At 39.9% G+C, this 72,089-nt stretch overlaps 5 protein-coding genes, 1 long non-coding RNA gene and 1 pseudogene across 7 annotated transcripts in view; 4 read left to right on the top strand and 3 right to left on the bottom strand.

Annotated features, from left to right (window-relative positions):
- LOC149830631 (small ribosomal subunit protein eS1-like) overlaps nt 1–2,813 on the top strand; it is a 5,202-nt gene extending 2,389 nt beyond the window's left edge. Inside the window, exons 4-7 of the mRNA XM_090016649.1 lie at nt 1,474–1,611; nt 1,699–1,884; nt 2,295–2,495; nt 2,575–2,813. Of these exons, the coding sequence (XP_089872775.1) occupies nt 1,474–1,611; nt 1,699–1,884; nt 2,295–2,495; nt 2,575–2,670 (621 nt within the window). The 3' untranslated portion in view covers nt 2,671–2,813. The remainder of the gene's footprint in view (nt 1–1,473; nt 1,612–1,698; nt 1,885–2,294; nt 2,496–2,574) is intronic.
- A 21,674-nt stretch (nt 2,814–24,487) lies between these two features.
- On the top strand, nt 24,488–25,998 carry LOC149830630 (leucine-rich repeat extensin-like protein 7). Its single transcript, XM_090015886.1, has one exon. It carries the CDS (start codon nt 24,648–24,650, stop codon nt 25,704–25,706), a length of 1,059 nt encoding a protein of 352 aa, XP_089872012.1. The 5' UTR covers nt 24,488–24,647; the 3' UTR covers nt 25,707–25,998.
- Nucleotides 25,999–33,041: 7,043 nt separating this feature from the next.
- Nucleotides 33,042–34,517, top strand: LOC149830629 (leucine-rich repeat extensin-like protein 2 pseudogene; annotated as a pseudogene). The gene has a single exon (XR_016433689.1). The product of XR_016433689.1 is annotated as a leucine-rich repeat extensin-like protein 2 pseudogene (transcript).
- Nucleotides 34,518–44,044: 9,527 nt separating this feature from the next.
- LOC149830628 (leucine-rich repeat extensin-like protein 2) lies at nt 44,045–45,519 on the bottom strand. Its single transcript, XM_090015500.1, has one exon. The coding sequence runs from the start codon at nt 45,517–45,519 to the stop codon at nt 44,320–44,322; it is 1,200 nt and encodes a 399-aa protein (XP_089871626.1). The 3' UTR covers nt 44,045–44,319.
- Nucleotides 45,520–50,342: 4,823 nt separating this feature from the next.
- On the bottom strand, nt 50,343–50,951 carry LOC149830627 (uncharacterized). The gene is made up of 2 exons (XR_016433688.1): nt 50,797–50,951; nt 50,343–50,711 (listed from the first exon to the last, which is right to left on the bottom strand). It is a non-coding gene; the product is annotated as an uncharacterized LOC149830627 (long non-coding RNA).
- Nucleotides 50,952–52,526: 1,575 nt separating this feature from the next.
- On the bottom strand, nt 52,527–62,980 carry LOC149830626 (sulfate transporter 3.1-like). The gene is made up of 12 exons (XM_090016648.1): nt 62,604–62,980; nt 62,230–62,437; nt 61,933–62,104; nt 61,680–61,745; nt 60,017–60,130; nt 55,766–55,882; nt 55,001–55,127; nt 54,083–54,369; nt 53,652–53,842; nt 53,476–53,561; nt 53,235–53,311; nt 52,527–52,953 (listed from the first exon to the last, which is right to left on the bottom strand). The coding sequence occupies exons 1-12, from the start codon at nt 62,920–62,922 to the stop codon at nt 52,753–52,755; spliced, it is 1,965 nt and encodes a 654-aa protein (XP_089872774.1). The 5' UTR covers nt 62,923–62,980; the 3' UTR covers nt 52,527–52,752.
- A 4,598-nt stretch (nt 62,981–67,578) lies between these two features.
- Nucleotides 67,579–70,210, top strand: LOC149830625 (trihelix transcription factor GTL1-like). The gene is made up of 2 exons (XM_090015885.1): nt 67,579–68,207; nt 68,815–70,210. The coding sequence occupies exons 1-2, from the start codon at nt 67,765–67,767 to the stop codon at nt 70,031–70,033; spliced, it is 1,662 nt and encodes a 553-aa protein (XP_089872011.1). The 5' UTR covers nt 67,579–67,764; the 3' UTR covers nt 70,034–70,210.
- The last annotated feature ends 1,879 nt before the right edge of the window (nt 70,211–72,089 follow it).

Here is a 72,089-nt window from a genome sequence, read left to right as displayed (position 1 = left end):
GTTCTGTTCCACCTTGACAACTGAAATAGTGGTCCATTTTGGAATTGGATTGTACTTCTCTCTTTTTCATTGACTTATTTTTCAGATAATCATGACGTTCGATTGCCTGTATTGTGAAGACTGTTGTGGCTGCCTTTCAACCGTCTTGATTGCCTCGGTATTGTTGGCCTGCTCATGCTGACAGAACATGGTGGTATAAATACCCAAATCTGCGTTCCTTTGGTGTGATTATGATCTCCAGTAAGTTGGGGATCTTTTTTGTCCAGCAAATCTTGGACAATGTGTTTCAGGGTAATGCACCATTCAGTGTCATGTCCTGTTGTCCGATGAAATTTACCGAATTTCATGGGATCCCTTCCCTTAAGTTGAGGAGGGGTAGGAACCTCGGGAAGCTTGATGAGTTTAGATTTCAGCAAATATCTAGTGATTGGGCGTACATATTATTTTTCAAGTGTTATGTATCGTACAATCACATTTGTGTTATCAAAGATACATATTATTTTTCAAGTTTTCAAGTCGTCAAATGTAGGGCTTTCATGTTTTGATTATTTTTAAGTGATTAAGCATGCTAAATAATGTTGAAGGAGAGAGCTATGTCTTTGATAGCATGCTTCTAGTTTTTGCCTCATTGGTGAAGGTTTTGGTCTATGTCACACGGACACTCCATTTTGCCCTCCCTAACCCCCCATGTCGACCTGGACACACCAATTTAACTTCCGTACATACAAGTTTGTATTTAATTTATAATTTATAATTTATAATTATATTTTCAGTTTATAACTTTATATTTTCAATATATAATATATATTTTAGATATACCATATATATTTATATTATATTCAGTTTATTTCGAATTTATTTTGTATTTATGTGATATATATATATATATATATATATATATATATATATATATATATGTGTGTGTGTGTGTGTGTGTGTGTGTGTGTGTGTGTGTGTGTGTCCCCGTACCCACTTTTTTTGGAATTGCCGTGTCTTACCCTCCGTACCCGTACTAGCACCTGCACTCGTACCCAGGTGACATAGGTTTCGGTATAGTTCAGCCCATTCACTTTCATGGAAGGAGGTCTTATTTGTCCTGATCTTCCTATTCATTATCAATACTTCCTAATAATTCCTATTACCTCACGTCACATTAATTTCCTGACCTTGATGGCTATTTCAAATTGCATGGGATTCCGTAATAAATCAGTGTTTGACTGAAGCAATTTCAGGTACGAGAAGTTATCACAAGCATTCTATGTGCTGGTCTCTTCACATATATTTAACAGCATATGTTGCTCAAGATTTTGGATGATCTATTTATGCTGCAGATTGTTGATTGTTAGTTGCAAGTCACTGTTATTGATGAGTTTATTTTGTTGTACCGACGGTTGGCTGTTTTCTGCATGTTTCTTAGACAACTGGTATACTTTGGATTTTAATTTTAAAAGCTTATATTTTCTCTTGATGCAGATTGCTTCAGAAGGTCTAAAACACAGAGTTTTTGAGGTTAACTTGGCTGACCTGCAAGCTGATGAGGATCAATCCTACAGAAAGATCCGTTTGCGGGCAGAGGATGTGCAAGGGAGGAATGTTCTTACTAACTTCTGGGTAAAGGAGCTTCCTGAAATTTATGTCATCGTACATTGAGCGATGCAAAAGAGCAACTGGCTTACATATATATGTTTGTCTTCTTAGGGAATGAATTTCACCACGGACAAGTTGAGGTCTTTGGTTCGCAAGTGGCAGACATTGATTGAAGCACACGTAGATGTGAAGACCACGGATAACTACATGTCGAGAATGTTCTGCATTGGTTTCACCAAGAGGCGCCCCAATCAGGTTAAGCGTACCTGCTATGCACAATCCAGTCAGATCAGACAGGTTAGAAATTTGAATCCATATATATGTATTTCTTATGCTTTTTGGGTGCTCTAGTTTTGTGGATGCTGTAGTGAGGAATGTGATGGAAGTTGGCTCTGAGATAAACGTCCGGTCGATGAGCAGCCTGAGCTGGATAAGGTTGCATGAATCTTATGGTCATATTTAGTTTGCTAAAATGGCTTAAGCTGCTAATCAATAGGAACAAAATTCTTGACCTGTTATTAAAAGCTAGGAAACCTACCAAGTCCTGCTTTTCTTTTTTTTAGGCTTGGTTCATTACTAAGATTCAAATAATGGAGGGTGTAGGGCATACCTAAAAATGATCTCTTGGTGTCACTCTTCTTGGGTAGTTTGTCGATGGTGATTTTATTACTTGAATGCTTATTTCTACACTTGTGTGCTACCATCAGATTCGCCGAAAGATGAGAGAGATCATGATAAACCAGGCAACATCATGTGATCTGAAGGAGTTGGTGCAGAAGTTCATTCCAGAAATGATTGGGAAGGAGATAGAGAAGGCAACATCAAACATCTATCCCTTGCAAAACGTGTTTATTCGGAAAGTTAAGATCTTAAAGGCCCCAAAATTCGATCTTGGCAAGCTGATGGAGGTATGTGAAAAATCTTAGCCTAGTTGAATTTTTACCACTCCACTCTTGTGATCCATAAACCCCATTGGTCGTTTTCCAGGTTCATGGTGACTATTCTGAGGATGTGGGGGTGAAGGTTGATAAGCCTGCTGATGAGGCGATGGCAGAAGGAGAGACTGAAGTTGTTGGAGCCTAGAGAAAGAGTTATGAGCTCTTCTGTTTGTTAATTTTTGTTTTACTTCTCTGGATTCTTTTGATGGGCGATGGTTATTTTTGAGTTGCAAAATTTCGGCAGAGATGGTTTATTATAAAAGTGAATCTTCTATTCACTTGTTTCATCCATTTCCTTTTTTCATGTGCTCCTTGTCTAGGAAATCAGTAGAATAAAAGAAAGTAGAGGACACGACTATAGTTTATGAATCTGAAAAAAATTATTTTGGGATTTATGAGTTTTGAAACAAGATATAAATGTTCATTCGGATTGGATTTGTATTTGCCTACTCTGATTATTTTCGGACTTATTAAGTATTTTAGGTTGGATCTAACTCAGATTAAGATCAAAATTCATTTTAATTGTATTTTTGCACGTAAAAGATTCGTTTTAACCTTTTTTTTACTTCTAATTTCGTGAGTAGTTTATTTGACCACATAAACTAAGTTGTTTCGATCTGTTTTTTGGGTCATAAATTCAGATCTGATATGTAAATAACTTCTAAACCCGACCAGATTCCGAAGTGCATTCCAATGATTGCAAGTGGCCATCTCGAGTCCTGTATGCTAATTATATAGCCTTTTTTTATGACGAGAAACCTTTTTGGGAACACAGGTCACTTAATGTACGTAGTAAACCCTGAATAATTCGCCAGCTCGCATACTTTACGAAGATTGATTAGAGAAAGCGACCCAGTGCATCTTGAAAGCAATGGAATTTGATCTGAAGTCTATCTCGAGCATTTTCATACGCCCCCTGCTAGCCAAGTGCGCTCAGCCCATGGAGGCCACTATTTATGCAGTATCGACCCAGACAATTGGAACTGACCTATCCGGATGTTGTCTGACCCAAGAATCAATTGCTCTACTCAGAAATCAAGGTGAATTTCTTAATTAACTTGGATCAAATCTATTTAGTAGAGGTTTGCTCCTCAGGCAGTTGCGTTTTATGTAGTCTCCCTTTCACTCATGTACCGGAGATATGTTGGTATCTGATTGGTCCCTAAGCTGGAATTGAGTTCCTGATACGGGGAGACAAACTCTAACCCGAATTCTTTGGGTTGGACCTGAACCGGACCCACATATTATATGGGTCAAGATTGAGCTATATTTTTTGTTTGATATCTTACCTGTCCTGAGTCAACCTAAGTATTCTGTATTTACTTCCAAACATGCTTTCTATACACTACATATCAGGTTCAGTATCCTATTATTCTACCCTGCATATTTGTTATAAATCGAACTGCAACTGGAATACATGCCATCCGGGTGGGTTCAGGTGCACCCTTCATAGGGCCTAGTTACGGTTGGACAAGGGGCTAATTAAATAGATAAAGATAAGGTTGACCATTATATTAGTTTCTGATTTCACAAAAATAAACGCAAACATTTAACTGAGATTCTTGATTAAAATAGGATTTATACTATCAGAACTTGTGTACAGGTCCATCTGTTGATCGACATACAGATTTTCATCAATTATATGAATGGAAATGATAACTGTATTATTTGAAGGGAAAGAGAGAGAGACAGACAGAGAGGCGAGAGCGAGAGCAGGGAGAGACGAGTGAAAGAGAAAGAGAGGGAGGCCCCGACCCGATTTAGTCATATACAAGCTCTTTAATTTCAACCGTAGCTTCAAAGCAGGGTCTATATTCATGATATTATAGAAGACATCATTTGCAAGATTAAGCTGAATAGTACTAACCACTATTTCACCATATGTCATCTTAATCATTATCAGACATATTTTTGGGTTTTTTATCTTTCTCATATAAGGCTTTAACCAGCCCTTGTTGGGTCAAGAGATATTTCACCTTACGTTGCCAAACCCAAAGTTCATTTTTCTGTTAAAATTTTCAATCCTGTACTTCACGTTTTATCATCGTGAACAAGCCCAAGTATTGAGTCTTGGGCTTGTTCACGATGAATGATCTGATACTAGTTTGTAGGCACGAAAAGTGCGTAAACACATAATGCAATGAACGATAAAAAAGTAACAAAGCTAAAAACAAACTATATTTACGTTGTTCGACAAAACCTCCTATGTCCACAAAGAGAGTATGGATTTTTTTTTATTATGTCAGGAAGTACAAGTATTACATGACTCAAAACAAGAAAAAGTACTCTAATATGCAACATATATGATCGTAAGTAAAACCCAAGTTTGCACGACATTGTTTTTTCTCTTGTTGCAATCTGAACAAGCTGCCCTTTACCACTTATGCATAACAGTGTTGTGAGAGGCCTACCCCTCAGAGGAGAGGCGCACGCTCAAGGTACTAAGGCGCACACTCAGTACCTGAAGCGTACTGGAATGTACGGCGCCTCCTCCTTTCTGGTGCTACATTTGAACGCCCTTTCTGTTGTGTGACTGCATCATGGAAGATGATCCCAACTGCACAAATCATCTCCCAACTTTCCTTCTATGTTGCACCCTTTGATTCTCATCCATCACACACTTACTTGTCGTATCCTTAATAGTTCTCGCTGCTTCCACAAGGCTTCCAAATATGTTTTTAGGCCAGCCCCCTCTTCAACCTTTGGATCTTCTGTCATCGACGGAACGATCCTCTGTGCTTCTGGGAATCGACTGTTGTTAACCCTTGACTTACAAACAATGAGGTTCAGGTTGTTAGCCCCACATGGTCGGTCATACATTGTATTATTCTTCCAAAATTAATATATCGTCATTTCTCGCACCTTCAATCCCCTTGCCTTGGCTTTGATTTCTAAATCTTCATTATTTTATTAATATTATATATTTTATTATTTTGATCATGAAGCTTACGCATCAAGAGGCTTACGCCTCGCTTCATAACATGCTCAACGCCTCGCTTCGCCTCATCGCATTTAACAACATTGATGCATAAGAACCCCAATCACCATGTACACGAGAGACTCGACATACTTCAAAACCTCTCTCTCTCTCTCTTCCTCTCTTTTTCTTATTTTTTTTTTTTGGTTTTTACCTCTCATAAGAGTTCCCACGTTGGGCACCTCCCTCTCATAGAAGTTTCCTATTACCACTCACTAAATGGGTTCACAAAATACCCTTACATGGTGCAGGTTTCCAAAGCAAAGAGAAACCCTTCTTAGAGTTTACTTGGAGCTAAGAAAAAAACTCCAAGTGAGTCCCATGTGACAAGTCAAAGCCACCAAAAAACACCCCTGAATGACTGTAATACCATTAGGAGTTGCTTGAATACCTTTCATCTTGAAATGAATGCATTAAAACCAGTATGAGCCAAATGTCCATTTGTTGAATGGGCCTCACCCTTTTTTGCCAATGTCATTCATGTTTTGGACTTTTAACATTGATAAAATCATGTGCGTCCAAAATGGCCTTGGTTAACAAATTTTTCAATAGGGTCAGATGTAAGGAGAGAATAAGAGGAGCCCCATCTCACACGATGTTTAGAGGGAGCAAAAATGACCATTAAAAAGTACATTAGTTAGTGCACCTAATCCAATAGAGGAGTGGACGGTACCAGGCTATACCTAAAAAAGAAATCACACAAAGTCATTCACCCATTCCAAGGATAGCCGATTGCCGAGCAAACCTTAGTAAAAGGGATTGGTTGTTTTGTTGTTCCCCTTTACTAAGGTTAAAAGACAGCGTGCCCCATCTCACACAAAAATGTCCTCTCCATCCACCCACGATAGGGGAAGACGTTTTGTACATGATAGGCCCATGGGAAGCCAGGATTCTCATGCAGTACCATGTACGCAGCGCATGGGTCCCAAATCTTCACATCTCTCTCTCAACACACACATATCCCGCTCCCATGGGCGAATTAGCGACAGATTCTATCTCTAGCTAATCTGTCGCTAATTAGCGACGGAAAAAATCCGTCGCTAATTTCCGTCGCTAATTAACAATTTTCTTGTAGTGCCAACCAATTGTGATATTATGGTTGATGGCTTAGACTTGATGAAGGGAGCTATTGATGCCAAGCATAACATCTTTTGTTTAAACATAATATCAGATATCAATACGTGGCTTGTACATCATACATAGCAAAAATCAGGTAAATGAAAGGCACCTTTGTTTTCTCTTTTCCCTATTATCAAGCTTAGAGATAAATCTCGTGGGTTTCAAACCTACGCCCTCACAGTTGTGATGGTGCAGCGTAAACCAATAAACCATCCTGTTACCCCATTCATCCCATTCTCTTGTCTATAGTTTCTGATTATCATGCTGGTACATTAACTAGAACAATAAAAAGTTGAGATATAAGAAGGATATAAGCTCACTGTTGTGCCAAAACCTAATCCCACCTATATATACTTCCACTGTGAAAATCTAAACGGGAAACAGTTACAAATAACAAATGAGGATCAGCACTGCTAAACAACAAATGAGGATAATGGTGGCCATTTGATTTGGTTACAACCACTACTAACGTATCCCATGATTCTCGATGGGATTATCTCATTTATATAGGAATCCGTTGTTGTATATAAGAACTCCTGTATTTAACAAATGTATTGTAATCACTGTAATGTTAGTAAATGAAAGACTAATGATAGTTACAAGAATTGAGTTTAGACCCAGCTATCTTTCAATATGGTATCAGAGCCACGGTGATCCAACAACATGTCGACGGAAGAAACCAAAAATTCTCAAGAGAACAACAAAGTTTCAAAACTGATGCAAGAAGGTATGGAAAGCCCATACCACATTCATCACTCAGATAATCCAGGTATGATGCTCGTATCCCAACACCTAACAGGAGAGAACTATGTCATGTGGCGAAGAGCCATGACAATGACTCTCAGCGCAAAGAATAAGATCGGTTTTGTTGACGGCTCTATTTCTAAACCGGAGGCACCCCAATCTCTCGTAGCTGCATGGGAGCACTGCAACAACATGGTGCAATCCTGGATCCTGAATTCATTGCATAAAGATTTGTCCTCCACTGTTATTTATGCTAACACAGCGACAGAGGTATGAGCCAAATTAAATGATTGCTTCTCTCAATCTAATGCTTTGCGCATCTATCAAATCCAACAACAAATCATTGGTTGCAAACAAAATCAGTCCTCTACAGTAGTATACTATACAAAAATCAAAGGATTGTGGGATGAACTTGCTACGTATATGTCATTACCTCCATGCTCGTGTGGAGCAATGAAGGTCATCCTTGAATACCAATACCAGAACCAGCTCATACAATTTTTGATGGGACTCAATAATAGCTATGGTCACATTCGAAATCAAATATTCTTGATGGACCCGGTTCCCACAATGTCTAAAGCCTATTCATTATTGATCCAAGAAGAGTGACACCGAGAAATGAATGTTGTGCCTATTACTGAATCCGTTGCAACCGCCGTATCACAACAATACGATAGTTGAAAGAATGGCAGCCCAAACGAAAAGCTACGACACAAGTCTGTTGTGATCATTGTAGAAAACAGGGGCATGTCAAATCCAAGTGCTACTTCATAGTCAGTTTTCCTGAAAAGAATGCTCCTGGTAACCAAGCAAGGCCGAGAGCTAATGCTGCCATTAACACGTCTTCAGAAGCAAATAATCCAACCTCTAGCCAAGATCAATTGAACGTAGACATGTTCAAGAAGTTCATCGAATTCATGTCAAAATCTAGCCAAGGTAATACCAAGCCAAAGGACAATCTTGCAGGTAATATTTTTAACCCAATTTCTTGTGTAGCCTCTACCTAGTCTTGGATTATCGACACAGGTGCTATAGACCATATAACCAACTGTATTGTCAATATCGAAGATCTGATCCCTACCAAATGCCCTCATATTAACCTTCCCAATGGTTCTTGTGTTCAAGCCACCCATGAAGGACGAGTGGTCTTTTCACCCGAGCTGAGTCTAAACAAAGTGCTATATGTACCGAATTTCAGCTTTAAACTCATTTCCATTCCCAAACTTTGTGTGGATTCTGCATGTCATGTTATGTTTAATGAGGAAGTTTGTATTTTGCAGGACCGTTGCTCGATGACTACGATTGGAACTGGTAGATTGAGAAACAAATTATATGTTCTTGAAGAAGCAGGTTTTGTTGTTAATACTACCATTGACAAACCAAAACTTTGGCATTATCGTCTTGGCCACCCTTCTACTTCTAGATCTCTTTTCTTAGAATTGCCCCATAAAACCCTTGATAATTGCGACATTTGTCATTTAGCGAAACAAAGTAGGCTCCCATTTCCTTCTAGTTCTATATCCACATTCAAACCTTTCGACCTAATTCATTGTGATATTTGGAGAGGATACAAGACTCTTTCATTGTCAGGGGCTCATTACTTCTCAACTATTGTGGATGATTTTTCCAGATCTATATGGATATATTTAATGCGATACAAATCTGAAACATATGCTTTAATAAAATAATTTATAGCGCTTGTTGAAAATCAATTTAGTGTACGAGTAAAAAAGATAAAAAGTGATAATGGGGCCGATTTTTTTTCTCATGAAATGAAAACCTTTATGCAAGATAAAGGCATTGACCACCAGCATAGTTGTGTTTCAACACCTCAACAAAATGGGGTGGTCAAACAAAAACATCGAGATCTTTTAAACATGGCTCGTGCGCTCCTTTTCCAAGCCAACCTTCCTAATAAGTTTTGGGGAGAAGGTGTTATGATGGCAACCTACCTTTTGAATCGTCTTCTTTCAAGTGCTATCTCTCACAAAACCCCATATGAAATTTTATACAAGAAATTTTCTAAGTATGATCACCTACGAACTTTTGAATGTTTGTGCTATGCTTATAACATTCATAACATCGATAAATTTGACAAACGTGCTAGGAAGTGTATATTTCTTGGTTACCCATATGGCCAATCTGCCTATAAAGTATATGATTTGGAAGAAAAAGTCATTTTTACTAGTAGAGATGTGTTGTTTTGTGAAAATGATTTTCCATATAGACAATACAATGAGCACCAAGATGATGGACAAATTGTAATCCCTCTTCCCTTCAATGATGAGCTAGGAGAAGAAAGTAGCCCTCTCCAATATACTGAGTTCAATACAAACTAATTACTTATCAGAGACTAATGAAAACCACCCTAATCAAGCCCAGGAAAACCATTTAGGAACCAACCTCATCGGCCCGTCTGAACCCAACGACCAAAACATCCAGTCCTCTCGTAGATTCACTCGACCAAAACAATTTCCTACTCGATTCAAGGATTACAAATGTTTCTCAAGCACTACCAATTCCAAGGGAGATCATTTGAGTGGCGAATCCATAAAAGAACAAAAAACCCGTTATCCGATAATGTCATATATGGATGACAAGAATTTCTCCTACACTCACAAATGTTTTCAGATTGCCCTACTTTAAACCACCGAGTCATCTACCTTCCAACAGACCATGAAGGACGTTAATTGGCAGCAGGCTATAAAGGCCGAAATTGATGCCTTAGAGCAAAATAATACTTGGACTTTCACAAAATTGCCTCCTGGGAAAACTACTGTCGGTTGCAAATGGGTGTACAAAATAAAATACAACTCTAATGGAACCATCAAACGATATAAGGCTCGACTTGTAGCTAAAGGCTATACCAAGACAAAAGGAATAGACTACAATGAGACTTTCACTCCAGTTGTCAAGGTCGCCACTATTTGTGGTGTCTTCGCCATCGCTGCCATATATAATTGGCATCTCTTTCAGGTAGACGTTAACAACACATTTTTTCATGGAGACCTTAAGGAAGAAGTATACATGGAAATGCCACCTGGTTTTTCTCGACAGGGGGGAGAAATTGGTTTGTCATCTAAATAAGTTCTTGTGTAGACTTAAGCAATTGGTTTTCAAAGCTTTCAGATCTTCTTAAAGGTATTGGATTCACTCAATCTAAAGCTGATTACTCATTATTCTCTAAAGTCACTCAGAGAGGTAAAATATTTGTTATTGTATATGTCGATGACATAATAATTTCCGGTGATGACCTTCAAGGCATGGCGACTCTTAAAGATTTAATAAACAGTCATTTTCGCCTAAAAGACTTGGGAAAATTGAATTTTTTCTTAGGCATTGAAGTGGCTTGGTCTAGAGCTGGAATCTTTCTTTCTCAAAGAAAATACTCTCTTGAAATACTCCAAGAGGGTGGATACACAAGAGCAAAGCCATCAGATGTTCCCATGGAACAAAACTTGAAGCTTGACAATGAACAGGGAGAATTACTAAAAAATCCAACTTAGTACAGGCGGATCATGGGCAAGCTCATATACTTGACAATTACACGATATCGTGCATCCAGTTCACATATTGAGCCAATTTATGAGTCAACCTTGGGTTCCCCATCGAGATGCCATGTTCAGATTGCTAAGGTACATCAAGGGCATAATCGGGTATGGGATATTGCTATCAGAAAAAAATGACCTTCACGTAACCGGATTTTGTGACTCAGATTGGGCATCTTGCCCCATGACTCGTCGGTCAATAAGTGGATACTGCGTTATGATTGGGAAAAGTCCAGTTACATGGAAAACCAAGAAGCAAACAACGGTGTCCAGGTCCTCAGCAGAAGCCGAATATCGATCAATGGCGTTAGCATGTTGTGAACTTACCTGGATAAGATATCTACTCAAAGACATGGGGATTAATCACGAAAAGCCTATGAATCTTTGTTGCGATAACCAGGCGGCCATGCATATAGCTGCAAACCCAGTCTTTCATGAAAGGACGGCACATAGAGATTGACTGCCATGTAGTGAGAGACAAGATCCAAGCCGGTGAAATTCAAACACAATTCGTTCCATCCGCTTGCCAAATAGCAAATTTATTTACAAAACCTCTAAGCCGCGACTCATTTGTTAACTTAAAGAACAAGTTGGCGCTTTTGGATCCAAACCGCCAACTTGAGGGGGAGTGTGAAAATCTAAACGGGAAACGGTTACAGATAACAAATGAGGATCAACACTGCTAAACAACAAATGAGGATAACGTTGGCCATTTGATTTGGTTACAACCACTACTAACGTATCCCATGATTCTCGATGGGATTATCCCCTTACTTTATTTAGGAATCCGTTGTTGTATATAAGAACTCCTTCTGTATTTAACAAATGTATTGTAATGACTGTAATGCTAGTAAATGAAAGATAGTTAAGGGAATTGAGTTTAGACCCAGCTATCTTTCAATATCCACATCAAATCTTCGGCCCTTTGCCTCACATCAATAGTAGGAACTAATGTTGTGCTACCATTTATTTCTTTTTTTTTAAGTAATTATCATTGATGAAAATGAGAAATACAGACCAAAATACAGGCCAACATACAGTGATGAGGTATCACAGACTGCTGCAGATACAAAAAATCAGATATGATAAAGACATCAATCTCTCACCACAACAAAGCAAGAAAGAAAACATAGCACTGCAACCGTAAATAGCAGTTGCAACAACAGTACAGAACAAAGAAAGCAGTGCGTGGTGATCATTAAAAAAACAGATTTGATACAGAAAAGAGCACGAATCTGGTGCTGTACACCATTCCGAATACGACAAGTCCCAAAAACGATACAGGAGCACAGAAAACGCAACACTCATCAAACAACAGCTCGAGACCTGCCGAACCAGTCCAGCTGTGTGGCAGGCCATTTCCTGCGCGCTCTATCCGTTGTGGCCCAACGTAGTGAGTCTAAATGGTGGTCCAAAAAGACCTGGATTCTCTGCAAAGCACGCAACATCAAAGGTGGAGAACTGTGTCAACTTAGGAATCCTCCCTGAAAGGTTGTTGTAAGCCAAGCTGAGGAACTCTAAAAATTGAGTTCAGCGCTCTCCATTGGTATTTCACGGGAGAGGTGATTATGAGACATGTCCAGTGATTCTAGTTGATGCAAGCTCCCTATTGCCTTTGGGATTGGACATCAGAGCATGTTGTTTGAGACGTTGAGTGCTTGGAGCCCTGTGAGATCCCTGACCTGTTCTGGAGATCACCCTGAAAGGAGCTGTTGGACAGATCGATGGTGATCACATGGACAATTATTATCCCCGTGTACTCCAAATTTGTCCCTTTGATGGACATCACCACCTCCCAAATCTTTGTCTTCATCACTTCCAAACACAACCTCCAAAAGTGATTTGTCAGTAGCACCGATGTCCCTTTTGATGGGAAACCTTCATTTTGTTGGAGCTTTGAAATAAACTCATCGGTTGGGTGCCAGTCAAACGGTTCCTGGAGATATATCAAGCATCTCAAGCTTTTAGGTCCAACAGCAAGTGGATTGCACCACTAAGAGAGTTGGACCTCAGCACCAAAACTCTCAACTTGGGCAAATTCCCCAACCATGAACAAACACACTACTTAGCTTGTTTTGACCCAAATCTAGGAACTCAAGACTTTCACAGTTCATGAGAGATGTGGGTATCGCTCCCACCGACCTCTTCTCGCAGAGGTCGAGTATTTCTATGCTACAAGTGACATTAAACATGTTCGGCATTCGACCTTGCATCTGATTCTTGTGAAAATTGACGGTTGTCAAAGCAGTTAAGTTGAAGATGCAATTAGCTATGCGACCACTGAGCTTACTGTTTAAGCCCTTTAAGGTTCACATGTATGCAGATGGAAGTTGGTACCTCTCCAGTGATTCTATTACTGCTAATTGAGAAATGAAGTAGCATGCTTGAGGGTTGACCCGAAGACCTTTGGCTAGGAAGAAAAGGAACATAAAGGGAGCCTTTCAACATGTTGGAGCTTAGGTCGAGAACACTAATGTTGTTAAGTACCTCTGGTTCAATCCCTGTTAGCTTGTTATGTGATAGGTTTACGGTAAGATACTTGGGAAATCCTTTTCTTGAGGTTGGTAAGCTTCACTGAAATTTTGGGATTTGGCCACTGATCATATTATTTGAAAGGTCTAAATTTTTGTATGCCTTCTTAGTGGCGGAGGAATTCATGGAATAGATCAATATGTTGCATGAAGCCAAGTTTAACTTGCATTGATTTGGAAACTTGAGGACAGAGTTTATGAACACTCCTGTTTCCAGAAAGTGACAACCGAGAAAGGTTCTCAAAGTTTGCAAAGACTGCGAGATCGATGGTGCCATTGAAATTGTTGTTGGAAAGATATATTCGTTCAAGTGGCAAGAGGGTGTAATTGGATCATATGTTGGGCAGAGGACCAATTAGTTTATTATGAGAGACATCTAAAACTATGAGAGATGGCCCAAGGGAAAGGTTGGAGGGGATTGCCCTCGTCAATAAGTTGTCATAAAGGTGTAAGAATTCCAAGCTAGAAAGAAAACCATATGAATCTGGGATGCGACCCGTGAAGCTATTGCTAGAGAGGTCGATGTAGGTGAGTGTTTGAGAAACCAAGGATGGAAACAGACCGCTGAAGTTGTTACTTTGAAGATGGAGGGAAGACAGTTGGGTGAGATTGGCAAACAATAAGGAGACTGCACCTGTAAATGTGCAATTGGACAAATCCAAGTAGCTCAAGGCCATCAACTTTCCTATGGTAAATGAAATACTGCCTGAGATATCAGTGTTAGAAAGATCAAAGTTTGTCAAGGATGTGAGGTTTCCTATGGTAACAGGAATGCTGCTAGAGAGACCAGTATTAGATAGGTCCATCCCAGTCATGGACCCGAGGCTACTGATGGTAACATGAAGGCTGCCTGAGATCAGTGTGAGAAAGATCCAACTTAGTCAAGGATTCTAGGTTGCCAATGGTGACATTAAGGCTTCACTCTCACGGCTTGATAATGCTCAAATAAACCGAAACAACAAACCACAAAGAACACAATATTTACGTGGTTTGGAGATGAACTCCTATGTCCACTGGTAGAGCACAAAGAAAGGCTTTACTATAGATCAGGAGAAAGGAAAACAGTCCTTACACTAGAAGTTTTGGTCTTTTTCTTCACCGCATTTAGACGCTGGTAAAAACTCTCAAATCTCCTCTCTTTCCAACGTGACTGCTAACCTCTTATAGGTTACTCTCACTCATATATATTATGGGTTATACCTCAGCTCTATTTGTAAAGGGCCAAGAAAGACACTCCAACATGTGTATGAACAGAGAGAGAGAGTTTCCTCACAGGAGACTATCCTCCATATCGGATAGATGAGTCATAATAGGACCCTCATCCACATTGGGTAGGAATAGGATTCTCCTCCATATAACACGTTTCCCAGTTTGACTGGGTCAATCACGTAACATCCCACAAGTTGGCAATCAGATAAGCCGTGGCAGCGCCCATGATAAGTTGATGCTCTACTCTTGATTGTCCTACAATGTGATTCTAACTCCATGCAAATGGAGGTATTGTAGGCACTTAAAGTTCTTGACAAAGCCTTCAAAATCAGCTATGTTCAAGTGTGTGCCATTTTATTGATTAAAAGAGAGGTCTAGAGAGACCAAGCTAGATACCAGGGAAATCTCTACTGGATCCGGACCTGAAAATCGTGTGTTAGAGAGGCTAAGATGAGTCATGCATGTTTTTTTCGAAAGAAAATTATATGCATTAAAATCAAATAGTTACATTGCACTTTCGTGAGTATGATGAGGTATCACGCTAAGAATGAAAAACGAAAAACAGAGTAAGACGTGAAGGAGAACCCCAAAAAAGAAATGAAAAGCATCAATAAAACAGATAATATAACATAAAACTCTGTTATGACTGATCCAGAGAATGGCTTGATCAGGCCGCTTCCTTCATGTCTTGCAAGAGATTCTAGTCTTCTGCAAATGTTTTTGAAAAATTACGCTTTATCCATACTAGCTTCCAAGTCGTCAACACCTACACTTGCCACATAAATTTTCATTTATTTCCTTTTGAGTGAAGATGGCTTGCAATAAGTACCTGTCTAGGAAATAAAATGTTATCCCAACTGATTCCAAGGTGGCCCCAAGCTTGTTGCATTAAAAACCTCATGAAGTTGCAATCCCAAAATAAGTGCTAAGCCGATTCCTCGTTGCAATGACATAAAGAACATCTAGGGAATAGGTGAAAGCCCAATTTCTTTAGTCTGATATCTATTTTAATTCTACCTTGCAAAATGACCAATCTCGTCAATGAACCTCGCAATAGCAAACCACCACCCCATAATGATTTAGTATAGATAACACCTTATAAAGCGAAGTTGTAGAAAAAGCCCCATCATTAAACATCATCAAAACCAACTGGTCACCCCCCTGCGTCAAAGAGGTGTTACCCAATTCATTCATGGGAATGGTCCATTGCTGAAAGGCACCTTAAGGATCCCATCTCAATACGATCTCCCATTCATTCGAGGTTCGAGACCAACTTTCATGCACCCTACCTTACTTTCTACGTGCTGCCTAATACAAATGAGGATATACATCCCATAGAGGTCGCTCTTCCATCCACACATCATGCCAAAAGAGGGTGCCACACCTATCGCCAACAACAATATTTGAAAAACAACAAAACTCACCAATAACCAACGTCCAACCCTTCCATATTCCCAAACCCCCTTTGCTATGTATACGTTTCCACCCAATTCTATGGTCAATCTACCAAACCATATTTTTTTAAGAAGATATATAGTGGACAACCTTCCTTCTTGCAAATTACCCACAATCATTTGGCAAGAAGCGCCTTGTTGAATCGACCAAGGTGATGCAACTTGAGGCCACCATGTCCATACATTGATAGATGATGTTCCAACGCACCAATGACCTTGACTTCCCTTCCGCGTTTTCCTTTCGAATAAAAATTTGAAAAATCGAAACCATCCACTTTTTCATTTTTTTGGCATGACAAATATTTGCAAAACTTATGCGTCCTGCCTTAGATAAGACCTAAGCTACATATGATTGTATCTTTGCGTGAACACAATCTTCCACCTTACCCAAATGCAAGTTGTGGGAGACTCCCAAATGAAGTGGGCGACCTAAGTAGTCTAACAGGAAAGAACCAATCCCACATTCGAAAATATATGAAGCCCATGTTTGCAACTCACCAGTGGGATGATTCATGACTAAAACTTGACTCTTCACCCGAATCATACGCAAGCCCAAAATCTCTCAGAAACACTTTAATATAGTCCACAATGTCCACATGATGTCATTCGTAGCCTCCCTAAAGATCATCCACAAATAATAAATGAGAAATGATAACACTACTTGAAACCTGACAACCATAAAATATACCTCCTCCTCGGTCGAGCTAATCATAACTGATAAAGCCTTCATATGCAAAATAAATAGCAAGGGAGAGAGAGGGACCCCCTGACGTAGTCCCCGCCTTGGTTTGAAAGGTTCCCCCTTCTCACCATTCATAACTCATTCAATTGTTCCTCTAAATCATGTAAATCTTTGAATTTCACTTCATTTTTTGCCTTGTTCCACTCAATAAGATTTTTGTGCACAAAAGCAAGTTTGACAATCAATCTTTGTGTAACCCCCCCCCCCCTTCGATGTCGACCTCTCCCACCACTCTCAAATAAGGTCGGCTAATTTTGAGACCCTCAACCACTATAACTCCATCCAAAACCCATTCCTCCTTGAGCTTCTGGATTCGGTCCATGACAACCAGATAGGCACATGATCCAAGATTGTGATAGGATCAACATAGGCTTCTATATCATGGTTTTACTGCAGCATAGTGGAGGAAACAATATATTGATCTAGTTTGTGAAAAACAAGTGGTGTGCACTTATTTGGACCATGTAAATTTTGATCCTTGCATAGGTAACTCTGATAGGTTCTCGTGGTCCAAGAAAGAAGCAAATCGTCGCATATTCCTTGTGTATTGCCGAAATCTATTTGAGTCCTCAATCCGAAGGATTGCATTAATTAAAATCACTGCCAACACACCAGCAATTCATCGTTTGAGATATAACCTCTTCCCCAATGGCTTGAAGATCCAACCAAAACAATTTTTTGTAGTCACTTGTGTAGGGACCATACACCATCGTTAAAAGAACCAATGTGGGTTCCAAGTAAGGGAAGTGAACTAAGATTGAAAAATCTTCAACATGTGCCACAATCCCATGAATTCCCTCACTCCAAGCTACGAGAATTCCCCCTAAAAAATTATCACTGAGATTGAGGCGTTGGAGCTGGTGCAGCTGAAACAAAGCAACAAGGATTTCTGATTATGAAATGGCACGAGGCATTTCATAAAAGGGACCAAAATCACTTCTATCATTATAGAGTTCAAGGCCGATGATGTATCTTGAACAAGGATCGCAAACAACTCCTTCCCACGTGCATCAGTTGGACCCATTTGCGTTCTACGATTCTAGCATTCCATTCGAAACGTTCAGACCCTCCTTGACACGAAGCAGTATAGAGGCCTTACTGCTGATGCATGAAGCAGGTGCATCTCTAGCTTCTATTGCTAAGAAAACCAACAAAGAAAGGGCAACTGGGGGTATCGATGGTGCTGCACACATATGGCTCGTCACAAGTCCATGACTAACGCTCTGCTATATATGAATAAACAAGGCAAAACTCATTTGATGGGATAAAATATCAATGAAAAGTAAAAATCAAAATCTATGTTGAGTTACAAAGCCATAGTATTAGTGATCACTAGAATCTTGCTTATAAAGCTTAGATGAGTGAAAGAAATACCTGTTTTAGCTCTCCAGCTTTCTTCAACTAAGGGTAGCTAGAGTTCAATGCTTTTAATTGTTGCAATAGACACTATCAAAGATTTTCAAAGGTACCATGTAGTTGGGTGCACATTGAGTTGTCTTCATTTAAGGAACCATCTAACTTTTTGAAGGAATATTTATTTACTTATTTTTGAAAGGAGCAGGGAAAATCACATTTATATAGATGTTCATATATACATTCTTGTATAGGTGCCAGAATTTAATTTTTAGGAGTAAGGTTTCTCTCTCCTCTCTCTCTCTCTCATCGATATTAAGAGAGAGAAAGTTCCATTATATAGGCTTTTGGAGATATATAATGGGTATAAAAACCCTCCTCATCCAATAATAATTGTTTTACACAAATTGAATCCTTCTCACAAAAAATTTTCTTGATAACCAAGGAGTTTTCTCTTTTATGAAACTTGTTATTCTCTTTGTTTTCAGAGTTGATCACTTCTCTTTCTTTCTTTCTCAACTTGATGAGTTTTCTTTTGAGTGGAGTTCTTTTCAACCTGTGAAACCAATCCATCATGACGTGGATTGGATCTAGATCCTCTAACACCCCTTCGCAAGCTGAACGGGCAGTGGCTCACATGAAGCTTGTAACGTAGATCAGTACGACGAGCCGACAATAAAGGCTTCATGAGAATGTCAATTTGTTCGTGGCAGAGATGCAGCCAGCACAGAGCTCACGTTTGGCATTGTGATCCCAAACGAAGTGGACATCGATCACAATGTTCTTATTGCGGTTATGCAGAGCTTGATTAGCAGTCATATAGGTGGCATTGATGTTGTCACACCATAGCACGAGTATGGAACTAGGTGGATGATGAAGTTCAACCAAAAGTTGTTTGATGAAAGCTAACTCAATAGCCGCATTAGCAATTGCATGCTACTCAATTTTTGTGCTAGAATGAGGAACCACCTGTTGCTTATGAATGTTTCAGGAGATCAAATTGTCACCTAGATAGACAACAAAGCCACATGTGGACTTATGACCATCGAATCATCTGGCCCAGCCGGCCTAGTCATAGTATTTGGAAAGGATAGAACAAGAGGATCAAGAAATTAGAAGGCCCATGTGGAAGCCGTGTTAGATGTACCAAAGAATATACTTGACTGCAGTCCAATGATCCTCCTTTGGGTAGTGCATAAATTGACACACCTTATTAACCGAAAAAGCCAGGATGCGTAAGGGTGGCATATTGCAAGGCACCAACAATACACGAGTAAAAATATAGGATAAACAAAATCTTTAATAGAGTGGGCAGACAACTGGACATTAATAAGAAGATGAGTGGTAACATGTTTGGCCCCAAGCATAGTGTGTTTCTATAAAGCTCCAAGCGATGTTTTCCCTGGGACAAGAACGAACCAGCCTTATCTAAGGAGATGGATGCCCAGAAAATAGTGTAGAGGTCTAAGATCCTTAATGGTAAACCACTGGTTCAAAGTGTGAAGTAGATCCTGAAGAATAGGAGAGCTGCCTGTCATAATAATATCATTCACATATACCAATAAGCAAGGTTGTTAAATGCGATGAGGCGAAGCGAGGCGTTGAGCCTGCCCTTCACCTCTGAGGCGTACGCCTCTCACAACGACCTTGCTCTCAAGTATCCGTGGTAAATGAGCCTTGGAAAGCTGAAACCCCGATAATACCATTAATACGTATTCGACTGCATCAGAACGACCTTTGTTTAAGATCAGATTTGGAAAGCTGAAACCCCATCTGCAAATAATCAGATTTTTTTTTATATTTACCTTAGGCGCATCACTCTTACCATTAATACGTATTCGACTGCATCAGAGCTCATGCTTCAGCGTGCGCTTCGCCTCTGAAGCGTACCCTTCAGGTACTGAGGCTAACGCCTCTCACAACACTGCCAATAAGTACATATCGAGTGATCGTCCTTGTGCCATCAGTGATCCAGGGTAGAAACATATAATGGCGGTGATGGTACGTAGAGCATTTCACTATTGAACCCAAACTAAAAAGGGAATGTAGAGCGGGAGGGCATCCCCTTTTTTACTTAATTACATGAGAATCTTGAAGCAATCACCATTTACTATTTATAGGGATGGCCCCACCAAGCTGTCACCTCTTACCATTTTTGGCGTAATGCCCGCGACAAACATGGTTGAAAAACACAGGATCCTAAAAACCCGAAGCTTGAAACATATACACCTGCAAATCTCCCATTCACGGCTGATGGCAATAAAAAAAAAGTGTGAACAAAAGGCACTTTAATAAAGGACTAAATGTTTCAAAGAAATCAACACTTTTCATTTGAGTAAACCCTTTAGCAACTTGGTGAGCCTTGATTTCATTCTATTTTTTCAAGATCCAGTATGACCATGTATATTTTGAATTTTGGATTCAACCTTATCTGATCGGATTTGATTTGGATGCAGATCCAGATTCCAAATTCAAATCTGGCAAGATCCAGCCTGAATCTGACCTGTTTGCATCCCTGCCACAGCCTTCACTCATTAGGTCTATGAGACATGGATCCCTCAAAATTGACATGATACACGCCAATATAATGTCATGTACTTTTTTTTGGGGGCAAGTTGCAGTATCCATGTGACATAGCAGCATGCGTATATACTACATTCCAGCCAGCCTTGACCCGTCTGGCAAGTTGGCTTGATCCTTCTGCAACCTTAAGTCATCACCTTCAACTTGCAAGAAAGATATGTCGACATTCATCCTACTTGCCTCCGGCCGTTCAAAAATTTGTGGTCATTTCACTATCATACAGGCCCCATATCACATGATGCAATAATTCAAGGGTATCTTTTTCTCTCTCAAAAAAAGAAAAAGAAAATTTAAGGGTATCTTCAAATTCTATCCTCATGTTGACGATCTCGTGATTTCTGCAAGTAATTGGAAAAGCAGCGACTTATCTGATCCGCTGCTTCAAATTTGATTTTCTCGGATTCAAATTTGAATAATAAATATGGTATGAAAGTTTGATTTGCTCGGATTCAAATTTTGGATAATGACACTATGTATGGCTCATTTGCTCTCTCTCTCTCTCTCTCTCTCTCTCTCTGAAGTGTATTATGCTAGAAATTTTCAGTGTAACACGTACCACGTTACATTATCTAACGCTGAAATGTACCGAAATTTTATGATTTAAAAAAAACTTATTTTTATGTCCAGAAAACATTATCCATTCCTATCAAATAAACTATGTTAAATATATCTATAAGGACTAATTGAAAAGATGCATCTTACAACTATGATTTTTAGTAGGTGAGAACAGGTGGTCACCGAGCACGAGCACTCTCTCTCTCTCTCTCTCTCTCTCTCTCTCTCTATATATATATATATATATATATATATATATATATATATATATATATATATATATACACGGAATCAACAGTTAGATTGCACGTTCTTCAACAAAAGAGTACAATTTTTGAGGTTTGAATTTGGTTGTTGATTATCTAGCCCTAAAAAGACAGCTCTCCTGTTGTAATTGGATGATCGAAGAGCTCATTCATCCGTATGAATTCTTAATGTGCAAAAGGGAAAATTACTCTATATTTTAGTGTTCAGATGGTAAACCTATTGAAATAAATAAATAAATGAAAGTAGATATTTATTCAAATACCAGGATAACCGCGCGTTTGGTTTCAGTTTCAACATTGCAGATGGTAAACCTATTGAAACAAATTAACAAATCAAAGCGGGTTGGTATTTACAAAGATGGATTAAGTGCATCTTTTAACTAACTTCTTCAATCTCTTTTGTTCTCTAGTAAGCTTCACAAGTATGTTAAAATGCTAAAGTATCTGTTGCACCATGAAAACTACGATCTTTATAAGTTCGCCGAAAGGCTCTGCATTCCTGGCTAGGTGGTCGTTTCCATGAAAGATGTTGCTAGTCTCGTTCCTGAAGTTTGCATCTTTTGCCGCAAGGCTGATGCTGAGAGTAGTGTTGAAGGGCATGCATGGTGAACCCAATGTTGTCAGTATCGTTGAGAATTGGCTTGAATGAGATGATTCGTATCAGTCAGAAATCGACACAGAACAGGGCCAATCACGATTGGTTTATGTTTTAAATTTTTTAAATAATTATTTTCTAATATTATTTTTATATATTTTGTAAAAGCATGACATTTTCTGGATAACAGTTGTCAGCTAGATTCAACTCAGAATCGGAAGCAGCCAATTCACCTGAAAATTTCAAAACAATTAAAGGTCCGGTACAATATTGACAATTTTAATGATGAGTAATGCTACGGTGCTCTGGGAGTACCTACTCCCCAATACTATAAATCATGGTTTTTAAAGTTCTTAAAAACATACATATATACCATAATCACATGATCAAAACTTGTTTTCTACTGAATAATGTTTATAGATCAACAAAAAAAAGTTTAAAATTTTTGAAAATCTAAAGTTTCTATTAACTGGGAGTAGGTAGTGGAAGCAGCCTATCATTTAATGTGCCCTTAAACATACATCTGCTCATTAGCCTGTACTGAGCCCCTTTCTTTGGCACACAAATGTGCCCTTAAAGAAAAAAAAAATATTTGTAATCTTATAAGCCTAAAAAAGTTCTAAGGGATTTGTATTTGGTTAGTTGAGAGGTCTCGTTATGGGCTTCTCCATCATCTTGTTAGAGAACAACTCAACACACTAACAATAAATCACACTATCGATAGATCAAAAAAACAAAAAATGAGAAGAAGAGAAGAAAATCAAACACACAAGTAACAATAATTTTACGTGGTTTGATAAGAGTTGCCTACATCCACGGCTGCACTGGGTCTTCTATCATGAGATACCATATAATTACAAAAGATATATTGGCTTCTTTAAATACAAGAAGTCTAGAGCAACTTATTTTGAGTAAAATTACAAAACTACCTTTCAAAAGTATTAGCCTCTAGAGCTCTTGACCGGAAACCCCCAAGGGAGAAAGGCGACCCGTACGGGTTGGCGGGTCAGCATACCTCAACCCGAACCCGACCCGTTTATTAAACGGGTCGGCTGTGGCAAACACGAACCCGACCCGTTTAATAAACGGGTAACCCGACACGACCCGCCAACCCATTTAATAAATGAGTTGGGTCGGGTAAACGGGTTCTCAGGTTCGTGGGTCAGGTTGGCGGGTCGACGGGTTGGCGGGTTGACCCACCCGCCTAACCCGTTTATTAAACGGGTCAGCCGGGTTGGCATAGCCCCAACCCGAACCCGACCTGTTTAATAAACGGGTTACGCGGGTCGACCCGTTTATTAAACAGGTTGGCTTAAGCCCAACCCGAACCCGCCTAAGAGGCGGGTTGGCGGGTCGGGTTGGCAGGTGGTGTCAGGTTTTGCCACCCCTAGCTCTACCCTTAGTAACTCCATGCCAACTTACGGAGAAATGGGATCCATGAAAATTAATGATTTATATGAAAGTAGAAATCATGCTTCCCGTCTTGCCAAAAAGCATGAGCTCTTTGATTGATTGGTTTAATTATATCCTAAATTAGAGAAAAGGATAAAAAAGATTGATTGAGTAGTAAATCCAATGCAGAATCTGTAACTGGATGCTCCCAAAAATGGGAACGTGATGACTAGATTTGCTTGGTCATCCAAGATTGACCAGACTGATGAGCTGGATAGTTTTGCCACATTGCCCAAAGGAATAAAGCGGCAACCAAGATCAGGATCATCTAAATCTAGCCTCATGACCGACATCACATTGGTGGTGGCAATGGACATAAAGATCAGATCTTGATAGCACCATTTTTATAATATACCACATATTTGATGTGTTCAATCTATATATTAAGGACTTATTAAGTTCATGTCGTCGGTTTTGAATTGACACTAGGAGCATTCTTTACCAAAGCTCTTAATCTCTTTGTACTATAATAAGCTTTATACATATCCTAAAAAATACAGCATTTTTTTTTTCGTGAAACTGATGCGACAAAAAGATAAGCCAACAATATTATAAGATTTTTCATAAGAAGTCTTTTTTTAGGGAAGAGATAGCCATAATGCGATCTGTAGCACCGCTTTCAACTTTGTGAAGTAGCGTAGTCCTTATCCTCGTGTCTTCTTGTCCAAGTTTTGATAACTGAAAAAAAAAACCACTTTACACACTGAGTCATTTCTACTCAACTTATTGAAGATGGACTCAATTATTTCTTTTGGATTTACTACTAAAAATTTTATATATATATATATATATATATAGTAAAATATGATTAATGTGCATAAATATTTATTGAAAAACAAAATTCTTTTTTGGAAATGAAATTATAAATAAGTATCAGTCTTTCTTGGAGGCATTCCTTGTTTACAATTTCCACTTTTTTGTTTCATGTTTCTCATAGAAAGGGTACCATTCCAAGCTCCACATAAGTTTAGGTGACTCCATCGTCTTTGGCCGAATGATTCTTAGGCTCACTTTCCTTCTCTTTTGTTCCTTCATCTGTGTTTGCCCAACCTCTGCGTTACTCCTGAACCTCAAGCTCGAGGTTGCTTTCACTGTGCTCCAGGTATGGAGATCCACCATAACCATTGATCTGAAAAACATCATGCCCACCTGGGTTGGACTAGATATATGCAGCTACACCGGGATCTACTGCGGCTTGTCGCTGGACGACAATATCACCATAGTTGTTGCCGGAATAGACCTCAACCACTTTGGTCTTTGTGGGACCTTGCCGGAGGAGTTGGGCTTACTGACTGACCTAGCATTCATCCACATCAACTCCAACCGGTTCACTGGCTCCATACCCGAATCCTTTCGGAATCTCAAGTTACTCAGTGAGCTTGATCTGAGCAATAACCAATTTTCTGGCAAATTTCCATCAGTTGTCTTGTCGCTGCCATCACTCAAGTTCCTTGATATCCGGTTCAACGCGTTTGATGGGACACTTCCTGCGAAACTTTTTGACATGAAATTAGATGCATTATTTGTGAATAACAATAATTTCATGTCAATAATCCCAGAGAACTTGGGGAATTCCCCGGTCTCCGTAGTGGTGTTTGCTAACAACAACATAAGTGGGAGTTTACCCAAGTCTATAGGCAGGATGGGATCAACCCTGAACGAGATCTTGCTGCTCAATAACCCATTGTCTTCATGTATCCCCCCTGAGATAGGAAATCTCGCCCAGCTAACGGTTCTGGATATCGGGTCAAACCAACTTGTGGGAGGCTTACCTGAGAGCATGGGAGGCATGAGGAGCTTGGAGCAGCTGAATGTGGCACATAACCAACTTTCCGGAAAGATCCCCACCAGCATCTGTGAGTTGCCGAGGCTCCGGAATTTTACATATTCGTACAATTACTTTGACACCGAGCCAGCGTTTTGCTTGAATCTTCCTAGCTACTCCGACGAGCAGAATTGCATCCCATACAGGCCGGGCCAACGGCCGGAGGAGGAGTGCACCAAGCACTCAAGCCCGGTGGACTGCACTACTGCCAGCAGCAGCCCTGCATGATCGATTCCATATTGTTGCTGCTGCGATCTCCACCACCATCACTACCAACATTACTACAATAATGATCCTGCCAACTTCTGGTTCCATCTGTGGAACCCGACCCGCTTCAGATTCCAAACTATGATGGATGACACCCGGCCAACACTACTAAAAATAAAATGGTTGGTAATTCATGTGGGACCTATTTGCTTCTCCACCTTTCCTTTTGAGCTATATGTGTGAAATAGAATACTAGAGCTTGATAGAATAATGCAAAATAATGACAATCCTATTACGGCTGGTTCTTGAAAAATTAGTCCTTCAGGCAAATAATTTAGGATATATTTTTTTTCTAATTTTTACTTTTTGTGTGCTTGATAACACACTGATGCTATGCAACCTACTCAATCATGCAATTCAAACGAGAACAGATCAGGTTCAAGAGACCTTGGATACCGTCCATCATCAAAATGAGCAGCACCCAAAGACCATCAAGAGACCTACATTTGTACTATCTTAGCTGAGGAGTCCTGAGTTCAAATTCCGCCGTCTCCCAATTTGGCCAACAGAAAGTAGAAAGGCGCCAAATTGGTGTCACTAAAATTTCCACTAAACAATAAATTAATTAAAGTCGCCCCTTCGTGTTAAAGAAAACCAACAACAAAATCATAACTTTGGAGAAGATGGCTACTGGGTTTTTCTTTTTTATTTTGACACTGTAACTCTCATTGTCTCTAGTAATGGAGCATCATTTTCTTGGTGTGAACAGTATCACTTTTTCGTTTTTGTTCCATTGTCTGCAACAAGACAAACTCCAACTTGAATACACGCTATAGAAGACGAAAGAGAAATGGGAACATATCCACCCATCTAACTCCACTTGCTAATTAAAGGCAATTCAAATTCCAGATAAGGATGGGCAGATTTTTTGCGCGACTGGGAATCAGGGTAACGATAGGGCTGGAAAACGAGGCAAGCACAGCTTGGTTTGTGAGAAGCTCAGATCAACTAGAAAATTGAACTCGGCGAGCCTAGCTATGAGTAAATCAAAAAATGTTACGTTGTACACTAGTGTGAAAGTCCAATGAGTTGTAGCACCATATTTGTTTTTTTCGTAAATCCATCACGTATAAGACCCAATGCTGAGCAGTTTGCCAGAGTGTAGAAATCAATATCTTCAAATCGATACAATATCTTACAAATCGATAGTACAAATCATGTTAGGACTGTTATGCCTAAACCTTGGACAAACGGTTTCTTCACTTACCTTTTCACTTGACCAAAAGTTTCCGCAGTGATCATCGTTACCCCAATATGGTAGTTCATCTTGAAATTCAATGGAGTATGGCAATCGGCGGATGAAACTCTGTTGAACGAAGCATTGATAATAGTAAGGTTAAAACACGAAGTAACAAGAGTAAATCAAAAAATAAAATAAATATATAAGAGAACCGATATACCATGAAATAAGGGGTGACTATGCATCTAGTATTGGTTGTTGTGTTGCTTTGAATATACATGACGAAATCGAATATAGTCTGTTTGCAATAAATATGCACATGTTAACATACATACCCATGGCATACGTAAATATATAACTGATAGTGGTTTCATATGTACAAAATTATTGATAGTGTTTCCTTCTGCAAATTCGTATTGTAGTCGATTGATGTTATCTTAGAGCTCTTTGCTGAGTTTTCGGGCACAAATTTTTGTGGATGTTTCACTAACATTAGCAGAATATTTAAGACACGATATTGAAATTTCTTTCTAAAGTACACAACACAAATCAAATATATGCCATAAAAGAGACAAATTTTGAAGAAACTCATCACGAAGTTTTGAAAATATACGCCTGATTCACCATCGCTGGTCATGTAGCTATCATCGTCTCCTTTCTCACCATCACTGGCCGTGTAGTTGTCATTGTCTCCATCATTGACATCGATACCCCCTTTGCGATGAAGCAGGTTATATGTTTGATTCATGAACACATCGTTTATAAAAGAAACGTCAGTTCATCTGTTCCTTAATCACAAAGCAAACCGAGACGACACCCTCCTGAACTTGTGTGACATGTCATTCATATATAAAGGAAGCGTCGTTTTACTTACTGCCAGTTTTCAAAAATCGTGTACAAATAAATTTCATTATGCATTAATTAAATGAAAAAATATTGTTTCATCTGCTTTTTACTGCTTTTTACAAAACTAGTCAACGCAATAGGACATATCAAGCAAATCACGATAGCACGTATCGTTACAATGATATCGATTTGCAACTAAGTATCAATTTGTAGTTTACTAAGTCTAAACATCGTGTCGATTTGTTTATTATTTTTCTTGACATATCTTTCACATTGATAAAGCTCATAACAACAAATCGTGATAGGACAAATATTGTTATATTATGAAACTTAAAGTCTTTTGGTTATAAGTTGATTTGTATTTATCAAGTTAACCAGATTTCTAGTTTAACAATAAATATCATGTTGATTTATTTTTTCTTCCTCTTTTTCATCTTTTAGCAGTCATTATGTAAATCGCCATAGAACAAATCGTTAACATAGACAAAGCTCATCAATGCAAATCGCGATAGGCCAAATCATTACAGTAAAATCGATTTGCAACTGTGACTTAAATTGGTATCAAGTTGTAAATCTTTTTGTATTTATGAAGTTACCTTAATTTTTACTTTATCTAGTCTAAACATCATCTCAATTTGTTTATTGTTTTACTTTTCTGCCTTTTATTATTCAGTCATTGTGTAAATTGTGATAGGATATATGGTTCATATAGACAAAGCTCGTCAATGTAAATCTTGATTGTGTGATGGGTTTAGGTGGGGGGGGGTGATTGGATTGGGTTGGTTGTGAGACTCATTTAGCTCTCCAAACCCAATCTACATCCTAAACCCTAAAACCCGAAATTCTAAACCCTAACCCCTTAAACCCTAATCCCTACAACATAAAACCCAAAAACCTAAACCTAAAACCTAAAACCTAGACCCTAATCCCTACAACATAAAACCCAAAAACCTAAACCTAAAACCTAAACCCCTAAATCCTAAACCCTAAAATCCTAAACCCTAAACCCCAATTCCTACAACATAAAACCCCAAAACCTAAACCCTAAACACCTAAACACCTAAACACCTAAACCCTAAACCCTAAACCCCAATCCCAATAACATAAAACCCCAAAACCTAAACCCTAAAGCCTAATCCCAACAACATAAAACCCTAAATCCTATACCCTAAACCTTAAACCCCAATCCCTACGTACAACATAAAACCCAAAAATCTAAACGCTAAACCCTAAACACTAAACCCCTAAAACCCTAAATCCTAAACCCCAATCCCTACAACATAAAACCCAAAAACCTAAATCCTAAACACCTAAACCCGAAATCGTAAACCCTTAAACCCTAAACCCTAAATCCTAAAACCCTAAGACATACAATATCGATATGTCTTTGTTTGTCTTTGTGAACGATATCGATATATAATATAACGATTTACTCATATCGATTTGCAACTGTTACTGTGACAACGATGTCTTTCTTTGTATTTGTGAATGATATCGATATGTAATATTGCAATTTACGCATATCGGTTTGCAACTGTTACTAAAATATTGTGAACGAAACAGTGAAATCGATTTTCAACTGTTACTTAAATCGGTCTCAAGTTATAAATCGATTTGTATTTATGAAGTTACCCCAAATAAGGGTGTCAATGGGTTGGATTTGGTTCAGACCCAGGTGAACCAACCCTAGACCTGATTTGAGATTTTGGTACCGGGTCTGGATCTGGTCCAATCAAACCTACTATTGGAGAAACCATAGTTGGATCTGATCATGATTACATGAAACAGACCCAAACCATACCCGACAAATTTAAATTTTGTTTAGATTGAAAATTTGCTGATCTTAGTTGGAACTCAGGTTGGGCCTGGGTCAGGTATGAAAGTTCACAAGCCATATCCAGCTCCATATATTACCGGATCCTTCGGGACTGACCCAGATTCCATTAGAACCTTTTTATCTGTCACCAAACCCTGACCCTACAGGGTTTGGTATAGACGGGTCCAGGTCAAACCGGACCCATTAACACTTCAACCCCCAAAGTACTCAAAATCATAAAGGAACAAGACGTGTCACCTTTTGAGCACAAACCCTGTTAATAATGAAAGACCAATCTGTTGCCAGTTGGATAAACCCAACAAATCTTCTTTGGATGAGAGATCACAATCAAACATCAGGAACAGTAAGATATTCATATGACCGACAAACAATTTAAAGCACCTAATTTTAAAGCCACCACTCAACTAACTTGCACTATAATTGAGAGGAAAATGAGGAAGAGCAAATAACTTGTCAAGTGTAACAAGAATCATTTTACTCCATGAAAGCTGATATCTGTATTTTTATTATGTCTAGTGCATTTAAGTTGCATGTGAAACGAAAGACTGAAAGTAGTCCCACACGTTAATGCTTACCTTATGGTGACCACCTAACATTAAGAAATAGTTAGACAAGATGACGTGTTGCCATTTATTTTAGTGAAAGTGATCTTTGTGAGGCAATGTTGTCAAAATCGTATCGGCTATCGAATCGTTTGGCCAACGATTCAGGTGAATCTGCCGATACCAATTCTCAAGTAAATCGTTCTGAATCGGCTAAAAAAATAATTAAAAAATATTTTTTGTCAATCAGAACGCGACACATGTTAAAACCATTAAAATAATTTTAAAATAATAATAAAAATTAATTTTAAGCATTTGTTTACATTTATTAAAAAATAGCCGATTCAGGTTAGTGTCATATCTATTTTCTGCCGATACGTTATGTCGCACTAATACTGGGAAAAATATTAAAATACTCGTTTATGTTAGCTCAGTCCAAGAATTAATTGACACAGCACCTATTAGCTGAGGATAGGTTGATTTGAGGCAGCTTTCTGACCAGGTCGGTAAAACCTGTCTTATTTGGATATATAAACTGTGACTTTGTTAAGAGATTACCATTTCTAAGACCAAGCTCCTGATTGTAAACTGGACAGGTTTATAGCTCTTAATCCATGTTCCAGATTGTACCTTGCTTGAATTTAGGGATGCAAATGGTCCTGATCCAATCAAACCCTTGATCCAGATCCGACATTTGTATCAAATGTAGAACTTCAAAGTAATATATGAAGGTATAAATGGACTGGATTCACTCATGTGGTCAGAATGGGATCTACTCGTCCATATACATCTTCGTACTCTAATGACATACTCCTTGTGAGATTTCTTTCTTGCAAGTTGTTTTCATCAATGTTAGATGAATTCAACATATTCAATTGTTGTGAAAACGATAGATACACAATCGACGAATCAACAAGCAAATAAACGAGAAGAAACAAAAGAAGAGATCAAACCACACGAGGAACCGAAATTTACGTGGTTACAAAAATTGCCTATGTCCACGACTGCACTGAAACCTTATTATTCGATTCTGAGATGTCTTACAAAGGGAGGATGACCCTCTTTAAATAGAGGAAGCCAAAGAGTATTATAAAAACTCTGCCAGTGTAGTTTAGATATTACAAGGAGTCAGGGGCGTAGCTAGGGGGGGGCAGGACTGGGCTGTAGCCCAGTCCTGCCTCCCGAAACAGTTAAAAAAAAAAAAATTTAAATCCCAGTCCTAGCCCAGCCCTGATTCCATATGAAATAGATTTTTATCCACTTTTGTAGCCCATCCCAGTCCTAGCCCAGCCCTGACTGCAGCAAATAGTTTGATTTGTCCACATGAAATAGATTTTTATTAATAATTGTAGTCATTTTTTATTTTATCTAAAAAAAAATTTTTCGGGGCCGCTGCCCCCGAACCCCCGACTATCTCACAAATAAATTTTTTTTTGCTACACCCCTGTTTGCCCCCCCCCCCTCACATGAATCCTAGCTACGCCCCTGCAAGGAGTCTACGTGACTTTTGTAATTCGATCCTACAAGAAGTCGAAGGTAAAATTATAAAACTACCTTACAAAAAAGTATATGATTCATATCTAGGTAGGGAACATCCACCACACTCCTCCAACATGAATTTGATAGAATCGACCTTTGGATCATATGTTTTCAGCAAAGAAAACATGATCGAGTTTTTAGTCATAAGCTTTTGGTGTTTTTGCTGCTATTGATTTTTGAACCGCCAACAAAATCAAGCACACTGGTCAAACTCAAGCAATTAAAATGCCGATCTTCACTTAATGGAGCATGTAGGTCAAATCTACAACATGAGATTTGATGAAACCATCCTGCAACAAAGACAACTCATGAGGGGTATGGCATAATTAGGTTAAACAGATAAGCATCAATGGATCACATTCCCATGTGGTTTGATCTTTAAGGATCCATATGTACAAAATGCTTGTTTTCAGCCATTCTTTTATCAGATATAGTAGCACCAAATAAAATTTTGATCCAAAGTCAACTCCACCTCAATGGATCTTGTTTGGATCCAAATTTGTGACCTATTGTTTAAAAATTTGGATTTAGATTCAAATCAGAAATGATCTGGGCTGTATCCGATCTGTTTGCACTTCTAGCTGAATTCTTGTTCAGGTAAGGCATAGCTGACCTAGGTTGTGGAACTTAACTGGGCAGGAGAGCATTACAAATGAAATCCCGTAAGACAAAGTAGAAGACATTAACTCACTGGACCCGACCATAGCTAATTGTAGTTGAAGTTAATGGAGTACAGCTTGGAGGATACTTTCTCCAGATTTTTTTTTATTCCTAAGAAATATAAAAAAAAAACAAAAGCAAAAGCAGGAAGATGATGCCTTCTCCATTACCAAAAACAACAACAAAATTCAACGCTTGTAATCTTTCATCCCTTCCACATCAAATCCAATCGGACCCCTTGAAAGCAATTGTTCATCCAATGACGTGTTTGAGTAAATAATATTTATCTAGATAAATATATAAAGAAAATAGGAGTCCTTGTGACCACAATGAACCCTATAGCGGTGCACCTTTTATGTGTCTCACTGTATGCACCATTACCTTGAAAAGTTAATGGCTTATCTTTATGGTGAGGTGAACAACTCATGTAGGATCATATCAACATAAAATAAAAATGAAAGCCATTGGTTGTCAAGATCGATGGCCCCTGACCAACTTGCAAAATTTGATCAATTGATTCATAAACCCAAATCATCAATGCATGAGTTCAGACGATTACCTGAACTAAATGATTCTTTGTTATAGCACACTTATGACTGAATGATCATGTACTGTATATATTAAGATCGTCTCAACTCAGGTAATTACATTACATAGGCTTCAAATAATTGAAGGAAACAGAGAACTTTGTAGTAATTATATTTTATATCAAAGATAGTAAAGGAAGGCATCTTGATTTAGTCAAACATATTAAACAAACAAGCAAATGGTAGTAGGTTTTGTCTTCATAGATAAAGTATTCTTTGCATCCTTTACATAAGTCTTTCCATATCTTTGCTGTTCGGTACGTTCATCTGTCTCTCTTTTCTTCCATTTCTTTCGTTCTTTCCTTCTTGCTTCAGCCTGAAGATATTGTTTTAGGCTCAGCTTCATCTTGAAGGTTGCTTCATCACCATTGTGGCGTAATGATACCAAGGTTCACTTTACTCATTTTTTGCTCCATCTGTTTTTTCTCCACTTCCTCGGCTTGGTTATTGAACCCCAGGCTCCAAAATGCATATGTAGCCCTCCAGGCATGGAAGTCTGCCATATACTCCGACCCGAATAATATCACTGGGACCTGGACCGGTTACGATGTATGCAGCTATACCGGTGTCTACTGTGCCACGGCCCTCGATGACAGTTGCACCACGGTCGTAGCCGGGTTAGACCTTAACCATTTTAATCTAGGTGGATACTTGCCGGAGGCGCTAGGCCTATTGACCGACTTGGCCTTGTTCCATATCAACTCTAACCGGTTTAGCGGCACCATACCCCAGTCTTTCAAAAATCTTCAGCTACTCTTTGAGCTTGACTTGAGCAATAACCAGTTCCATGGCTACTTCCCCTCAGTCCTACTGTGCTTATCATCACTCAAATTCTTGGATATCCGGTTCAACGCATTCGAGGGGAGCCTACCCGCGAAGCTCTTCGACATGAAGTTAGATGCATTGTTCATAAACAACAACAATTTCCGGTCGACAATCCCGGAAAATTTCGGGAATTTGCCTGTCTCGGTAGTGGTATTTGCTAACAACAATCTAAGAGGGTGCTTGCCTAAATCCATAGGCAGGCTTGGCTCGACGGTCAACGAGATCTTGCTGCTCAATAACTCATTGACTTCTTGTATTCCCAACGAAATCGGGTATCTTACAGAGGCCACGGTTTTTGATATCGGGTACAATGAGTTTGTGGGTCCTTTACCCGATAGCATAGCAAACATGAAAAGTTTGGAGCAGCTGAATGTGGCCCATAACAAACTTTCTGGGGAGATCCCGGCAAGCATCTGTGAGTTGCCGAGGCTCAAGAATTTCACGTATTCATACAATTACTTTGACGGTGAGCCTCATGTCTGCCTAAAGCTGCCGGAGCACGGCGCAATGTTCTCTGATCAGAAGAATTGCATTCCAGATCGGCCCGCACAGCGGTCCGAGGAGGAGTGTGCCATGTACTCACACCCAGTGGACTGCATCACCGCTAGCTGCTTCCCACCACCACCACCACCACCACCGCCACCACCACCAGCACTATCTCCACCACCACCACCAGAGTTCTCCTGCCCGCCTACGGATCCCTATGTACAACCCGACCCACCTCCGGGTCCAAACTGGCCGTGAGAGCGCTCTTTTCCTACTTTTGAGGCTAGCCGACACTATTTTATAATGATAAAGTCCTCGTCATATCTTCTTCAATCATGATATTGTTTGGTGACTCATATGAGGCCCATTTTATTTTTCATGTCCTTCATATATACATATTTCTATCAGTGTTAATGGTTCTAATGTGATAGATATAGTATGTCCATGTAATTTGGGTGGAATAAATAATGTAAAATACTAATCTCTTTTGTTATAGCTATGGAAATAATTTGGCATATAAAATTTGTTTCCTATTTTTCCTGTGTAACTGTGGCGTGATGCAAGTAACAGGGCCATGACAAGCTATTTGATGTGCCACCACCTGCATCGTCAACGTTGGAAATCAATGGAATATAGGTTTTCCCTCTATGTATGCTGTGGGATGGAAAGATTGTCAACAATGTAGGACATCATCAGAAATGCAAGTTCATGAACCCAACGTCATCTTTCATCAACTTGGTCACATCTCAGATGCGCATGGTAGCATGCATCATCAGGGTTCTCCAGATAGCTTGCCTCCCGTCTTTTTATGGTTCTTGTGGGTATCAGCCATCCCAAAGGTCTGCTCATTGAACATGCTTATATTTTTCTCTCAATGAACTTTTTCTTTCGTTTTTTAACAAAAAAAAACGAAAATTTTCTTTTATTCAAATTGTGTTTGGATTGTTCATAAAAATGGGACAAGTCCTGATATTGAATTGGGTGATTGTGCATGGGATGGGATATATAGTGAAAAGTGAAGAGGCTGGAACACATGGCCTCTTTAAGAACGTATCAGGTATAAATTTTAAGTGGGTTCTACCGATTTTCAAATAGGTTGTAATAGGTATACCTTTCTCCTTATGGACCTATATATATATATATATATATATATATATATATATATATATATATATATATATATATATATATATATATATAGCGGGAGCAAGCATGTTCTTTGGACCACCACCCATGTACTCAAGCTAAAGCTTTTGGTACGGGTGAAGGGATCCGAAGATTCATTAATGAGACTGGATATTGAGGTCTTTGTCGTGATAAATGCCACCATGCACAATGATAAAATAAAATTTCAATAAGTTTAAAAATATTTAATTGGTGATATTCAAAACTTCACTGAGATATAGAATTTAGTGAACTCTGTGGTATTCACTAATGGGACATGATTGGAATTGCTTGTTCCAATTTGAGCAGCTGCACTCGAAAACAGACCAAATTGAGCTGAAGATTTTTGTGCTGGAGTTCAAGGTTTCACACTCGAAAAGAGACTGCCTTGGCTGTTTGGACGCAGATTGGATGAGCTCAGATTGCGCCTGATCCTAATCCTGATGAGAGCTTGAACATAGATTTGGAAATGAATTGTGAGTCCAAAATAGAGATAAGAATGCTGTTTTACAATATAAACAAATTTTGCAATTTACATATATGTTACACCATGAATCAGGAAACTAAAATTGCATCTTCCTAGCATAGCACGTGCAGATACAAATGAATTGGTTCACCTTACACAATCCAACTTGTTGCAAAACTCAAAGTAGCATACCAGGCAAAGTCCCAGTAGTGGGAGTAGGTGTGTCAACGGTACTGGTTTACCCGGACCCGACCTGAACCAAACCCTAGCTATAGGGTCCAGGTATGGTGATAAATAAGAAGACCTGATTAAGACCTGGGTCAGGACTCGAAGGTCCGATTAATACATTTATCCAGTTATAGTTTGTGAAATTGTATACCAGACCAAGACCCGACCCGAGTTCCAATTAAGACCCACAAATTTTCAATGTAAAAATGATAAAAATATGGTTTTACCAGGTATGGTTCGGGTTTGGTTCATGTAGTTTTTATCAGGTCCGACCTTAGTCTGGACCCGATACCATACCTGAAAATCTGGTCCAAGTCTGGTTCCACCTGGGCTCGAACCAAACCTAACCCGTTGACACCCCTAAGTGGGAGCCTTACACAGCAGGGACGGTGACTACGTTTCCAGTTTTGGATGCGGTTAGTTGGTTTCTTTGGGTTATAAATAAGAAAAAAAAACAGTAGAAAAGACTTTTGTACAACATCATCCCCATCTGATGAACAATGTCCAAAATCACCCCTGCTTTTTTCTTTAACCTGTCCATAATAGCCCTTGAGGTTAACTAGTCCTGCCAGGATTCTTGAACAAACTGTTCATTGATACTAATTGTTTTGATCAAATTGGACTCTACAGACACAGTGAAGATCAATATTTAAAATCAGATTTTTGTGCAATATTTTTTAGTGATTAAAATATCAACGGTTGACAAAATACAAAATTTTAATAATCATATTTTGTCTAAGAGTTGATTCTTACTAAATTGACCATGCTGAATATATTGATCGGGTCAGATTTGACCAAAACAACTTGCATCCTAAGATTTAAGATGGGTACGAAGATGGGGGATGACATAGTTGATGAATGAAACCCAACTCCAAGTTTCCTCCAAACAACTGTCATACCTCAATGTGTGAAATTTTTAAGAAAATTTAATAACAAATGGATGAATTTGGAAAACCCTTTCAAACTGACCATCTTGTTTCTTGAACCCCGCAGATCGAGTGTCCCAGGCGAAACACTTAAATAATTGTTCTGCCCAACTAAGGGGAGCCACGTAGTGTCTGCTTCTATAAAAAAACTCATTTTCCTTCTAAGAGAACCCTATCCTTTTGATTTCGCTCTAATCAGTCCCACCTTATGGTGGTAAACTTTGACCGAGTCACATTGAGGATAGTGTTGGCCCGATGATCTCGACTCTCTCTCTCTCTCTAAATGGCAGAAATCATTGCAGACTTATTGAGTAAATTGATGAAGCAGGGAATTGGGGAATCCCGAGAATATGTTTGAAGAGTTACTTTGGTTTCTCGGCTGGAGGTAACGCGGTCACTGCTCAAACAATTAAGAGAACAACTAGATCGAGAGAAAGAAAACCAAGAGCGAGAAAGAGAAGAAAATAAAAAGTTCAGAGAGCATATGCAGACTTTCATAGATTGTCTCAGACAGAACCCCACATCCTAGGTCTCTCTTATTTTCTCATAGATAAGACACCAGATGTATATTTGTTGGATGAACATGTCATAGTTTTTTATGTCATATTATATTTTAAGAACACGGATTTGTTTATAGTTTTTTTATTCCTGTATTAAATCTTTTTCTGTTGTAGTTAGTGGAAAATTAATTATATATATTGAATTGAAGTTGATATCTTCTTGAATATGAAAAGATGTTTTATTAATGTTATCTTTATGATTTTTTATATTCTCATGTAAGTGCATAAAAAGACGAAAGTATTATCGAGCCATCAATCGTAATATGATTAAAATATTTGTAAGATATCAAACTGAATTTTTATACTACTATCATCATCATTAACATTATCATAATTGAATTGTCAGATTATGGTCATTCTTGAAGTATGTTTGTTGCAGATTTGGAGAGGATGTAAGGAAGGAGTTTGAAGAAGATATATGTTTATTTTTTAAAGTATATGTTTATATTTGAACGTATGTTTGAAGTTTAATGTTTGAGAAAGTTGGAAATGATGAATGTTTGAAGATGTTGGACAAATGTGTATTTTTTTAAGTGTATGCTTATATTTGAATGTATGTTTGAAGTCGAATGTTTAAGGGGGTTGAAGAGGATAATGTTTGAGGAGATTGGAGAAGTGTGTTTGATTTTTGAAGTGCATATTTATATTTGAATGTATGTTTGAAGTTCAATGTTTAAGGGAGTTGGAGAGGATGAATGTTTGAGGAGGTTGGAGAAGTATGTTTTTTGAAGTGTATGTTTATTTTTGAATGTATGTTTGAAGTTGAATGTTTCAAGGGTTGGAGATGATGAATGTTTGCGGAGGTTTAAGAAATGTATTTGTTTTTTGAAGTGTATGGTTATATTTGAATGTATGCTTGAAGTTGAATGTTTAAGGAGGTTGGAGATGATGAATGTTTGAGGAGGTTGGAGAAGTATATTATTTTTTAAAGTGTATGTTTATATTTTGAATGTATGTTTGAAATTGAATATTTGAGGAGGTTGGAGAAGTATGTGTTTATATTTGAGTGGATGTATGTTTGAGGATATTTGAAGTGTATATTTGAATTATATATTCTATTTTATTTAATGTAATGTGAAAAAACTAAAACTAATATAAAAATTTATTTTTACAAGTTTAAGGCCTATAATCACAATATTTTTGTATCGTCGATATAGATCTTAACACTATAGCGTCGTTACAACTTATGATGGTGATGTAATTATCACCATCATAGCCTAAAATAACAATGTGCTTCTTGCCATTATAGACTATAAGAGTGAGTTAATTTTATCCATTACAGCCTAAAACGACGACACAAAAATTATATCATTGTGATAAGGTGGGTCGCCGCTAGTGGTCTTCCACGTATCTACGAGATTCATCTTCAGTGTTGGGTCACACATTAACATCGACCTATAAATATCATCGTTATTACTCAACTAAGGTAAAAAATTAGTGGCTGTTATTTGTAGCTGTTGTAGACCTATAGTGACGATAAATAGGCCGATAGCTGCGAAAAATGTTTTCCCTATTGACCCTCGTGCTTGAAGCATGGAAGACCATGAATCAGCTGGAGTTGTATCTAGACCATTGTCCCAAGTTTGAGGCTTCCATAGCACACGTGTTGAAACCCCACAAAATGCCCAGCCTTCGGCGTCTGGTGATTCAATCATCTAGTCAACCTAGCTATTATTTTAACATAGAGGGATTGTCATCTCTGTCTGAGGTTGATTCGGATGAGTGGGTTCGGGTTCGGCAACTTGGGCAGCAGGGTGCGCATACTAGAGGTGAGTTTGTTGGGTGAAGCGGATTCTCTTCCAGAATGGATTCATCATCTCCACCAGCTTCAGAAGTTAGAAATCCAGGATAGCCCCAGGCTGACCCACTTCCCCGAATGGCTGGGTAACCTATCCAATCTTTGGCCTTTGGATCTCCGGAGCCTACCGCTGTTGAAGAGTCTGCCGGGTGGGATGCAATCTCTCACCCGACGTAAATGGTTGATCATCTCCGACTGCCCATATTTAGACGAGAATTGCAACGGGGATGACCGCCACAAGATCTCTCACATCCCCTACGTGGGATTTGAGAAGGATGGGAAACTTTCATGGGCATATCAACCTCTTCAAGTTGAAGCAGGTTCTACCCTTCTCTCTCAATCTTGTTCTTCAATTTCGTTTCATTCTTATCTGAATTGTGCTCGGGCATGCAGGGATTTTGTACTGTTGGAATTCTTGAGTTTGATCATCTTGATGATGGATTCAAGCTTTTCAGAACTTGTGATAGATGATAACCCATGTTGCTCTTTTATTGTTTATGACCTTTTCGTTTTCTAAACATTATAAAATTATTGTATTATATTTTTCTTTGTATTAAAGCCAAATTTTTTCGAGAATTTTTCCTTGCTGAGTTTCTCTCAAAGCTTTTCTTTTTACCCGGTGAACTTGACTAGAGAGAGCAAGATAAAGACTCATTAATGATTCACATTCAATGGTGATGCTGGTTTTACACTAGAATTATATATGCTGGATCTATCATTGATCCCTAACCAGAGTGAATGTGTTCTTTGGTTCTCCCACCAAAGGGATGGTCTCACTTAGGGGTGTCAACGGGCCTAGTTTACCTGGACCCGACCCAAACCAAACCCTATATATAGGGTCCCGGTATGGTGATAAATAAGAAGACCCCATTAATAGAAGATTCTATTAATAGGTGGACCTGGGTATAGTTTGTGAAATTTTATACCCGACCCTAATTCCGATTAAGACCCGCAATTTTTCAATGTAAAAATGATAAAAAAAAATATGGTTTTACCGGGTATGGTCTGGGTTTGGTTCATGTAGTTTTTATCGGGTCTGGGTATGGTTTTTTTATAATGGACCTGATTAAACCCAAGTCCAAATCTGATACCATACCCAAAATCTGGTCCAAGTCTGGTTTCACCTGAATCCGAACCAAACCCGACCCGTAGACACCCCTAGTCTCGCTTCATGAGAAAACATTACAAAGTTCATGATATCCAAATCCAATGTTCACATCAGTAAATAGACCACTGGGATGATTTGAGGTCACGAAGACACATGACCTAAGTTTGTGAATGCTCGCTATTCTGCTAGTAATGGGTCTTAATAATTAACTAGAGAACGGCCCATTCTCACGAGCGGGTCACATACACAAAACACACTCATGTACAGTAATACACACTCTTTAAAATGAAAATTATTTATAATTTAATTGACTTTTATCAATAATTAGTGCATTTTTATGTCTCCCTCTCTCCTTTTTATTTTTGATAACATAATATCTACATATTGATAACTTTCTAAACTACCTTTCTCACGTCCGTAGTATCCTCTTATAGGTAGATCATAGTTCGACCTCCTAGAGGGTAAAACTCCAAAGGTAAAGACCCTTGGCCCTAGGGCCAGTGTTGGGCGTCGGCCTTATGCAAGGGACACAACACCCGCAGAATTCTAACCTCAACTGCTCAGTTAAAGGCCTCGGTCCAGCTCCACCATACCAAACCCCTCGGGGCTTTATCTACTTACTATTTGATGGTGCAAAGATTTGTAGGTCCGCTCTGATGGCAAAACGATTCAAGTGAGCCTAAGCATGATCCACAATATATGTGTGCGATATTGGCTTGAAAATTTTGGCTAGTACAGCTAGGACCCAAGTCATATCTGTTAGGCCTGATATGTTAAATAATTAGTTGGGTATGGTCAAGCTGGCTTCTTGGTTTTCCATTTTGGAGTGTCTGTAAGCTATTAGTCTTCAAAAAGAACCCAGTCGCATGAATTACAACCATGACTTGTCAAAAATTGAGATGCTTGTTCACGCTCTAGAGGACTAGGGTGTGAACTTGGAAAGATGAAAATTCTTGATCAGAGGCGCATTAAATATCTCGAAGCATACTCATAAATTTCTAAAAAGGTATTTTCTAAAGTCATATTTGATAAATGCATTTCAAAAAATATTTTCTAATAGGTTTTAATTTGGTGTTTTTGAATCATTTCAAAGAAAATCCTATTTTACCAAACTGTGACCCACAAACTAACATCTTTAATCATTTCAACCAAAAGTATAGAACCAAGAATCACAAAGGATGGGGGGCTAAAACTTATAATAATGTAGTAATGAAAACCCTACCTAGAGTTTTTTGAGATCTCATAGGTGGTTCAAAAGGGCAAACAGGTTATTGGTGTGTTTATGTCATTTTTGTGATAGATTCGATCCAACCTTGTACCAACACCTTAGAGTCGATCAGATGCAAGTCATGACCCACAGGATCTGGTGAAGGTCGAACAGGTTGACATGGCCAGTTGGTGAGAGTCAAACTTATATGCTAGGGAAATTGATTTTTCTCAAGAAGCCATTGACTTGATAGCGCGTTGAGGTGTGGCTTACGACTTTGGTGCTTATATGCATGCTAAGGGGACGTGGTTGTGTTTGGACCAAACACCCTTATGAGCATTCACCCTTTTAATGAGCCCCCTCCTTAATAGAGAAAAAATGGGTGATCCAATACCTGGATCCAACTTTGAATCCAATCCATGTGTGAGACCCAACGAGCATACTGAATCCGTACCAGAATCCAACAGGGGTACTAGCCACTACTTGGCTCCCCTTAGTTGGGCAGAACACTCCTGTGAGTTTCCTGCCCCTAAAACTGGGTCTGTTGTGGTGTTCGTGTGCCACAAGATCAGATCAGTTCCACTAGTCCTGTATGTCATCTCTTTCATCATGCGCCTTTTTAGAATCTCGTTGCTGCAAGTCATTTTAATCAAATTGGAGCCTCAGCCAAATTATGGAGAGACCTTGGGCTCCACGTTTCGTTGAACTCGTATTTGGATAATAGGAAAGCAAGGCTGACCAACAACAGGCTACCAATGTCAGTGGCTACAGGCCTTCACTTCATTGACCAGGCACCATTCAGTTCCCTATATTCTTTTTTGGCCACATCGAGAAGCGCCCCCTTGAATTTATTTTCCATATTTTTTGAATTGAAAAACATTTGTTTAAATAACTGAGTCAAACAATTCGATTCTGACCAATGCAGGCTTTTCTTTTTTGGAAAATCAATTTGATTTAATTAAGAACCAATTCTAATAACATTGGTTTACAGCCTTAATGAATCTGCTCTAGGCAAAGTCTCAAATCTCATTATGGAGAAAATCTTGGCAACGGAAACTCTTGATATATTTTGAAACATGTTTTTTTCCTCATAACAAATTTTGGATGATATCAACATACATTTTATATATATATATATATATATATATCCGTGCAAAACAAATTTGATGCTAAACCGCGTGCTAAATGGTTTTTTCAGGCTTTTTTCATTTTATTTTTAAATTCTGACATATGTAATCTATGTACTTGATTTTAGAGGGATCAACTCTTGAAAAGTTTGATTCCAACGCATTGCTGGTTTTTATAAAGCTCAAAAAATCAGCGGTCCAAAATCTTTGTAAATTTTTTAGGCTCAAAACATCATTTTTTTCATTGAAAACACATGATTTAGGTGTGAATTCTTATTAGGGGTGGCAATCGGGTCGGGTTGGCGGGTCGTGTCGGCGGGTCAGCATACCTCAACACCAACCCGACCAGTTTATTAAACGGGTCGGCTGTGGCAAACACGAACCTGGCCCATTTATTAAATGGTTAACCCGACACGACACGGTTAACCAGTTTAATAAACTGGTCAGGTCGGGTAAACGGGTTGGCGGATTAATGGGCGGGTTGGCGGATTAACGGGCGGGTTGGCGGGCAGGTTAGCCAGCGGGTTGGCGGGCGGGCGGGTCGGGTCGGGTAAACGGGTTGGCGGGCCGGGTTTGGGTAAACGGGTTGACCCACCCGCCTAACCCGTTTATTAAACGGGTCAGCCGGGTTGGAGGGTTGGCATACCCCTAACACGAACCCGACCCGTTTAATAAACAGGTTAGGTGGGTCGACCCGTTTACGACACAAACCCGTTTAAGCCAAACCCGAACCCGCATAAGAAGCGGGTTGGTGGGTCGTGTCATATTTTGCCACCCCTAATTCTTACTACCATGCCCAACAGATTTATGGGGTCAGAACCATATAAAAAGCATCAGAGAAGCCCGAAAAACCCATTTAGCATGTGGTTTAGCACCAAATTGTATTAGCACAAACCCATTACCATATATATATATATATATATATATATATATATATATATATATATATATATATATATATATATATTGCTTAAAGCATCTAACCTTATGAGAGATGATCACATCCGAAGCACTAAAAAAAAGCCCTTTACCGGCGGCTTAAGGCTTTTTTTTGGCCAAATCGGACACACACGGCACGTTCGTCTGCGTTCGACGATAGGGGTGTTCATGTTACGCCCCTATATACGATGACAAAATTGCGATATTTTCAGAATATGTGTTATTTTCTGCGTACTGCATTTTTTTAGTATTATGTTGATCTTTGAAAATATCACGATAGAACATGTTATTTCATAATATCGCCAATATGGTCATATGCTCTACGCACTCCGCAGTCATTGTGCCGTTACACTTTCATCAAATCAACTATGAACATCAATTACAACATTACCAATTTTTTAGTTCTTTTATTTTAAGAAAAACATTAGCAATTTATTCTTCTACCATATCACACTGCCATTTTTGCCAAGATCATCAAAATAAAAAAGAAAGCCAAATTTTGATCAAGAAAGGAGAACTAACATGAAGTACATTCTTCACATTTTGCCATCATGGCCACGTCCACGAGAATTCATGATGTGGGGGAGGTGGTGGTGGAGATGATGGTGGCAGCAGTGGAGGTGATGGTGGTGGCAGTGGTCTCCGGTGGCAACTTACGCTGCGGCAGTCAATGTGGTGGCTGAGGAACGCCTCGCACTCTGCCTCTGGCCGCTGGTCTGGTCGGTAATGGATGCAATTCTGCCGGTCATCAGATCTCGCGTTCTTCCGGGGCAGTTTCAAGCAGCTGGGAGGCTCGCCGTAGAAGTAATTATACGAATACGTGAAATTCTCGAGCCTAGGCAGCTCACAGATGCTGGCCGGAATCTCGCCCGAAAGTTTGTTATGGGCCACATTCAGCTGCTCCAGCTTCTTCAAGCTACCTATGCTCTCGGGCAAGGGTCCCACAAGCTTATTGTACCCGATATCCAAAACCGTAAGGTTTTTAAGATGCCCGATTTCCTCGGGAACACAAGAAGTCAAGTTGTTATTGAGCAGCAGTATCTCATTCAAGGTTGAGCCCAGCCTGCCTATGGACTTTGGCAGGCACCCCCTTATGTTGTTGTTAGCAAGTACCATTACGGAAACGGAGGAGTTTCCGATATTTTTTGGGATCTTCGTCTGGAACCTGTTATTGTTCACGAACAATGCATCTAACTTCATGTTAAAGAGCTTGGAGGGGAGCCGCCCCTCAAACTCATTGAACCTTATGTCAAAGTACTTGAGCGAATGCAGCGAAAGGAGTACGCGAGGGAACTTGCCGACGAACCGGTTATTGCTCAGGTCGAGCTCGAAGAGGAGGTGTAGGTGAGCGAAGGACTTGGGGATGGTACCGCAGAACCGGTTGGAGTTGATGTGGAAGAGCGCTAGATCCGTCAATAGGCCTAGCGAGTCTGGCAATTCACCGGCGATATCCTTGTGGTTCAGGTCTATGCCGGCCACGACCGTGGTGCAGTTGTCGTCAAGGGCCGGAGCGCAAAAAATGCCGGTGTAGTTGCATACATCTTCGCCGACCCAGTTTCCGGTGACATTTTTCGGGTCAGAGAAGATTACTTCCTTCCATGACTGCAGTGCAATGTAGGCATTGAACAGCCGAGGGTTGGGCAGGGCAGCCGTGGAAGCAAATGGAAGGGTCAAGATGATGAGGAAGAAGAAAGGTGGAAGACGATTGTGGGATGCCATCCCTTCTTGCTTCTTGGTGAATTGTGTCATCTGGTGTAACACATTACCGGTGCTTGCATGAGTGCACGCACAGTTACACACACACACACACAGAGAGAGAGAGAGAGAGAGAGAGAGAGAGAGAGAGATTATATGAAAACTAGGAAATGATGGAGGCAGAGAAAAGCTCTAAATTTATAATCCTTGAATAGGCATAACCAACTACAGTTCGATTTATTTGATTTAGTAGTTGGTACTTAATTTTAATAATCTTGAACTAACACAGATTATTAAGTGCCTAATTTAGGAATAGGTGAATAGTTTATTTGAATAATTTGATGATGGTGGTTTTTGGGCTGTGGAATGAGTAGTTGATAAGACTAGAACAAACTCTATAATCGTTAGTGGATCAATGCACATACAAAGGGTGAATGGTAGGGGTGTCAATGGATCAGGTATGACCCGATCCCGACCCATATCAGATCCTATAAGGTCAGGGTTTGGTTAAAAAAGAAAGGGGTCTGATTAACTATCTGGGTCAGACCCATGAGATCCAATTATTAAATGGGTTGGGTATGGTTTATGAAAATGTATACCAAATCCTGGTCCGACCCAAGTTCTGATTAAGATCCACAAATTTTCAATGTGAAAAACTAATATATATATATATATATATATATATATATATATATATATATATATATATATATATATATATATATATATATTACTGACTATGGGCCGGATCTGGTTTATGTAATTCTCATCGGATCCTGGTATAATTCTTCCTATGAAAATTTTGGTTGGACCCAAATCCGGATACAACACTCGCATTACTTAGTTGGATCTGGGTTTGGACCCACCCATTTTAGCAGTGGTCCGACCCATTGACGGCCTGAGTGAATGTATAGGATCTAAGGACAAGCTCGCAGGATGCAAACCAACTTTGTCCCATTCACAACCATAGGCATATTTTCTAATAAAAGCTATTTCTGTAATGTTTTTTTTCATGGGGTTCGGTTGATAGCAGTTCAATTAAGTTATTGGTCATTAGTTCATTGGGGTATTTGAATTCATATCATTAGTTTCTTGATATGGATTCTGATGTGGCCTAGTCATGGGTAGGAGTGTGATTTGAACTTAAGCAGACACAAATAGACAAATCGAGAGAATCTTCAAAGTGGTTGGATTTGGTGGAAGTGGCAATTTTTCTCCTCCTTCTTACCCTTTTACTTTTATTATGCTTTTTGTTGTCTTGGTTTTCTTTTTTTTATTGCCTTTTTTATTTTATTGTGCCTTTTATGTTAAGCAATTGAGCGGGTACGGCAATTGAGGTTGATATGATGTAGACTAGGAGGCACATGTTGAATCAAGCCCTTGGTGCAGTGGGCTATGTGCAACCTTTTTCTACTATACAACTGAGTTTTACCTGCTCTCAATGGTTGGTTCATGTCCTGCACTCGGTGAGCTCAAGCTTTATCAACAGATAGCACTTTTGAATAACCTTTTTTATTAGAGCTTATTTAAGCTTAGACTAAGTATAAGCTAGAGAGAAAGCTTTGAGGGATGAGAGGAAGAGAGAATAAGAGAGCTTGAGTTGTTGATGTTAAGAATGAGGGAAGGCTATGTATATCTAGCCCCAACCCCAATGGCCAAGAATAAATGCCCAACGGTTAGAAATAAACGGCTCTGAATGGGCACCGAGTCAAGGCCCTAAACAGTCAGTCAACTTAAAAGAAGGGTTGATCAAAGGCTATGGGATAAAACTATCTCAAAAGCCAAAAAGAATGGACAAAGGCTAAACCAAACCAAAACAAATCGAGCTGAGCAAAAACCCAAACCATTACCATATATATATATATATATATATATCCAGATCCACTAATATGCATAAGTTGTTAAACAATGTGAGACTGTTTCTCATTGATTGAGTTGGTCCCTATATGTAACTATGTGCGGCAGGCTTGAGCCAGATCTGCCGTCCAAAGCTCCAACATGAACCCTCCAAAGGCCTACTACGGGTTGGTCTTGTACTTGGATTTGAACCGGTTCGTCTTTCGCCCTATATGGCCCAATAGTCGGCAATCAGCACACTGCACATGACCATAGAGTTAAGAATTATTTACTTCATAACTAACCTTTTTTAATTTTTTTATGAATGATACTTCATAACGAACTTGATTCCACCCTCGGCAGATTCTACAGTACCAAACCAACTTGGTTCTAGGACAGGACCAAAGAGTTGGCTTTTTCAATTTTAAAACTTACTGCCTTTGGTTTCATGAACTAAACGATGCATCTTTAGCCATTGATCCCCACCAACTATCTTACTGTTCCTACCAAGACTTCTCTAATTTATTCTGGAGACATCTTTTTTTGCATGAAATATCAGGTACAAATAATTAACAAAATATTTGTGTTAAGTGGGACAATGTTTTGTGGAGTGAGGATCCGGTACTGCAATCACATTGCATACGAAAAGTGTGCTCTGACTTGACAGCCCTTCATTTATGGGACACAGAACCCAATAATAGATGGAGGGTGATCAAGTGCAGCGTCACACTAAAAGTGTACAATCACATTGCACCAGAACAAATCCAGTTGCGCATGGGTGTGTCCGTAATTTTCAGCGGTGGACCTCATAAGGCAGGGTGGTTGTGGGGCTCCACCGTGTTCTCGTTGCTTCAGTGATGGTTCCTCGTCATAAAAAAATCATGTTTGTGCTAGAAATGTCTGGTAGACAAAAAATGATTTTGTTATAAGGGACTTGTTAATTTAAGTTGATTCATATTTGATATATGATTAACCTTTTCGTGGTACCAACTAATCTACCTGCACAAATATTATTTTAGAAACTTTAGGAGCACAGGTTACAAACATTTTTTTTTTCATATGCACCAGTAGAAAAACTAGGGATGACAATGGACCGGGGCGGGGGATAAGGTCTCCACCCCTGCCCCATCTCTAAAATTTAACCTTCATCCCCGGTTCACACCCCCATGGCGGGGGAGACTTTGGACCTCCACCCCCGCCCCGTCTCAAAATATTAATTTCCGTCCCTGTCCCCACCCCCGCCTCGTCCCCCGTCCTCTCCCCTGCCTCATCCCCCATCCCCATCCCTGCCCCGTCTCATCCCACCCCGTCCCCGTTTTCTTGAAAGGAATCCAGGTTGTAATTATGTTTGGTTGGTTTCTTCCCAGATTTCTAATAAACTACACGATCTATCAAGCCATTCAAGTACAAAATTTGGAAAAGGTACCTTCTAATTAAAGATCCCAGCGAAACCATATTGCAACACAAGAGATACTTAAAACCACAAATTATTTTAGTTAGAGAAAGATTCTACCAAATTTGAATAAGGTTTCAGCTTACCCAATCTGTTGAACCATTCTGTTTGGAATCAATTCCATCTTTTTTTTGCCATTTCATCAAATACACTACAAGAAACCTGTGGATTAGCGACGACCTAAATCCGTCGCTAATCCGACGCTAATCCGTCGCTAAACCGTTTAGCGATGGATTAGCGTCGGATTAGCGATGAATAACTTTCATCGCGAATTTTTCGACGCTAAATAGTGACAGAACTTATCCGTCGCTACTGTCGTCGCTAATTTGCGACGGATTAGCGACGGACATGATCCATCGCGAGTCCTTCGCTATTTTAAATTAGCGATGGATAATATCCGTCGCTAATCCGTCGTTAAATTTTTAAAAAAAAATAAAAAAAAAAATTTGCTCTCTGCCGGCGCGTTCTCCGACAGGAAGCAAATTTTTTTGCACAGGCGGGTTCCGGCGTCGAGACGCTCTCCCGCAGTGAGCTAATCACGGCGGACGACCTCAGGCAAAGAAGAAGCAGGACGGGCGGTGCAGACCGGCGAGGGACACCGCCGGGAGGAGGAGGATGGCGCGGGGGAGAGGTAGCGTGAGGAGGAGGAGACTGGCGAGGGGCACCACCGATAGGAAGAGGACGACACAGGGGAGAGGTAGCGGGAGGAGGAGGACAGTCCGGGGGCCGACGCCAATCGTGTTTGGAAGGCCTCAGGCGAGGGAGAGGCAGGACGGGCGGTGGCGACCGGCGAGGGGCACCGCCGGGAGGAGGAGGATGGCACGCGGAGGAGAGGTAGCGGGAGGAGGAGGACGGTCCGAAGGCCGACGCCAGTCACGCTCGGAGAGCCTCAGACGAGGGAGAGGTAGGACGGGCGGTGGAGACCGGCGAGGGGCACCGCCGGGAGGAGGAGGACGGTGCGGGGGATAGGTAGCGGGAGGAGGAGGACGCTCAGAGGGCCGCTACGCGTCGTCAGAGGAAGGGCGGTTTAAATCAAACGGGGGGGGGGGGGGAACGGAGGGAGGGAAAATTTCGCGCCTCAGGCAGGATGGTTTAAATCGAAAATTAGCGACGGAATTAGCAAAAGAATTTTTCCGTCGCTAATCCGTCGCTAAATAGCGACGAAAAAATTCCATCGCTAATTAGTATTTTTTTGTAGTGTTTTGGAGACGGAAAATTTTTGTCGCTAATTCATCGCTAAGTAGCGACGGATTTAGCGAGGGAAATATTTCCGTCGCTACTTTTGCAAATATTTCGAATGTTAGCGACAAATATTTTTCTCCCGCTAATCCGTCGCAACTTTGCGACGGAAAAAATCCGTCGCAAATATCCGTCGCAAATTAGCATTTTTCTTGTAGTGATAGTTGACATGCAACTTCCCTTCCTCAGAAGTCCCACAAAGATAAATGGCAACATTCAAAAAAACAACTCTCAACAAATTTCAGTCCATTCAGCGATGACGACAGCAAGCCATATAGTATTTCTTTTAATCACAAATTTCAGTCCATTCATCGATGTTGATTTCAAGTATTAAGATAGCCAAAAAAAATAGAAATTTCATAATGTTGAAGAAATGTTAGATAATCTAATAAAACTAATTCAGAAGAGAAAGTTAACATGTGATAATGAGGAAAACAATTCTGTAAATAGGTTGTGCAAAATGGGAGGATCACACAAGCTAGAAAGTTTAAAGAGCTTTTGCATCACAACATAGGATTTTAACTGTTAGCAGGTGCTCACAACCAAGTTCTTGAAACAATTTTGACCATAGAAAGTTCAAGCAGACCGATACAAAAGAAAAGCATGACAAAAACTGAAGAAGAAAATCCCGAACCAAAGCTCGAATCAAGAGCTGATCTTCAAAATGGGAGCATTGCTTCTTGATTTCGATCGTAGCCTTCTCTGCAAACGAATCAACCTGATCCTCATTCAAAAGAGCAAAAGAGATTATCAACATATGATTTGTTTCCCTCATTCAAACAGAGCAAAAAAAACCCATTTACCTTATCTCTTTCCTCTGAACGGCGACACCGACGGATAAAACATAGGGTCAGGGTTAGTAAGAGAAGAGTATTTATGAAGGTGGGTATTTTGTAATTTTATTTTTTGATTTAGGGTATTTTAGTAATATGGGGCAGGGCGGGGAAAAGTGTCAGTCCATCCCCGCCTCCATCCCCTCACGGGGATGAATTTTAACCTTCATCCCCACCTCCATCCCTGTTTCATGCCCTCCATCCCCGGTCCAAACAGGGTGAGGCGGGGCGGGGCCCCGCTTTCCCCCGGTCCACTGCCATCCCTAAGAAAAACATAGAAACATGCATGCAGGTAGGGGTGTCAACGGGTCGGGTTTACCCGGACCAAACCCTGTAGGGTCTGGATATGGTGACAAATAAGAAGATCCGATTAAGACCCGGGTCTAGACCCGAAGGTCCGATTAATACATGGACCCAGGTGTAGTTTGTGAAATTTTATATCAGACCCATGCCCGACGCGAGTTCTGATTAAGACCCACAATTTTTCAATGTAAAAATGATAAAAATATTATTTTATCGAGTATGGTCCGGGTCTGGTTCATGTAGTTTTTATCGGGTGCAGGTATGGTTTCTCTTATATTTGACCTGATTAGACTCATGTCTGGACCAGATACCATACCCGAAAATCTGATCCGAATCCGGTTTCACCTGGGTCTGAACCAAACCCGACCGTTGACACCCCTACATGCAGAACTCTCAACTGATTGGAGTCCTAAATATAAAATTTAAAATACCAACTATGCCACCTAAATGATGAATTAAGACTGCTCTCATGGAAAACGAGCAGGGCACCCAACGGGTTGGACTCCTGATCCATGCACAACTATCAAAGACCCGTTCCTCGATCCTGTGCTAATAGAACTAGACCCACCATGATGAGGTCTAGACCCAATTGATTTTTCCATTCTTTCCTTAAAAGTATGCTAAAAAAATGTGTCGAATTGAGCAACGAGTATAGGTCAGACCTCGCTTCCGAGCTACTTAGAGTTCTCCATTATTGTACCACAACTTAGGTTATTTTAAAATAAATAATTTAAAAAATAATGAGTCTTGTTAATCAATCTAAACAGGGTTTGTTAGTGTTTAATCAATAGAAAACAAATTTTTGATATTTTAATACATAAAAATATGTTTGTAATAAACATTATTAAAAATATATATCAAAATGTTATCTATAAGTGTAAAAATTTTCATCTACTTACCAAAAATAGTGTGTTCTTGTGACATAGGTAATTAATGGATTAAGGTTAGGGGAAAGATGTCATTTATGCTTATATGCAGATTTGAAAATGCACCAAGTTATATAACAAAATTAACTACTACAAACACAAAAAGAAAAAATTAGGGTTAGTTTTCTGGGCCACACGTGGCCCGAAATCAAATTTTGGTTTGGAGTCGTATGCAGTCTGAATTTCGATTTGGGTTGAAGGGGCTAGAAAAAAAATCTCAAGTAAAATTTCTCCCCACAAACCAGCTGGAGTCTCACCTCTTTGATGAGGCACCATATGGATTCATTGACCATAAATAGATTATAAACATATTTAGACGATTTTTTTGCTTTTTTTTTTGAACACTTTGTTTTTGGATATTCCAAGGGAAAAACCCTCCCATCACTGATCGTGCATTCACTGTGCGCTGTAGTTGGCCAAATTCATTGGAATAAAAAAAGAGTGAACACCAAGGTAATAAGTATCAAAATCTTTAAGGAAACCTGGGCAAATTTGCATTACCTATCTACAGTACAATTTTATTGGCAAAAATATATCTGGTCCCACACGTGCAACAAAAGTGTGGGTAACGGCTCTCACCGAATCAATAAGAATGGATTGGTACTGTTGCAGTCTGCTGGTAACATGCTTGCTTTACATTCAAAAGCTTCTTCTCTTGCAAAATAAAAGAAAAATGGAAGAGTAATGGCTTCCACTATTAGACACTGACACAAGTATTATCAATGTTGATGATGGTTGCTTTCATGGTTTCTGATGGTTTGCAAGTGTGAAGCATGAAATTGCATGCATTGACAGCTTCTTCAACTGTGAGAAATATCCATTCTTCGCTGAGACTGTCTAGAAACTTCGACTTCCCCAATTTCACCATTACATCTGTTCCAGGGTTGGCCAATGCAAGCTGCATAATGCACAAGATAGATTTATCATCCTTATTATCTAAGATCAAGAAAATTTATTTAGCTTAACAAATGCTATAATCACAAGATTTATGATTTACCACAGCAAATTAGCAAGTAGGATTTGTTTATGCTAAGATAACTTAGCAGTTCCTTGTTTTTGTCTTCTGTTAATTGTATTGTGCAAGATGGGAAATGCTAAAACTTTTTTTCAAAAAAAATGCTAAAACTTGAAACAATCTGATAATGGTAGCAGAAGAGACGCTTTTATATGCTTGGTTACCTTCAATCCCCTCCTTTCAATGTTCCTCTTGGTCTCTTCTAGCAAGCTTATCCCACTAGTGTCAATGCACCCTATGGCTGTCACGCAACATGTATGATCAGTTAGGAAGGAAAAATATTCAGACACACAAAGTTAGGTATGTCACATATGAGCAGCCATATAAGTTTCAGTGTCTAAGGCACTTGGCACGACACATGGACACCCCACATGACACGTTCAAACATGTGAAAAAAAGTCTTACCAGTCATGTCAAGGATCACATATCGAAGGCAGTTCTCCCCAGAATCTTTAAGCCTATCTTCTTCTTCATCAATCCACCTTAAGATTCTAAATGAACAGGGAACAGAAAAGCTCAATTTGGGATTTTTTTTGTAATGTTACATAGCATGTAAGAGTAGAGATGGGAAGGAGACTAACCTCTCTCTCAGGTAGCCAGAATTTGCAAAGTAGATTGGTGAATCAATTTGGAGGACAAGGACCCCAGGAACTCGAGTGGCAACTGGGTATTGCCTGATGTTCCGGAACGTTCCGGAGTTCGGGATATTGCCAAGAACTGAAGTTTGAGGCCTAGCGATGAAGAGTATAAGTCTAAGCACAGAGATGGAAACCTGCCAAAGTAACAATAATATCATTCATCATCATCAAGTATGTTTTGTGTAGAGATTAAGGCACTTGCAGTAGATCATCTATAAGATCGTAACTAAACCATGAATACACCTCCTAATGCTTATATCCATTTCTTATGATCATTCACATTCACGATCAAGCTTGGGCATCATGTATGAGAATGAATGCACATGCAAGAAACAAGCACCGTGAAGATCTAAGTGAGAAGATAAGCAACTTACAGCAATGATAAGTCCAACCTCTACGCTCTGGAAGACGACGCCGAGGAAGGCACCCATGCAAACACAGAAATCGACTTTGTCAACTTTCCAGAGATGGATGGCAGCTTCATAGTCGATGAGACCAAGCATGGCAGCAATGATGATGGAGGAGAGAACAACAAGGGGAGTGTAATGGAACAAAGGGGTCAGTAAGAGGAGTGTTATCATGACAGCAGTAGCCATCACAATGTTAGACATTGCAGTCTTACAACCGGCATTGAAGTTTACAGCGGAGCGTGAAAATGGCCCTGAAAATGGTTTAAGAAAATGTTATAGAATGACTTCTTTGACACATGATTAGAGATTGGAACTATGAAGACAAATTAAAAACATTAATAGATAATTGGGGATTAATAGAAAAGTGCCGGGAGCGATTACCTTGAATAATTAATTCAAGCATTATTTTTTATCGAGACAAAGATGGTTATCACAAAGAAACTAATTGGCCTCTGTGCATGTGTGTGCAACTTTCAGTGGACATTAGTAACCGTTTCCCTTAACAGACTTGGCAAGCAGCGTTCAACTAATTGAAATGATTAAAGCACTCTTAAAAAAACACTGACATTTTTAAAATTCATAGTTACTCTTCACTTGTACAGTGAATCTTTTGTGTAAAAAACTTCACACATCTTTAAAGAAAGTAACAGGGCATACTTTAGTAATTTAAATTAAAAAAGTAAAAAAATGACGTTTTTGGCATCAAAAAGTTAATACTATGCATTTGCTTTAAAAATTGATATGTTAAGGGTATTTTGATCATTTCAATCGGTTGAATGTTGTTAAATTTAATATCACTAGTTTGATGTTAGATAAACCCTCTGAGAGAGAGAGAGAGAGAGAGAGAGAGAGAGAGAGAGAGAGAGAGAGAGAGAGGATTACCTGTGGTAATATAGCATGAAGTGCATGAACCAACAATGTTCATCATTTCAAAAGCTATCATCTCTTTATTACCATCAATGTGGTAGTTCTTAAACATGGCAAAGCTTCTGCCAACAGCAATTCCTTCCTGTAATTAGTGAAGGCAATCAACTCTAATGAACTATAATTTTAACCTGATTTCCCAATTAAATAGCAACGAAAGTGATGAAGGTCGGAAGAAAGCTTTTGCTTCCAAAGAAGGATATTTGGGATGGATGATGGGATTTGGTTGAACCGAGCTGAATCCAACACTTTATTTTTTTTATATGGATCTTAAAGTAGGTTTTGAATTTGTATTCATATTGGATTCATATAATCTTTCTAGATTTGGATTCATATCACGACTTTCTGTTGAAACTAGCTATATTCTGATACCGATCAATCAGATCCTAAAAAAAAAGAGCTAGTGTAGCGTTTCGTTTAAGAGCCAGTATTATCATCTCAGCTCATTTGATCGAATTCGATTTGGACTTATTGTTTAAATTCGGATCAGGTACGATCAAGCCTACTGTCAATCCCGTTGCACTCGTAGTTCAGTATTCATCCACGACTCAACTGAATCCAAAACGCTTACACCCCTGAGGGTTTATTTGGGAGAATCTAATTATCCAGATAAAATGCGATAAGTTGAGATTTTATCCTGCGAATTTTCAAGATTATCACGTTTCATTGCGTAAAAACAACAGTAGTTTCTTTAATGGAAGCTTGGATGGAAGGAAGGCTTACGGCGAGGGCGATGACGCCGGTGACGATGCCAGTCTTAACAGCGAGCCCCAAGTATTGAGACGAGAAGGTTAACTCCGTCACTGATGGCGGGTTCACTCCCTTCTTCAAGTTTCCAATCTGCAACCAACCAAATGCTAACATTAATTAGACAATTCTCTCTCTCTCTCTCTCAAAATCACATTGCACACTTTGAGTGTGCGGCTGCACCAGACTGCCCTCCATCTCTAGGACTGTCAGCTGTGTGGAGCCCAACAGAAGATGAAGGGCAGATCAGGTGCAGCAGCACAGTAACGCGTGCAATGTGATTGCACCTGATCTGTCGTCCTGTAGTTGAGAGAATGAAAGGAACAGATAACCTGAATTGGCCAGGTGCCCTGCAGTAAGATGTGTGGATCAGGTCATTTGAACAAGTATCCCACCGCATATCTAACTTCATCGGGATGTGGGTGGACCCCACTTTCACTCTATCCAACAATGTCACAATGATTCAAGGACTCGAACCCGCTTCGGATCCGACTCCCGAAACTTTAAAATTTTATTCAAAAATGAGATACGAGGTTTTTTAAAATGTTTTAATCAGTGAAAAAACTATTTTTAAATGTTTTAACATTAAAATTATTTTTTATTGAAATAAGTTTAAAATATAATAAAATATTGTTTTAAAATATGAAAATAATTCCGTATGTATCAGTGTTCGAGTCTGCGTGTCTGCTCGTATCAATACGAACACAGCCAAAATGGTGGCATCGGTTTAACCAATTGGGAAGCAGATCAGGTCATGCTGAACATGAGCGTTTTTGCTTGTGCCGACATCGTGGCCATCCGATTTGTATTTTAAAAAGCTCAAAAGTCAACAAAACCACGTGGCATTCATCCAAAATGCAAACAGACGGCCACAATGTCAGCATGAGCAAAAACGCTCATGTTCAGCATGACCTGATCTGCTTCCAACCAATTGGGGGTGCCAGTTCCCAATTGAGATGTACAGTGGAGATTGAATATGACCTCAGGTTATGCTCAGTATGACCTGATATGCCCACCTTGCTTTTCTCGGCAAACAAAAATCATATCATAAATCTAAAAAATTTGTTTTTCTCCAAAAATATTGAAGAAAGTATCAGAAAGCTTAATTTTTAAAAAATATCAAAAAGCAATATAAATACATATAAAAATAGAAATATTGCATCAGTAATATCGCGATAAAAACAAGATATGGTATCTTTAAAATAGGTGACAGAAACGGCATAACGAACTGAGCTTAGATAACGCTTTATTTCAACAATATCATGTATTCGTTAACATCTTGCGATAAAATGAAGTTATTTTCAAAATATGAGCTCTCTCTCTCTCTCTCTCTCTCTCTCTCTCTCTCTCTCTCTCATCATCGTTGCTCTCCCTAGGGGCAGATTGGTTCCCTGAGTGTGCGTTATGGGGTACGGGCCCTTCTCCAAGATCTTGGTTCTTGGCTTGGTTAATTTTGCATGATAGGGTTCAGACTCACAGTTATTTAAAGAAGTTGGGCTTTCAGTTTCCAAGTTGGTGTGTGTTGTGTCAAGCTACTGAAGAAACTACTTTTCATTTATTTTGGTCATGCCGAATCTTTGTGGCCTTATTTAATAGGACGTGGAGATCTCCGAACATAATTGTCAAAGAAGAGTCTTTTGCGCTTGATCTTCTCCTGGGCCCTATTGAAATTAGACGATGCAAGCGGTGGATACTGATCTGGAAGACATGGTTGCTTACTATTTGGTGGTTTGTTTGGATGGCACGCAATGATGTTACTTTCCGTCAAATTCCGGTCATCTTTAATCATCTTGTCCATAAAATCCTGGTTGATGTATATGCAATATTATGTATGCATCTTAGAGACCTTTCCTCTAATCTGAACGACGTTCACTCAGCCGTGGTTTGTTCTAATCCTGCGGATCCTGGTTAAGTAGGCTTTGTTGTTTTGTTGCTAGCTGTCTTTAGTTTCTTTTTCTTTAGCTTTGTTTTTTCTATATTTTAGTTTTGTTTCTACTTTGTTCGGTTCATGGGTTCAACATTTTGTTGATCTTCATGAGTATTAATGTTGATCTTCTTTCGGCTCTTCATGAGTTTCATCGAAATGGCCGATTGCCGGTTCATTCTCACCTAGCAATTCTGTCGCTTATTCCTAAGGAGAAAGCCGCATCGGATATCTCGCAGTTTAGACCTATATCAGTGTTAGGGAGTTTATATCGCATTATCGCCAAGGTCTTAGCTAACAGGATGCGTTCAATTGCTCCTAGGATTATCTCAGAGGCTCAGTTCGCCTTCATTCCTAACAGAAGACTTCAACATTCCTTCATTTTGGCCACAGAAGTGTTGCACTCTCTCAAGATCAGCGGGGGGGGCTTTTTCACTTTGAAGCTTGACTTTCATAAAGCCTACGACTCGGTTCATTAGCCGTTCCTCTTCAACATGTTGGCAAACTTGGGTTTCGGTAGGCGTTTCTCTAGCTGGGTGCATGAGCTGGTAACCAATGCCCAATCACAGTTTCAGATCAATGGGGTCAAGGGAAAACAATTCAAACTTGGTCGTGGTCTTCGACAAGGATGTCCTCTGTCTCCGTTACTCTTTAACGTCGTCTCTGAAGGCCTGGTGGTCTTGGTTAAGAGGGCAGTGGAGGGTGATCTAATTGAATCTCTCGGTATTCAAGAGTGTCATAGTCAGATCCTGACATACGCTGATGACATAATTATCTTCGGAAGGGCCTCCATCCAACAAATGTTAAGATTCAAGCTTGTCCTTCTTTTTTTCCAATCGATGTCAGGTCTATCCTTGAACTACGAGAAGTGTTGTCTTTCCATGGTCAACGCCCCTGCTTCAATGTTGGACTTGGGCCAGCGGATATTCGGATGCTCGGTTTCGGATAACTCTTTCTCTTATCTGGGTCTGCCGCTCCAAATCAGTCGTGTATCAACGACAGCCTGGAGCACCACTATCCAAAGGGTTCAGGAAAAAAATTTGGGCTGGCAAGCGTCCTACCTTTCTATCGCAGGTAGACTAACTCTCATCAAGCACGTTCTTTCTGCTATGCCAGAATTTTTTATGTCTATGTTCCTGATGCCCATGGGGGTTAGTAAGAAGATAGCTCAGGTAATGACGCACTTTTTTGTGGTCTGGGCGTGGTCACAAAAACAAGCGTCACCTAATAGGGTGGGACACTCTTCGACTACCCCAAAATAGGGGGGGTTTGGGAATCAAGGACCTTCGGCTGAGGAGTATGATTCTTGTCGTGAAGTAGAGCTGGCTTGCACACCAACCTGGGTCTCCGTGTGCAAGCGTGCTTCTAGCTAAATACGGTGGTGTGGAATCATTGGTGGGGGCCACAAGCGTGCGTCAGCGATCTATGTCAAAGCTTCGTCGATCATGGATCCAAGCATGGTCTGCAGTTCTATCTCATAATGGCAATGTTGAATCGCAGTCTCTGTTCTTTGGTCGTAACCTTGCTCCGAACGGATCTTTCCGCTCTAAAGAAGGCTACCTCGCTCTCCTTCCATCGAGGGTGGACCGGTTTCCGACGAACCTGATCTGGGGCAAGGGTCCCACTCTGAGATCATGTTTCCTGGCTTGGCTAATCTTACACAATCGGGTGCAGACTGACAATTTCCTCAAATCCATCGGTTTTCATCTGCCGAGTAAATGTGCGTTGTGTGAGGCGGCTGAAGAATCTGCCTTTCACCTTTTTTGGGAGTGCTCTGTTTTTCAAAACATCATTAAGGTGACTTGGAATAAGCCGGGGGTCAGCGTGCGTCAGGAATCGTTCGCCAATGATTTGTTGTGGGGTCCTCAACCAGTTCGTCATTGCAACAAATGGCGTATTATTTGGCAAACTTGGCTTCTCTCGTTATGGTGGGCCGTTTGGATGACTCGCAACAACGCTATTTTTCGGCATATTCCGGCAGTGTTCAACAAAATGGTGAACCTTATTTTGGTGGACGTATACGCCATTCTCCGCATCAACATCCCTGATCTGCAACACCATCTGCCTCCAGGGACCATTCATGATCCTGGGTGATGCTTGTCGCCTAACTGTATTGGCTTCTTGTTTCTTTCTTCCTTTTCTCCTTGCATCTTTCCTTTTCTTTTTTTTCCTTTTTTTGGGGCTCCTTGGCATGTCTTGGTCCCGTGTTTGGTTTCCTGGTAGGTTCAACGTTGGTTGAACCTGTTTTCGTTTCGTAATGTTGATGGTTATAGTTCGGCTCTCTCTCTCTCACAGACACTCACCACTTGGACGTCGTGTTTGTGAGCGTGGGTAAGGTAAACGAAGGCCGTCCCAACTATGACTGAGGTCAGTGGAGCCGCAGCCGATATCCAGACGAACCGAGGCCGCCTCTTGCTCTATCCACAAAACTACGAGAAAGGGTTAATTAGTATCTATCACCCATCAACCACCACCATTAGATTTTACTTTTTTCAACAAGAAAAGAAAAGAAAGGAAAAACAAAGACGGTCATATTCTCTGTTGTTGGTTGGTAGAACCGCCCTGCTAATGTTGCCAAACAAACTTGATCCGAAAAAAACAAATGAATTTGATAAAGACCACCCTTCAATCGGAATGTTTTAAAGTGGATGGGGACAAATTTTGCTATGAATTACGAAATTTTGGCAGAGGGGATGAAGTAGACATCAAACGATCTCATCTCTGTTACTTGGTAGAAGTCTACTCCCCTTGTTATGATATGCTTATTTCCCAAAAAAAAAAAACTTGAAAAATCCAAAAAAGGAGAATATTTGCAATGAGCTGATCATATCACAATCAATATCACTAAAAATTGGTCAGACCTAACCGTCAAGAGCCACATGGTGGTTCCCGCTTGACGGGTGTAACACACTTTCTAGCTGAACTCTTGACAGATATGTCTCTTATCTGTCAACCTGGAGATAAGAAAATTAAAAAAAAAAAAAAGATTAAGAATCGTACCTGGTTTGAATACAATAACGTAAAAAACTTGGTGATATTGAATATGACCAATCTCTTCTCAGCGTTCAAACTTCAAAGTAGACATTTTGACTAATCTTTATAAAAAACATTTAAATATCAGCAAAATAAAAACAAATTACCCATATGTTGATAAAGTCCATCATGCCATATTATTGCTAACGTAGATTGGAGAATGCTTTGGAGCCCAAACATGATTTGACTCATGTAAAAAAGATTATGTTATTTATACATAGAACACATAATTTTTACATATTACACACATTGGTTCCTTCTACGCTTCATATGGTGTGGACAGTTATAATTTCCAATATTTCAAGCTATATTTTGCAAATCAGATCCCACAGATGTGTTCAGTATGATTCATTTTCTAGGAAACTTCTATTGGATTTTTTTTTAATAATAAAATATGATTTTATAAAACTTCAGAATTTATAAAAATTCTAAACCGTTGATTTTCGAAGTCTTATATATATATATATATATATAAACATGCTCACATGTTGTAATGGGGTTAATTATTTAAAAGCTGTAACCTACTAAAAAACCATGTAAATCAGATTTATGATGACAGGTTCTAAGAAAAGAATTGATAAACGAAAAAAATAGAAATTTAAGACTGTCCGCACCTTACTACCCAAGTATGAGGAACCTATATATATATATATATATATATATATATATATATATATATATATATATATATATATTCACCTGAACCAAAGACCTTGTATTGGATCCCGGTTCATTTAAACTAAATGAGCTGCTTGTGCTTTCGGTTTGCCAGTGATTATGAGCCGATCACAAATAAGTTCATGACAAGCCGAATTGAACCGAGTCACGAGTTGCTTGTTGGTTTACCAACCCCCATGAATCATGAAATTAGCAGGAGATGGTATGGACACTGTGGCTAAATGTTTTTGTTTTCTTTCGTTTGGAGAAACTTACAACCAAGCGAGCGAGGAGGAGGAAGGAGAGGAAGCAACAACCGAGTACGGCACTCTGCCATCTCCACTGTAAAAAGAATTAAAACAAAAAAGCACACAACCTCAATTATTCTTCATCGACAGTGACGTGACTTTTGATCAGGAAACACACACACAAGCAGAAAAGCGCACGCAAAATTAACCCTTTATGCTCACCTACCATCATGAGTACACTTTTCGCGCAGAGAGAGAGAGAGAGAGAGAGAGAGATTTACCAGGTGAGTCTGGGAGAAGATGGAATGCATGACGGCGATGAGGTCGGTTTCGTTGGTGAAGTGCTCGAGGCCGAAGATGCCCTTCAGATGCTGCAAGGAAACCACCGTTGCAGCTCCTGCCATGAACCCCACGATGGTCGCATGCGACAGGAAATCCACTATGAATCCCAGCCTGTGCAGTGTCGTGACAAGGAAGCCAATATCGTGTAAGAAGGAAAGCAAACACTTGGCAGATACTGCCTGACTCATACCAACCTCAAATGCCTCTCTCTCTCTCTCTTTCTAAAAGAGTCCGACCTGAGGATTCCGAGGGCGGCCATGAAAACTCCGGCGAAGAAGGTGGAGGTGAAGGACAAATTCACGTAGAGAGCCGGGTGCGCCGCTGCAGGCACCTCCCTTCCCAACAACGCTGCCATCAGCAGCGACGCTACCGCCACCGTCCCCACCGCGACATCCCTCGAGCTCCCCATCATCGCGTATACCAACGGTGGCACGAAGCTCGAGTCTGATCACATAACCAGCCAAAAGTCACACCCAAATTCACCGGAAAAGAAAAAATAAAAATAAAAAGATAGACACCACCAATCATTTTCTCCACATTATTATAAGTGATGATGATGATGATGATATTGGTGATAATGGTAATGAAGATGAAAGAGAAAGGAACCCACAAAGGCCGTAGATCGGGGGGAGGTTGGCGAGCTTAGCGTAGCTGATGCCTTGGGGAATGGCGAGGCTGGCGATGGTGATCCCCGCTATGAGGTCCGACTTCAGGAACTCCACAGTGTACCGAGGGCCCCACTCGAGTATGGGGAACACGTACTGCAACGCCAGCACGGCCTTCCGCCGAACCGGCTGCCCCTTGAACCGCCGGAGCGGATCGTCCGGGAAGAACGTCTCCTTCAGCGACGTCGCAAGCGCCGGAATGAACGGCTCCGGCAGCGGCACTGACACCCGGTGCACACACTCCACGGGGTCCGCATTCCCCATGCTGGTGGAAATTCACAATTCGAAAAAATTCCGGTAGCAATGTTGGTGGTGGCACTGGTAAGAAAGAGGAGATGTGGTCGATATATAGGCTGAGGAGAGGACGTGAGCGTCTTGCCTTGTGGTGGATGGGTCCCACTTGTTGTATACGTGTGTGTCACAAGTGAGCTGAGCCACCTTGTGGGGCCCAGTGGGAAGACCAGTGTTTCTTTCAGGGTCTTGAGTCTAAGCAAACGTGGCATGTTTGACCAGTCCGAAGTCGAAACGTGGCACCGTCGGGCATTCGGTGAACGATCCATCCTGAGAAATGGTTTGGTAAGATTCGGAGTGTTTTGTTCAGCTGATCCGGGTCTGGGTGAAATGGACCGGATTGGTTTGTTTCTGCATCAGTTGGTAGACGTTCGTGGCCACAGTGAAGTCCTGAAACTCATCAAGTGGGCTTGGTCACACCGGTCAATCCTGCAGTCAACTGCGGTACTAAATAGGCCGAGTTGGTGCAGGTGTCTGACCGGTTCGGGTTCGATCCGATCGAGTAAACCTGGACATTGGATTGGATCTGTAGTTGGGTCCAATACGGAAGTGGGTAGGTTTATGAGCGCTGGTTGGACCCGGCACCTGTTTGGAACTATACTGGGGTATAAGTGGACCTACCCTGGATCATACCGTTAATTGCGTAGGTCCATGCGTCATCAAATGGTCGCTTGTGTTCTTATGGGACTCAATATCTGGATTTCTGGACTTGAATGGTGGAGGGGGGAACACTTTACAATATCTCAAAATTATTATCTACTTACTTTAAATAGAAACGCAGCAATACGTAATGTGCGAGAAGGCGGCAATATCTAGATATTTCAAAAAAAAATTTATTGAAAAGTCGGATTCAATAATACTGACACCCGAACCGAATCATGTCCCGACCTTAAAGCGCGCGGATGCATGACACGTGCCATTTCCAATTTAGATCTTGAACTGAATGAACAGTGCCCTTGGCCACGAGAATTGCCAGCTCACCTATTCTAATTAGGGGTGTCAACAGGTCTAGTTTACACGGACCTTATAACCCAGACTAAATCCTATAGGGTCCGGATATGGTGATAAATAAGAAGACCCGATTAAGACGTGTGTCTGGAACCGATGGTCAGGCTAATACATGGATTCGGGTATTGTTTGTGAAATTTTATACCAGACTCGAGCCTCACCCAAGTTCCAACTAAGACTCTGAATTTTTCAATGTAAAAAATGATAAAAAAAAATATTATTTTATCGGGTCTGGTTAATTCTTGTAGCTTCTATGGGGTCCGGGTATGGTTTTTCTTATAGTAGACCCAATTGAACTCAGGTCTGGACTTGATACCATACCCAAAAATCTTATCCAAGTATTGTTTCACCTAGGTCCGAACCAAACCCAACCCGATGACACCCCTAATTCTAATATACACTTGGTAACCACATTGCCACTATACGTATCTCCTCCAGCACATTTAGGAATAATTATTATAGGGTGAACACAAGCCGGGCTGGAGCCAAGCTTAGGCTCAAAAAGCTCGGTTTGTTAAAAAAAATTATATGTTCAAGCTTGGCTTAATCAAAAAATTATATGTTCAATTTCAGCTCAAGCTCAAACCAACCTTGAACACATTGCGTACAAACCCGACTCACGTCAAGTTCGAGCTTGCCTCAGCTTGGCTCGAGCCTAGTTGATTTCATTTAAATTTATTTTTGAGTTAAATGTGTAGAGGGTGAGATTCGAACCCCACACCTCATGCACAAATGTCCAACACCCTGCAATCACTTTTTGTGTCATTCATTCAACAAAATTTATATATATCCTTATAATATTTCAATTTTCCCAACACATTTCAGTTGCACAGTATGTATGCATATCTGCCTCTCAGCGTTCCCAAAGTGAAATGAATGTTTCTCAAATGAGATGTGCGTTGGGGATTAAATATGACAATAGTTTATATCAGAAGCATGACCGCCGCTAAAAGCCACGTTTTGCACAATTATTTTTTGCACATTGAGTGTGATCAATGGGTCGGGTTTGGGTATAATTCTTAAACCTGAATCAAAATGGGTTGGGTTTGGGTCTAATTCTTAGACCCAATTAAAAAAATTGGTCTATTGAAGACCTAGCCAAATATATATACCCCAACCTGTTAACATGGGTCTACAATTTTTCTAATCATACCCAAACCCAAACTCACACTCTAAGTGGATTGGGTCAAACTTGGGTTTAACTTTTAAACCCAAATCAGAATCAGATCCAACAAGATCCGACCCGGAACCCGGTTACACCCCTAATCTTTTCCGAGCCCTACGAGCAACTGCTCAAAAGACGGATCCTCTGGACCATGGATTGCATTGAATTTCATTGTGTCATAGACCAACAGCATAAACTGGTTGCCCTTTCAAACTTTTGGCAGGTATATATACCTTTATTTTTATTTTTATTTTTTTCCTTAAAAATTAATAAAATTTCCTTTTGTTTAATTTTTTGAATTTTCATTCACGATGGCCGGATTTAGAGTTAGTGTTTGAAATTGATTGGGCAAAAGGCAATATGCGGGGCCCACACACCTAGCTCTTTACCCCCATGCCTAATTTTTGTCCCCATCTTCCATGAAAACGGTTGAGATTACTCCACGTGGATGAGGTCATCAAAGATTCCTGTCTGGGTCCCGAGAGTACGATTTTCCCCTTAACTTAAATTACAAAATCCCCCCTTAAACATTTATCTATTTATAAAATCAGTAGATTTCGCCTAATTAATTTGCCAAAATAACCTTATGATTATATATATATATATCATCGGCAATTTAGTGAGTAAATTTGAAATAATATCAAGTCAAACTATAATAATAGCTGTTATTTACAAATATTTAAAAATTTGCCATTTTTTATACCAACAAAAATCGCGTATTTTTTTAGAAGATGAATGTCAACATGAGGTCTCCATTTGACGGTTGATAGGAAACACGTGGCACATATCAGAAATTTCAAAAATGCAGCTCGTTTTTGTAGAGGCTTCTATCAAAACAAGGACGATTGGCATCTTTATAATTTCTTAAGCTATGAGCAATGTCAGTAATCTTGTTTTAAGGACCTTAGCAAGAAAATCTTATGATATTTGTTTTCCAAGAAAACACCATATATATAAACCTAAAACCTTCACAAATATATAAATTATTACAAATGTTAGAAACAACTATATAAATGTTAGAACATGAAAAGTGTTAATTTGATTTTGTTAATATCATGATAAAAATATTGCATATTTCAAATCACTGATTATTTTGAAAGCGTCTTTGTTTTCTAAAGAACTATACTGGATTCAAATAAAATTGTGTTATTCCAAAACAGGGATAATTATTTTCTCAAGACTATACATTGGTTGGATGACAGTCCAGTTTAGCAGGAAATTACAAGTGTATGTTGTATTAACTCAATTCAACCTCATAGATGTGTTCCCCGTAGTGTCTGCTAGCTTCTAATGATCAAATTAAATTGCTGAGAACTTGATAATCCAATATATATATATATATAGGATCTTATCATGTATTACACATGATAAAGCCAGCTAACATAGTAAATAAACCATGCTAAACACATATCTGCAGTTAGATTAGCCATTTGATGGCTGGATCCATACAAACAAGAGTGTGCTCCACGTATTATGGTACAGAACCACTATATATATATATATATATATATATATATATATATATATATATATATATATATATATATATATAATGTGAGGTATGTTCAACTAGGAAAATTGAAAAACAAAATTCTTTCTGCTCGTCATAACGTAATGGCACCATGATAAATATTATATTTTTAAATATCAGTTGTGTGTAGGGGTGGTAAATGAACCGAGCAGCTCTTGACTCGGCTTGGTTAGGCTTGTTAGTGATTGTTTCATATAGCTGGCGAACAGAGTTACAAGCAGCTTGTTTAGGTTTAACGAGTCGAGCTCCAACACAAGGTGTTTGGCTCAAGAGAGCTTGTATATATATATATATATATATATATATATCATGAAATGTTTTTTACACGATCCAGCTCATGTTGGGCTTATCTCATTCAAGGTCGAGCCAAACTCGTGGTGGACTCGGTTAAACACAAGCACGACACGAGCCATGAGCTCAGTCCACTGATAATCAAGCCGAGCCCGAACGTGTCCTGTTTGGTTTGTTCTGTTCGTTTACCGGCCCTATTTGAGTGTTTGCGTGAGAGAGACCATACAAAATGGGTAATTTGTTAAATTAGAACTCAACGGCACGTGGCCCCACCTCTACAAAAGCTTTTGAGCCCCGACAACGAATCGACATTTTCGTTATCGCAAAATTACGAGTTTGGACTTTCCAGCCTTTATCTGAGCTAATCTCTAGGACAAGATCTCACCTAAAATAACGATAGTACCGTCACGGATGGGCGCCCTTCCATAAAAACGTGGGGACAAACCCACGCACCTCCAAATCCAATAGTAATTCTGTAAAAGAGGTGGATGTCGTCTGCCTCACGTACAACTGTGGCTCCATAGTAATTCCTTCTCCTTTTATGGTCTAAGATCAACCCCAACGAGATCTAATCGTCTACCATAAGTTTGCCGCGTAACAGGGGTACTCCAGTAATTTCAGTTACTGAAAAAAAAAACTCTTTTACTGTTCATGATCTTGTTCCTCAGTGTTATCTCACCACTCACCATTCCCAATGGCCCTTGGCCATCTCTCTCTCTCTCTCTCTCTCTCTCTCTCTCTCTCTCTCTTTTGTAGCATGAGTTTTTATTTTATGTGTCTTTTTTATTGAGTAAAGAGAAAAAATAGAGGGAGGTGAAGGATGCAGTCAGGCCTAGGGTACGCAAATCTTCCTGATCACATCCAGCAGATCATATCAGCCAGATCTGGCCTCCATCACCTCTCCCCACAGCCTTTCTTCAGCCTCAACCCTGTGATTGACACGGAACAGCAGCACCAGATTGATAATTCTGCAGGCCATGAGCTGCATCTGTTGCACCACTTCCACCAACATGGCCTGGTGCAGGACCCAATTGGGGAGCACCGTGAGAAGGGAATGGAAGAGCAACGAAGAGAGGAATGGGAGGATGAGGAGGAAGAAAGGGGTTTTTGGGCTGCAGAGATTGTAGGGAAAAAGCCTGTGCATGAGCACTCAAATAGGTGGCCTAGGGAGGAGACTCTAGCGCTGTTAAAGATCAGATCTAATGTGGAAGCAACCATCCATGACTCAAATTTCAAATGTACCATCTGGGAGTATGTCTCAAGGTATGCTTCTCTATCCTCGTTTTCTCATTTCTTCTGTTTGTCCTTTGGATCCATAAAAGAAAAAGCTAATGGTTGTGATTTTAGTACACACATGATGTGTGCAGTCGACAATTAGTACTAGCCACAAAGTTGAGTGCATCTGACACCACCTAGCGTTTTTTTAATTTTCAGAACCAAGGGTCTTGTGAGAAACCCAAGACTGGTCCTTGCCTATTTATTTTTCTTGTGCAGTAGCTAGTGCAAAAACTAGTGGTAGCTGATGAATTATTGTCTGACATTATCTTGGGATGCAAATTGGAATCTGGTGTTTTGTGAAGAAAGCCAAGATAGGTTTTCTTGGATATTTATTTTCTCATTTTTGCGGAGCCTACAAGAAAAAATGCAATTTTTTGTCAGAGAATAAGTAAATTATGTGTGTTTTGCTACCTTCTAAAGTGATTTGATATGGGTTTTGAAGCCATTCACCCATCACCTGCATATGCTTAAAATTTTAGATGTTGGTTGCACGTGTGAAAGGGCTTTCTTTCCAAGTCACGCGTGCGTGTGCAGAAATTGCTTCTAAAGATGGCAATGGATTGTGACGTCTATCTATTTCTATGTAACTCAGGAAGCTTGCTGAGCTAGGATTTAAAAGAAGTGCAAAGAAATGCAAGGAGAAATTTGAGAATGTGACCAAGTACTACAAGAAAACAAAGGATGGTAGGCAAGATGGTAAGAATTACAGGTTTTACTCAGAGCTTGAGGCTCTCTACAATAGTAACAATAACTCAAAGTGTGGGATTCCGGCTAATGAGGACAAGGTGATGATGGTGTTAGAGAAGAATGAAGAGGGCACATCAGAGGATGAGACCCTGGAGAATCCATCACTGAATAATGCATCTGTAGGTGAGAACATAAGCAAGAAGAAGAGGAAGAGGCTGAACTTTGAAGAGATGAAGGGGTTGTGTGAGGAGATGGTGAAGCAGATGATGGCGCAGCAGGAGGAACTGCAAAGAAAGTTTCTGGAAGCTGTTGAGAGGAGGGACCAAGAGAGGATCCATAGGGAGGAGGCTTGGAAGAGGCAGGAGATGGCAAGAATGGCTAAGGAGACTGAGCTAAGGTCACAGGAGCAGGCCCTTGCATCTACCAGGGAAGCCACTATCATTGGCTTCTTGAGGAAGTTCACAGAAGAAAACCATATGGAGGGTACCTTACTGAGGGCTGAAGAAGGGAACCCTATACCTGTCTTTAATCCTAGCCGTGACCCTGAACCAAATCCAATCCCTATTTCAGGTGAGGGGGCAAACCAAGAAGATACTAATAGCAAAGTGGGTCTGGCCCCATTGAAAAGGTGGCCAAGGTCTGAGGTCAGTTCTCTAATAAAACTCAGAACCAAGCATGAAGAGAACTTCAAGGAGAGCAACTCAAAGGGGTCACTATGGGAGAAGATATCTCAAGAAATGATGCAAATGGGATATATGAGGAGTGCAAAGAGGTGCAAGGAGAAGTGGGAGAACATAAACAAGTACTTTAGGAAGACCAAGGGTGCTGCCAAGGTGAGGCCCCCTGACTCCAAGATCTGCCCTTATTTCCACCAATTGAGCAGCCTTTACCACAATGGGGTCCTCTCTTTTCCCTCTCAAAGGCATGAGATGCAGGAAAACAGCTCTAGCATGCCGGAAAAACAAGTTATGGCAGATAGCTATTCTAAGGAAGGGGCGGAGTCCTCGGAGTGTGGCTATGTTGGAGGGTTGATGCATATGAATGGTGACAGTGTTGATGGTATGGAGGCCCAGTCTGCTTTGATGGAGTTGGTGTGCAAACTCTCTTCCAACTACAGTGCCTGAATCTCTCTCTCTCTCTCTCTCTCTCTCTCTCTCTCTCTCTCTCTCTCTCTCTCTCACCAAATGGTGATGATGGAGTAGGTGATGCTTTGGAGTTAAGACCGGTACTAGTGTATCGTTTTGGAAGGTAAAGAAGAAAAGAAAACTACCATGCATGTATTTGTTGGTAGTCTATTGTCATCATTTTTCGAATTAGACTTTAAACGAGGGGTGTCAGCGGATCGGATTTACCCGGACCCAACCTGAACCAGGCCCTATAGAGTCCGGGTATGGTTGACAAACTAGAAGACCCGATTAAGGCCAGGGTCGAGACCCGAAGGTCCGATTAATACATGACCCGGGTATAGTTTGTTAAATTTGATACCAGACCCATCCTGGTCGGAGTTCCGATTAAGACCTGCATTCTTTCAATGTAAAAATGATTAAAAAAAAACATTATTTTACTTTAGTTCTTATCGGGTCCAGATATGGTTCCTCTTATAGTAGACCTGATACCATACCCAAAAATCTGATCCTGGTTTAGCTTAGATCCCAACCAAACCCTACCCGTTGACATCCCTACTTTAAACCTCTCATCTCTGCATGGGTGTTTTCACTTAATATGCTGCTTGCACGTCTTATGGGCAGGATAATATGAATATTCTTCTCTGAATGAAACCCGTGTGCGTGGAATTTAGATCAGGTGCAATGTGATTGCACACTTTAAGTGTGCTGTTGGGCCCCACAGCTCACCTCCCAAACTGAGCAGAGGTCAGTAATTAAACTTTTAGGCACGTTTAGATGGTATTAAATATGATAACGTGCAAATCATAAGCCAGTAATTGGTTCAGAAATTAATTGTTAGGAAAATAAATAAAAGAAAAGTTTCAAAATGCACACCGAAAGGTAGATTTAATGCACCAATTAAGTTACTCAACCTTTGATTAACTTGGTCACCAACTTCATATTTCTTTATCCCACAAGGGCTCCAACTCATCTGGCAGGGATCTCATGAAAGTCGCCAAGCTGAAGAGATGTCACAAGTCAAGTTTGAAACCCGTATGTGTGTGTCCCTCACTGCAGACCGGAAGCTGTGTATATCCTGCGGTGGGCAAGGGAGGCCGGGGGAGGAATAGGTGTAATGTGATTGCACACTTTTGGTGTGCTGCTGCACCTTATCACCCATCATCTTTGGGATACAGATTGTCAGCTCTGGGGCCCAACAGCAGATGGTGGGTGATGAGGTGCAGCAGCACACTTAAAGTGTGCAATCACATTGCACCTGAACTCAATTCAGGGAGACCCTGTGTTTTTACACCAACGACATGGCAATTGAGTGAGGTGGTTTTTCCTTGGTTATCCAAGAAAAAAAAGAATTCATGTTTCTTCACAGTGCCCACGTTGAAACTGAAAGACAATACTTTAGGCAAGTAGACTATTCACTTTCCAATTCACGGTAAACACTGATGGCCACAATGGACAAGAAAAAATAAATAGTTCTGCCATAGGATGGAATCCTATGGAGAAAAATAGTAACAGACGGTGGAAATGACGAAATATGACTCAGCAGGTGTTACTCTAGCTAGTACGAAGCTTAACGGGATCTACACACTTATCAAGAAAAGCAGGATAAGTTGGGAAATTGCACTCCTCTGCGAGTCTCCAGCTCCTGCTTTTCTAGGTAAGTAGGTGCATTAAACATCTAATTCTAAGTAACATCTACTTGGTCGAGTGCAATTCACTTTTCATTTTCCTCTTATGCACCATGCCAATTTTGTGATTTTAATGGTTATCTAGATGGTTTGGGTTCGGGTCTGATATGCAAATGCTAATCAGACTCAGGTTAATTTGTTCATAGCGTTCTCACAAATCACATCCGAGTACAGATCTGAATCAGAGTCGGACATAAAGTCCGACAAGATCGAATTTGATATGCATATTTCCTATGTATCAGGGTATATATATACTCTAATTGGATCCAGGTTCAGCATAGGATCTATGCATTCAAGCCCGAATCCCACTCCAAATCCAACTATCCTACATCAAATTAAATCCAACCCGAGTAGGACCCGTCTATGTC

Source organism: Nuphar pumila, chromosome 8 (genome assembly GCF_984573655.1).
Source record: "Nuphar pumila chromosome 8, dmNupPumi1.hap1.1, whole genome shotgun sequence".
Taxonomy (NCBI): domain Eukaryota; kingdom Viridiplantae; phylum Streptophyta; class Magnoliopsida; order Nymphaeales; family Nymphaeaceae; genus Nuphar; species Nuphar pumila.
The sequence above is the reverse complement of the archived record's forward strand: the minus strand, read 5'-3'. Positions and strand labels throughout refer to the sequence as shown.

What these genes read in the sequence shown, in the direction of transcription:
- LOC149830625 (XM_090015885.1), top strand. Translation starts at nt 67,765, where the DNA reads ATGCAGTCAGGCCTAGGGTACGCAAATCTTCCTGATCACATCCAGCAG. An exon ending in ATCTGGGAGTATGTCTCAAG is followed by an intron (nt 68,208 to 68,814) that starts GTATGCTTCTCT and finishes TATGTAACTCAG; the next exon opens with GAAGCTTGCTGAGCTAGGAT.
- LOC149830628 (XM_090015500.1), bottom strand. Translation starts at nt 45,519, where the DNA reads ATGACACAATTCACCAAGAAGCAAGAAGGGATGGCATCCCACAATCGT.
- LOC149830630 (XM_090015886.1), top strand. Translation starts at nt 24,648, where the DNA reads ATGATTCTTAGGCTCACTTTCCTTCTCTTTTGTTCCTTCATCTGTGTT.
- LOC149830626 (XM_090016648.1), bottom strand. Translation starts at nt 62,922, where the DNA reads ATGGGGAATGCGGACCCCGTGGAGTGTGTGCACCGGGTGTCAGTGCCG. An exon ending in TCCTCCTCGCTCGCTTGGTT is followed by an intron (nt 60,131 to 61,679) that starts GTAAGTTTCTCC and finishes TTTTGTGGATAG; the next exon opens with AGCAAGAGGCGGCCTCGGTT. An exon ending in AGGTTGGACTTATCATTGCT is followed by an intron (nt 53,843 to 54,082) that starts GTAAGTTGCTTA and finishes TTACTTTGGCAG; the next exon opens with GTTTCCATCTCTGTGCTTAG.